At 34.8% G+C, this 72,089-nt stretch overlaps 1 protein-coding gene and 1 pseudogene across 1 annotated transcript; both read left to right on the forward strand.

Annotated features, from left to right (window-relative positions):
* The first annotated feature begins 19,371 nt into the window (after positions 1 to 19,371).
* LOC145245721 (uncharacterized) lies at positions 19,372 to 53,382 on the forward strand. Its single transcript, XM_080107262.1, has 14 exons — positions 19,372 to 19,665; positions 23,439 to 23,489; positions 27,551 to 27,592; positions 30,596 to 30,622; positions 32,139 to 32,177; positions 32,592 to 32,627; positions 35,745 to 35,786; positions 38,267 to 38,293; positions 39,399 to 39,437; positions 41,528 to 41,560; positions 42,354 to 42,425; positions 47,534 to 47,599; positions 49,297 to 49,382; positions 53,190 to 53,382. The coding sequence occupies exons 1-13, from the start codon at positions 19,608 to 19,610 to the stop codon at positions 49,347 to 49,349; spliced, it is 585 nt and encodes a 194-aa protein (XP_079963388.1). The 5' UTR covers positions 19,372 to 19,607; the 3' UTR covers positions 49,350 to 49,382; positions 53,190 to 53,382.
* On the forward strand, positions 36,837 to 36,953 carry LOC145246233 (5S ribosomal RNA; annotated as a pseudogene).
* Positions 53,383 to 72,089: the final 18,707 nt, after the last annotated feature.

The raw sequence follows: 72,089 nt of genomic DNA on the forward strand, positions 1-72,089 counted from the left end.
AGCCGTTCTTTGTAGGTAATAAATAATGTGATTTTGTGTTTGTCGTCGAAATCCGTCTTATTATAACAATAAACGAAAGAAGGGAAAAACAAAGAAGCAATAAATAAAAAAAAAACGAGGCAAATAAAAATTAGACTCAGGAAGAAAATGAAGCCCAATTAAAAAAAAAAAATAAATAAATAAAAGGACACTGCTTTTGTTTCCCAAAGCAAAGGTTAAAATTACCCAGAGTAACAATTATGAACAAATAAAACATGAAACATACATAAAACATATATAAAACATACATAAGAAACAAATCTTTAAAAAGAATTATCGAGCGTGAAAAGTTTGTTTATCGCTCAAACAATAACAACAAATCGAAGAAAAACGGTACTAGTTTCGTCTTTCCATTTAAATAAAAAAACACAGTTTTACTTGAATGAAACTGGAAAGGAAGCAACATGCAAAAAAATATAAAATTTGTCTTAAGACTTCGTGTTTTTTTTTTTACGGAATCTTTATTAATAAAAAAAAAAAACTTGCAATGAATAGGGGATCTTTTCTTTTAAATTTCTTATTTAAATGTTTCTTCTCAAATGCCGAAGACAACCAAAACTACACCTTTTACACCTCAAATTAAAAAAGCACAACTTCAAATTAAAAAACACAACTTCAAATTAAAAAAACTAAACTTCAAATTAAAAAACATAACTTCAAATTAAAAAAAGACAACATCAAATTAAATAAACCCAAGTTCAATTTAAAAGCACGTGACATTATGTTAGAATTATTCATACTCAAACTTTGTAAGGTAATTTGCATAACATCACTTATGCAAATTACCCACTATTACTTGTAGTTGCTCGCAACAATAAAAAAAGAAAAGTTTCTAACAATTAACATTACAATAATTTAAAATATGGAAAATAACAATGGATCTCCGGTAGTTGTGCGATCAAGTAGAGGAGTCAAGAGAGGCACAGTACGTGGTCAGTACAAACGCAATCGAAATTCTCCTAAGCGTCGGATTCTGGAAGCCGCTCGAAATAGCAGGGACTGGACAACTGTCGCAGAGAACTGTGGGATAAATAGGTACACCGCGTACGCCTGGGTGAATAAACAGGCCAAGGGGCAAGACGTGGAGGATAAGCCGCGGGGTGGAAGGCGACATGGGAAAGTGAATCCGGACATGGTCAACAACATGCTTGATATAATCGGAGAAGATCCTACCATCACTCTCAAGGAGTTGGCCTTGAAGATTTCGGAGATGCATGGAATCAACCCCCCAATCAGCGTTACTACCATAAATAACCATCTCGATGGTAGACTCTTCACTGTAAAACGGGTTCACAAGCAAGCCGAGAATGTCAACACTCCGGAGAATAAGGTAAAACGTCGTATCTATGTAGAAAGGGTTATGGCCGCATTGGGAGCTGGTAAACATGTGGTGTATTTGGATGAGTCAAACGTGAACTTATTTTGTACTCGGACCGTTGGACGATCCGCGAGGGGCCAGAGAGTGGTGCTACATGTTCCAGGCTCGAAAGGTCCAAATATTCACATGGTTGCTGGTATTAGTCAACAGGGACTCATCAACTTCACCCGCAGGCGTGGCGCCTACAAGCACCCGGATGTCAACCAATGGGTTGCAGAACTACTCAATTCTGTCTTCACAATGGGATATGATGCCGGACAGGTAGCCTTGGTAATTGACAACGCCCCGTGCCATTCCCGAGTGGAACAACTACACGACCAGGCAGCTTTTGCAGAAGTGGAGTTTATTCGCTTGCCTCCATACAGCCCGGCTCTCAACCCCATCGAAATGGCCTGGTCAGCCATCAAAGCCGTCATCAAGAGGGATCTACCGAGCGTTATACATGTGCCACAACCGGAAGATATCACAAAAGTGGAGCACCGTCTTCGTCTTGTGGAGACCGCCATCGACCGAGCCTACCAAGTGGTAACTCCTGCCATGTCTCAGGCATTCTGTAATCGGGTTCAACGCCATCACGCTAGATGTCTCAGGGAAGAGGACCTCCCTGTTGGAGAATAAATGGTTTATCTATCATGTAATAAAATTTTAATTTAATTTGAACTTGGATTTTTTTAATTTGAAGTTGTGTATTTTAATTTGAAGTTTAGTTTTTTTAATTTGAAGTTGTGTTTTTTAATTTGAAGTTGTGTTTTCTTAATTTGAACTTTAGTTTTTTTTTAATTTGAGGTGTAAAAGATGTATTTTTTTTCTTTCTTTCTTTCTTTCTTTCTTTATTGTTACGGCCGGTCGAAACTTTTATCGTCTCTATTTCATACCGACGGAGTTAAAGAAAACCCGACCGCTCACTTGGAAGGAAATTTTGGAACTGATTTCAAAAGCAAGGGTTTGTTGACCCAATCAGTGCTTAGCTTTCTCCTCTCCCCCTTCTTTTCCTATGCCGACTGCTACAGTCAGTAACTGCCAAGCGGGGGCGACGACGACGACGACGATGATGATGATGATGATTGAACCCCCCCCCCATTAAATAGGCGCTGGTAAATAAAGGCAATAATGATACCTAAGAAACGCCGAACCCCCACGACGACAACCACCACCACCACTTTTACACTGCTTAAAGCTGAAGAGCTAAAAAATAAAATTGCCAATGTAAGAGTGGAGTCCTGTATTATACCATCATTTACCAGGGCGAGTTTCTTTGTGTTTCTGTACCCTGGGGAAGTTTCTGGAACGGTTGTTACGTCCTTGGTACGGTAACCAGCTCCCGAGGTGGATAAACGATAAGACACAGACTATAAAACGTCCCTTGTATTAAGGGATTGATATGTTGTCGGCTACATTTGCTGATGGCCATCTCTTCAAATTCTCTGTCGGCGTCTTTACTAACATGATTGGACGCTTGTACAAAATAAGCTACCAACAAATCTTATAAAAATAGAATTTGTTTTATTTTAACAATTGAAAGAGCATTCTAATTAGAAAACCGTTCTTAACAAAGTCGAGATTCCAACTTTTGCGACGATCTTCAAGTTCTAACTGCATTAAAATTCTTCCCTCGTCGAAAAACACAAGATACCGAAATGTTATTTTGTTTTTTCAAGTTCTGGTGTCGACTTGATTTTCTGCACCTGTATACCCCGATTGCTTGGACTCGACTGAGATTTTATAAACATCTGTCAATCTGAGCAGAGCTGATTTGTGCTAACATTTCGGAATGAAAACAACACTGACTTTATTTCACTTTTCTCCCCACTTTCCTCCCAAGGATAATGAAATACAGGTAGAAGGCGTTTAAATAGGAGCTCAATAGATCCCCAAAACGGGGCCATTTTTCATTGTTTCACCCCTGTTACCATTCTGACTGCCAACCGTTGAAAACACTGCCGGTGTTATTTTTGTAGATAAGGATTCCTTGCTTGGATGGCATGGATTCAAGAATGGACCTACCTTGACGTATCTTATTTAATTACATCCGTCTGTTTAATCTGTGATAAATTTCATTTCAGCCATTGATCTAAGCGTCTCATATTTTAATAATCGCTCATTTATTTATAATTTGTTTAATTTTTAGTTTATTATATTTTTTACATTTATCAATATAAACATTTTACTTACAAGAAACCTTCTCAACCACTGATGGCCATGGCTAATGATACACTGCTTGAAAGTACTTCGCTCAAACTCCTAGGGTTAACATTTACAGATAACATGAATTGGAAAAAATATATTGAGGAAATGGCCAAGTTACTCCAAGGAAGGTGGGCTCTCTCTACCGCGCTAAAAGGCTACTCACACCTGAGAGTATTCTGCACATCTACAAGGCCACGGTTCGCCCATGCATTAAGTATTGTTGCCACATCTGGGTTGGTGCATCTGCATATAGTCTCTCGCTCCTAGAGAGGGTTAAAAAAAGAGTCGCCAACCTGAACGCATATACCATTCACTGGACAAAGCGGGAGAGGGCAGAGCGGTAGCTCTAGATATATCTAAGGCTTTTGACAGGGTATGGCATGAGGGTCTCCTCAGGAAGATTAGATCTTACGGTATCACTGGTAGAATACTTAACATAATTAAATCCTTCTTAGATAAGAGAAAAATCCAGGTTGTCCTCGACGGTCGTACGTCTAAACAATATAATATAAATGCGGGAGTGCCCCAGGGATCTATCCTTGGTCCTCTGCTGTTCCTGATATTCATAAATGACCTCCCCGACAAAATTGCCTCTGAGATGGGTATATATGCTGATGACACCACACTCTATAGCAGGCATGACAGGAAAACAAATGAACATATATCTAAAGTAATGGCAGAAACACTAGAGGATGACCTCAAATCAGTAGTGGAATGGGGACAAAAATGGATGGTAACGTTCAATGCCACCAAGACAAAACTGGTTTCATTCAATAATTACAAGAAACCTTCTCTACCACCTATAGCAATGGCCAACAACTCTTTAGCTGAGAGTACGTCTTTCAAGCTCCTTGGCCTAACGTTAACAGGAAACATGAGCTGGAACAATTACATCGAGGGCATTGCCAGGGCCGCTGCGAGGAAGGTGGGCTCTCTCTACCGTGCTAGAAAACTTCTAACACCCGTAAGTATCCTGTACCTCTATAAGGCCACTATTCGCCCATGTATGGAGTATTGCTGTCACATTTGGGCCGGTGCATCGGCTACTAGTCTCTCGCTCCTTGACAGGGTTCAAAAGAGAGTCGCAAATCTGATAGGCCCTAAACTGGCATCAAAACTTCAGCCTCTGTCCCATCGTCGAAACGTTGCATCCCTCTGCCTGTTCTACAAGTATTATAATGGTGAATGCTCTGAAGAACTGCAAGCACTTGTGCCCCCACGACGTGAACACCCTCGACAGACCCGACAAGCTACAAAATCCCACCCCCACACTGTAGAGATCCCTAGATGTAAAAGATGTTTATACTCCAGTAGTTTCTTCCCCAGAACTGCTAGACTTTGGAATTCCATTCCAGGTCACTGCTTCCCCAACTGTACTGACATGCATAAGTTCAAGTGCAACGTGAACCAACATCTCGCTGCCCTAATCCCTACATAGTACCCCAGTAGATGTTTCCCCTGATAGTAGCCCCCTACATTAAAGTGGCAATGTGCCTTGTTTGGGGTGAAAATGTAATAAAAAAATAAAAATAAAAAATAATAGGTCCTGAACTATCAACTAAATTCTAACCTCTTTTCTCATCCCTGAAACGTGGCATCCTTATGCCTGTTTTACAAGTATTTCAATGGCAAGCTCTCTGACGAACTCAAAGCAGTAGTACTCCCTCTACGACAAAATAAAACCGACAAGCAGCATAATCTCACTCCTACATTGTATAGATCCCTAGATGCCGCAAAGCCTTTTACTCAAATAGCTTTCTTTCTCAGACTGCTGCACTTTGGAATTCCCTCCCGGACCCCTGCTTCCTTGACTGTACTGACATGCAGAAATTTAAGTGTAATATAAACACACATCTCATTGCCCAACTCCATAAATAGTATCTCTGCAAATCTGGTCCGACTAAATGGCTCTGTGTCTTGTTTGGAGTGAAATAACAGTAAAAGAAGAAAAAAAAACTTTTTTCATTTATATTTTTAAGAGTGAAACAATAATAATGTGAGGTGTGTGTTTGCACCATACGTCCATAGAATGGCCATATTTTTAAGCATGGCATCAATATACAACATATAAGGCATACACCTGTGGAATTTCCATAAACGCCCTTTGTAGAAATAAATAAAATAAAACGTAGAGCCAACGAATAATTGGATCATTACATATCTAATATACTCAGTATTGTTCCATACTTTTATTATTTACTAGAAGTTGTACCCAACGTTGCCCGGTATTAAACATAACGTTAAATTCCTAAAAAAAATAAAGTAAAAAAAAAAATGTAAGAAAAAAAATGTAAGAAAAGAAACTGGAACATGTGCATGCGAGTATTATGTTTTTTCTAAACTTCTTGTAAAGTAAAAAAAAAAAAAAAATAGACGAGCTGAGATCGAAACCAAAACCTAAAGATAGTGTGTTAAGTACGATAACCATTAGATCAGCTTGCCACTAGTTTTAAAAAGTTTTTTTTATACTTCGTAAACAATTGACAAACAGATAAAACTCAGTACCAATTTTGGCTCCTTAGCAGCCATTCTTGCAGGATGAAACCGATTAAAAACGTTTCCACATGCCTGAATACCTTATATACCGAATTTCAAGTCTGTAGATCAAAAATTCGTTGAGTATATAGGTTGAGAAGTGTCCTCATACACACATTCTCACTTTTATAGATATATAGAGTAAAATATCGTCTATGTAAGTTATCATGCCATCATGTTTCTTGCTTAGATGGCATGGATTCAAGAATGCACCTACCTGGACGTAATCTATTTATATGCGTCCGTTTAATGTGCGATAATATTTCAAAGGAGAGGGTGACAAGCTGACCAACGATCTTAGCTATGCATGTTTTATTATACGCTCATTTAACCGACTCAAATGCATAATGAACAAAAGGTTACGTCACTTCTATTTACAGACATTTGTTTTCGAATTGTCCAAGATAAAATTAACCCAAACTACAAGAGGTAAGAGTATGTGTGTGTGTGTGTGTGTGTGTGTGTGTGTGTGTTTTTTTTTGTTGTTTTTTTTTCTTTTTGTCAACTCTTTGGTTTTACATTTTATACACGAACACGATAAACAATCTGCCATTTTTTTAAATCATAGTTTTTACACATCAGATATTTCTCTATGCCATTTCAATGGTAAATGTAACTGTTTAAATTAAATCTTAATTTTAAACGATTTTATTTAAATACAAAAATAACCAAATTATACATTAATACAATACTTCAATACGGTAAAATCCATTGAAAGCGGTTGGTGGTTCTATGAGAAAATAAAGCTGTGTACGCATTATAAATGTTTCTTTTCTGTGTCTTACGTTATACATTAGTACATTAGGGGTCATTTCGAGTTAAAAGTTTATTTAGTGCACTCATCTGGACTAGAGAAAATCATGATTTAAATGTGTATGTCTCGTCTAAATAACTAACGATAATTCTCTGATATGGCCGATCAGACGACGGGTGATCAAAAAGTTAGATCGAGCGTACCGGAAAACGAAATGAGATCAAATTGACAATTGTTTAGTTCCTATCTTGATGAATTTATGTGGAGAGAGCGAGTGGCCGGAACCAATAAATTCGGCGAAATCCTTTGCTGCATCGCGTGCATTTATTCTACATAAAAATCATTGAAAAACAAAAAAAATTAAAAAACATTTGAAAAATAATAATTAAAAAAACATTTGAAAAAAAAATTAATTAATTAAAATTAATTAATTATAATTATTTTCCATGTTTTCTTTTGTTGTTGTTGTTGTTGTTGTTGTTGTTGCATTTATTCTACCTAAGTAGAAGATAAAATTTGTTTAAATTGTTTCTTTTAGAATTTCCGAGTTGTCAATTTGGTCTCATTTCGTTAGTCTCATTTCGTTTTCCGGTACGCGGTACGCTCGATCTGACTTTTTGATTACCCGTCTAGTCGGCCATATCAGAGAATTATCGTTAGTTATTTAAACGAGACATACACATTTAAATCATGATTTTCTCTAGTCCAGATGAGTGCACTAAATAAACTTTTAACTCGAAATGACCCCTAATGTATAACGTAAGACACAGAAAAGAAACATTTATAATGCGTACACAGCTTTATTTTCTCATAGAACCACCGACCGCTTTCAATGGATTTTACCCTTCAATACTGTGGTCCCCTATGGGTACGAAAGAAAAATACAACTCGATATTTAATGGAAACAAAATATATTGAACAGAAAAACAGATAAAACGAATAGTGTGGTTATACGTCAGTCCGACTGCCAAGTGAGCATGACTTGTGCATGACGTGTGTGTTAACTTCGAGAAATGTATTCTCTCGGTCTTTATAGTAAGTGGAGAAGTTTATTATTATCCTTAAGGAGGATGCATCGCAACACACATATATAAAATCTGTTTCTCGTTTTATTGTGGTTAATAGTTTACTTTTAACAACATCAATATTTGATTCTTTTTCGAGTATGATTTTCTAATTCTGTTTAATTGCTTTTAATATTTAATCTCATCGATATTTTTTTTTTTTTTGCTTATTGATAATAAAGCGGAAGTAGGAAGAGCTGTTGTCTTCAAGAAAATATATTACTAGTACATACAAAAAAAAGAACATATTTAGTAGTGTTGGGACGATTAATTGAAATCGGGAATCAGAAAAATTGGAACTTTTTGGGGCATTGAAATGGATATTGGAATCGGGAAAATTGGCGCATATTTTCCGATGTCAAAATAATTTTTTAAATTATCATTTTTTTTTTATTTGATTCTATTTCAAACAAAACTGTCCACTGCTGGTAGTAATAATAAGATAATTAATATTTATTGATTTTAAACTACCAGCAACGTTAAAATCTATTGCTCATCCCCCCCCCCACACACACAAGTGTATTTTTACGTTTGAGAAAATATCTGCACATTTAACATGTGTTTTTACGGTAATGTGGAAAATTAGCAACCTTATAGTTAAATATTTTTAAATTTATGAAGAATCGGAATCAGAATCGATAATTGTATTGGAATTGGAAAAAATATTGGAATCGTCGCATCACTAATATTTAATAATAGACAAATTTTGCTGATTCACCGGTATTCAGATTTCAAACGTTTTGATTAGTTAATTGAATTAGATTCGACCAATCGATGTGTTTGTTAAAAAGGTTGATGAAACAGACATTGACAGAGAGACAATAAAAACAACGACAGTGGTTGCGTCTACATCGGATGGTACCTTACCAAAGAGTCGAAAAGGTTCGGAATGACCAAAGAGCACTAACCAAACATTCACTGGAAAAGTGCCAAGAGCAGTGGGGAGGCTTGAGGAGTCTTTTTACCACCCAAACTCCAGGGAATACCAACGCCCATTGCCAGCCAGAGATCAAGGGTAAGCTGCTGTTATAATAACTTGAAGTTATCTGTGCTGGTTACCGAGAGAGGTGAAGAGCACATGAAATCTTGCTGTCACTCAGACGCAAGGAAACACCACAGGTAATTTCCAGTGAGCAATCGCTAGTGATGGTCTGTGTGATAACTTTCTAGTAAGTGAGTAAATAATAATAATAATAATAATAATAATAATAATAATAATAATAACAATCACTACACCCGAAGGATGATACTGACCGACTCTATGTGAAAAGGAAAGATGGAGGAAGAGGGCTGGTCTGTAGAGAAGACTGTAAACAATACACAAAAAAAAAAAAAAAAAGAATGAGAAAATACATAATGCAAAACACTGAAAGAATAATTATCGCAGCAAGAAACACTGAAGAAACAAACAAGATAGAAAAAGATGAGACAAGGAATAAGACGAGGAAAGAAAAATGGGAAGAGAAACAGCTACATGAACGATTCATAAAAATGATAAAAGATGAGACAAACCAAAAACACTTGAAAATGACTACAAAAAGCAAATCTAAACAGGGAAACTGAATCACTAATAACAGCCGCACAAGATAACGCCATTAGCAAGGATCTACAAGACACAAGATAACAGCAAATGCAGACTCTGTGGACAAAGAAACAAAACAATAAACCACATAATAAGTGAATGCAGCAAACTAACGCAAAAAGATTTTTAAAAAATAGACACAATCAATTAGGGAAGGTAGTACATTGGCAATTATGCAAACAATTGCATCTTGAACACTCAGCACAAATAGCACAAATCGGCAACAGTACTGAAAAATGAAAGTACAAGATCCTATGGGACATCGATATACAGACGAATAAACCCATCCAAGTTGAAGACCAGATGTTATAGTTAACAAGAAGGAAAAGCCCTGCCAGATTGTAGATTTTGATGTTCCAGCAGACCACACAGCGAAGATCAAGAAGACTGAGAAGCGAAGCAAATACACAGAACTGGCCAGAGAGCTCATAGGGATCTGAAAAATGAAGAAAGTCAAGATCACACCAGTAATAGTAGGAGCACTAGGAACAATACTGAAAAACTTTGAAAAAAGAATGGGAGAGATGGGAATCAGAGGAATGGCTGAAAAGATACAACGAATAACAATAATGAAAATTGAAGAAATATTAAAGAAAACGCTTGAATGCGGATATTAAGATCACACTTGAACTAGATACAAACTGGACATACAGAAACTGCTTCAGGTGTAAAACACAAAGAAACATCACATGGAATCATGAAAACTGAGACGGTATAATTGTAAGGGACTCTCATGCGCTCCTTCCAATCACATTTTTTTTGTATGTGTGTATGTTACCATAAACTTACATCACACTAAATAAGCAAGGAGGGCCAAGGAGGATGGAAAGACTGAGGAGAGAAAGCACTAGCAAGACCTCTGCTGGGTAAGTGCAAAGAGGACTGGAACCTTCAGGGGGGGACTTTTTGCCACCCAAATTCCAGTGAAGACCAATGGTCGCTGCCAACAAGAAATCAGTGGTAAGTGGCTGTTGCGATATCGCAAATGCAAAAGTTAACGAAAGAGGTGGAGAGTACTGGAAATCTGGGGAGATTTGTCACTAGACTCCAGAGAACACCATAAGTTGTTATCAAAGAGAAATATTTGATAATGGCCTATGTGACTAATCAAAGTGAGTAAATAATAATAATAATAATAATAATAATAATAATCGAAAGGACGATGTTGACCGACTCTCCATGAATAGGAATGACGGTGGGAGAGGACTGGTTTGTATAGAAGACTGTGTGAATGACACAAAAAAGAACTAGAAAAATACATAATGCAGACCACTGGAAGGATAATAATGGCAGCGAGAGACACGGAAAGAATCAACAAAACAGAAAACAGAGAAACAAAGAATAAGACGAGAAAAAAAAATGGGAAGAGAAACAACTACACGGAAGATTCATAAGAATGACAAAAGATGAGAATAATGAAAGCACTTAGACATGGATGCGAAAACAGCAAATGCAGACTCTGTGGACAAAGAGACGAAATGATAAACCATATAGTTAATGCAGTAAACTGGCCCAAAAGGAATACAAGAACAGGCACGAATACGTGTGATGGGCAATACATTGGGAATTATGCAAACAACTTCATCTCGAACGCAAAGATAAATGGTACAAGCATAAGCATGCAACAGTACTTGAAAACGAGAATCACAAAATCCTATGGGACATGGACATACAAACAGATAAACCAATCCAAGCAAGAAGACTGGATATCGTAATAATTAACAAAAAAGAAAAGTCCTGTCAAATTGTAGACTTTGCTGTTCCAGCTGACCACAGGGTGAATATCAAAGAAAAGGAAAAACGGAGAAAATACACATAGCTATCCAGAGAGCTGAAAGGGATATGGATGATGAAGAAAATTAAGATAATACCTATAATAGTAAGAGCACTAGGAACAATCCCGAAAAACCTTGAGAAAAGAATGGGAGAAATTGAAATCAGGTGAATGGCTGGAAAGATACAACGAATAACAATAATGAAAACAGCTGAAATATTAAGGAAAACTCTTGAATGCGGAGACACATGCGCGGGCAAGGCAAACTGCTGAAGAGGAAAAACATAAGAAGCGTTATATGGAACCAAGAACATTGAAGCTGCATATCAATGTTATCTATCTCCTCCCCATCCCTTCCATTGCCCCATCACCGTACCCCAAAAAGGTGATGCCAAATAGTTGAGAAGGGTCAAGGAGGATGGAAAGACAGAAGAGAGAGTGCTGACCAGACCTGCGCTGGACTAGTGCGAAGAGAACTAGGACCTTGGGAAGGCTTATTGCCACTCAAATTCTAGTAGAGACCACTGGCCACTGCCAGCGAGAAATCAATGGTAAGCAGCTGTTGAGGTAACGCAAATTCATTTGCAAATGTTGTCGAAAGAGGTGAAGAGTACTGGAAATATGGCGAGACTTGTCACTAAGCTTCCATGGAACACCACATGTTGTTTTCAAGGAGAGATCTTTGATGACCTGTGTGCAAGCTCTTTGTGAGCCAATAATAATAATAATAATAATAATAATAATAATAATAATAATAATAACATCAAAATACATAATGACTGATCACGTAATATTATTTCATTAATGTTATGCAATCTGATTTATTAAAAACTAAATGCATTTTTAAATAGAGATAAATTGGCCTAAATTATTTTAAAATTAACTGTTTACGACATGTATTTAAAATAAAATTGTGTTTTTGCTTACACTTGATAATAATTTGTTTAATTTTTAGTTCATAAAATTTTGTTGGAATTTTTTTTTTGTACCAATAATAGTGCATCCCCCCTGTTTGTATTTATTATTTATATTCTGGTTCTTGTATTTGATTTTTTGTATTTCGTATCCTTTATGATTCTTGGTTTTGTATATTTTGGCTTTGTATGAAACTCCCTTTAATTTGAAGAAAAGGGAAATGCTAGCTCCTTGATGACGTCATGAGCCCAGCGCGAATTTCGGCCTCTTTTTGGTTCCAGTGGCGTGGATATTGGACATGTTTCATTGCCCGGCACAGACAAGGAATTTTGGAGCCTCCTTCAAAGAAGAAAACCCAGCAAGAATCCCCCGGATATACGACAAGGCATGCTTCTGAAAACTATCTATGTGGCTACAGTCTGCACGTATTTGGAAGGAGTGGAACTTTTTAAAAAACTTTTATTTTGCGTGGCTACGGTTTGCACATAAATAAAAGGAGAGAAAATTCAAAAAGGACTTTAAACGAGAAAAAAAAAGAAAAGGGCACGTGCCTGACTGGCCTTCAATTTTTGAGTACGCTCCTAAAATTTATTACATATGAGAGTGTGATTACGAACTACTATTTTGAATACTATTATTGTATTCGTTCATGGATACGACATCTTCATTATAAGAACCAGTGTTATTTTTTTCATTCTATGTTACCTTGGCATTCTTTGAATTTAATGCTCGCAAAGGGAAAAATTTGCAACTAATTTTATTGTGAATAAAATCTCTTCTTTGTTTTAAAACAAGACCATTATATTTTATTCTTTACCCCCCCACCTTTTTATTTCATGCTTTTATTTTTTTTTCATGCTAGTTACTTTCGCGTCGAATTTATCTGGAAACAAGATAAATTTCCAACACTTTTAATAGTTTATCAATATAAATGCTTTATGTGGAATAATCACATTGACACCCCAATTCCCGTTAGATCACCGAAATTAAGCGACGTTGAGGCTGGCCTATACTAAAATGGGTGACCATTTGGTAATAGCAGTTGTTGTACGTGCTCGGAGCCTGATGGGTGAACTTGTCCAGAAATATTTTAATTCATAATCTTATTCTTTTTAAAAAAAATTTTTATTACATTTTCACCCCAAACAAGGCACATTGCCACTTTGGTGTAGGGGGCTACTATCAGGGGCAACAATTACTGGGGTACTATGTTGGGATTTGGGCAGCAAGATGTCAGTTCACATTACACTTGAACTTCTGCATGTCAGTACAGTTGGGGAGGCAGGGACCTGGAATGGTATTCCAAAGTCTAGCGGTTCTGGGGAAGAAACTACTGGAATAGAAAGATCTTTTACATCTAGGGATCTCTACTGTGTAGGGGTGGGATTTAACTGCCTATCGGGTTCGTCGAGGGTGTCTACGTTGTGGGAGCACAAGTGTCTGCAGTTCGCCAGAGCATTCACCATTAAAATACTTGTAGAACAGGCAGAGGGATGCAACATTTCATCAATGGGACAGAGGCTGAAGCTTAGATGCCAGTTCAGAGCCTATCAGATTGGCGACTCTCTTTTGAACTTTGTCTAGGAGCGAGAGACTAGTAGCAGATGCACCAGCCCAAATGTGACAGCAATACTCTATACATGAGCGAATGGTGGATACTTTCGGGTGTTAGTAGTTTTCTAGCATGGTAGAGAGAGCCTACCTTCTTCGCAGCGGCCCTGGCAATGCTTTCAATGTAATTGTTCCAACTCATGTTTCCTGTGAACGTTAAGCCAAGCAGTTTGAAAGATGTACTCTAAGATAAAGAGTCACCGGCCATTGTTATTGGTGGCAGAGAAGGTTTCTTGTAATTATTCAAGGAAACAAGTTTAGTCTTGGCAGCATTGAATGTGACCATCCATTTTTGTCCCCATTCCACTACAGATTGGAGGTCATCCTCTAATGTTTTTGCCATTTCTTTAGATATATGTTCATTTGTTTTCCTGTCATGCCTGTTATAGAGTGTGGTGTCATTAACATGTATACCCATCTCAAAGAAATATTAGGAATATTAGGATAGACCCCTGAGGCACTCCCGCATTTATATCATATTGTTTAGATGTACGACCGTTGAGGACAACCTGGATTTTTCTCTTATCTAAGAAGGATTTAATTATGTTAAGTATTCTACCAGTGATACCGTATGATCTAATTTTCCTGAGGAGACCTTCATGCCATACCCTGTCAAAAGCCTTAGATATATTTAGAGCTGCCTAAAGTCGAGAGGCATAAGTTAGGCACACTTGACAGTCAGGCTGACGGGCGATCACTCTTTTTATTAACCAACATTTTCGATAGTTATAATTGTTATGGTATCCACTTTACGGATTATAGTGAAATATTCATTGTAAACAAAATATATTCATAAAAAATATTTTGCCCGGTCGCAAAATACGCATAAATATTATATTTTAATTAATGCAGAATTCTTATTTATTATAACTAGAAACACCGTAGGTATTAAACATAACCTTAAATTCTTCGAAAAAAAAAACAAACAAAAAACTGAAGCAAAAAAAAATAACCGGAATGGGCATAGAGAACTCGCTTGTAGCGTGTGCATTTCAGGGTTAGCCTGGCAGGACCATACACATCTACTTCCTGTATCGAATTCAACTTCAATCATCACCAACGCTCGCAATAGTAACACAATAACCTCGTGACTGTAAACGACACTTTTATTCTTTTCAACACAACAGGATTTCATTTTATATTCCTCGTTGAGAAACGACGACTTTAATGCACACAAGTCGTCCGAATCGCATTTTAACACGTTCATTTGACGACGATAGTTAAGGAAATCCAACGTATCCCACTGGGAATAACAAACAAACAAACAAACAAACAAAAAGACAAAAAAGTCCGACTCACTTCATCATATCTTCAACCTTCGCAGTTTGACATGACTCATTCAATTCTCTCTTTCAATTTTCCAGGTTCGACGCAAATCATTTAAAATTTCCCATTTCATCTCGGTCGCATCGGCCCCATATTTAAAGTCGAAATAGCTTCTGATAAAAAAAAAAACCTGGACTGGATTCATGGTAACATTTTCCGCTCTAACACATTCAGTCCGGTTCTCGAGAACTCAACGCGACTCGACTCGTTTTCGACCTCTTCACTGCCGGCCTCATATTGTCTCATTCATGCAAATCAAGACGCGATCGAACCTGCTGATTTGTAGCCTTTCTGTGTCCCGTTGGTCGGGTTTCAAGTTCGCACAGGCCATCCTTAGCAGTCCGCCTCCATGACTGCAGTCACACCAAAATTTTCCCTACACTTCCACCCAGGCATCATCTATTCCTTAGTTCTCCATGGAGTCACCAAGCGCTCTGAAGGCAGACATGATGGCATGCAGCTCACCCAATCTGCGAACAACCATTTGTTTCAAGTCAGATCTGGCATCTAAGAGCTGCACCACCTTCTCATATATAGAGCCATGTCAAAGGTAATGACTGTGGGGCGATCTTCCTCAACTGCCAACTTCCTCGGCTGATTTGCTTGTATGATCACAGTCAGTAGAGTTGACTACTCATGTGCCATCTCTAAGAATAGTAGCAAGGCTCCAAGCAATGAGTTGTATCCTGCCCAGCTTGGAATCTCGCTGAAAGTTCATCGGGATTTCATTCTGGATAAAGCAGATGCAATAACCCATTCAAGTTGTGTCAGCTGATAGGATCCTGAGATCCCCTGGCTGATGGCAGACTATTTTGACCTCTTGATAGGCTGTGGTTTTGGCTTGTCATAGTGAAGCATGTCTACATAGTAGAGTATGACTGATAGACTCTTTGCATCACCTATGATCATAGGTTCTGCAACAGGTTTGGTACATAGAGGCCTTGATATGCTCTGGTGTTTTCTACGACAGCATTTGCCAGAGCAGTTTCCATGAGAAGGGCACGCCAATGTGAAACAGCATAGCCATGAACATTGAGAAGATCCATCAGCTTCTTGTTGCATGTGTCATGGTGGGGAGTCAGTGCCAGTCCCAGAACTTGAGGGTTCTCTCGTGCACGGGGTGGCTGGAATGATAATGATTCACTGCTTGGCTTGTATTTTACCTGTTTAATGGATTTTAACCCATACATGATATTTTGGTTCAATGTCAATGTTGCTCAGTCAACAACTTTGGTTCTCTTTATAATTTCCAGTTTTTCAGCAGGTCCAACCATTATCCAATAGATTAAGGTGTATAATTCAGCTGAAACATCGTCATTGGGCTCTGTGAAGGTTGCAATGTTGTTTCGTATCACCTATGCTACTTTGTAGATTATCTTCACGCTGTTCTCCTCCTCCTTACCAGTTGTCATTGTAATATAAACCATATCCTCTCTACATGCATCTGAATGCAGGAACATGGCTTTCAAAAACTTCTGAACCAAGCATATTGACATAAGTGATTTCAATGTCATCTATCCCAAGATATACTTTGCTTTTTGTTCCCGCATTAATAAGATTTATAAACACAAGCAGACTCGACCTTTTTAGAAAGGTTTCCTCGGCAGATTTGCTAGTGTTAGTATCTCAAAAAGCATTGAACACATTTTTGGTCCAGCAAGCTTTGTGGTATAGGACATCAACCGCATGTGCATCACCTGGTGATATGCAGGTGTTCAGCCTAGACTTCAGTGTATGATTATAGGACTTTTCCACAGCATCTTTGCGATTTTTATCTGCATTCTCAGTCCTGACCTGGTACAGTTGTTGGCCATCATCCTGTTGACAAAAGAAGCACTCTTCCTTATCCAGTGGACTTGTATTAGATCGTGTGAATGGCAATGCAGAACTAGATGTAGACAGGCCTGGAACAACCTTTTCTATGCTTCCTCTTTTCTGTCCAGGCTTTTTGGCAGTGTAGTATCCTGTAGCTTAAGCATGTGCATTGCGATCTCTTACACGTTGTATTTCGACCTTGTTAGATGCGCTTGAATGACAGGAGTGATGCCAGACTTTCTTCTCTTCACGCATTGTTTCTGGTGTGCAGTTCTGTAGTCGCCGTTGGACTTGAACATATTCCCATTCATTCAAACTGGCCCTCTCTAGAATTATCTGCAGTACGAGCCCATAGGACTGTAATTGAGGATGTTGCACCAGGACTCATTTCTTTTTACCACCAGACTGGCAGAGAATGTACTGCTTCCTGGACTCCTTGGTTTAACATGCATCCTCTCTACCTTATTACTCATCACTCACGCTTCACCTACAAACACAGAGGGCATTACAGTAATGTTAGCTTAATTAGCAGTAGTTATTAATATGCAAGTATGTTGTTGAAGTATATAACATATTTTTTTTAGATAAAAATGAAGATAATACTTACTACACATGTATCAGATGCTATGTAAAACAATTTTCTTGAGGGATCGCACTTAGTATGTTGTGTGGTCCACAAAAATATCAGATGAATATCAGAACTTTAAGAAAAAAAGTCATGAATGACACATGCACTATAGTAATGTCAGCCAGATTAGTTAGCAATAGTCATAAATGTGCAAATATTTAACTTATTTTCTGATGTAAAATTAAAGATAATATTTACTATACATGTATCGGAATCTCTGTAAAACAATGTCAGTAGACAGGTATTTAGAGGCCGAGTTATTACACAACGTATATTTTACGGCTGCCATTTCATAAATTCCAATACGGCCAGCATATATACATATGGGCAAATACAAACATTGATCTCTGATTCCTTCAACAATAACCTTCCCAAAAATATATAGTTTTGCAAATTTTCAAAAACTTCCCACAAAAGTTAAAATCAAGACATAAGGATCCTGATTAAAAGTTTGCAAAATCATAAAATAGAAAAAAAATCTCTTACTTATTGTAAAGGAACCGTTCCTAAAAAACACAATTGAATTAAAAAATAGAATAGAAAATACGTTATTTTATAGCGGCATATTTGATTTATTAGCATATATATATATATATATATATATATATATATATATATATATATATATATAGGTTAATAATTTACTCGAAACGTACTCGGTTTGTATATACCAACTGCAACAGATTAAAAAAAATATGTCATGAATAAAGTTATTTCTAATGAACAAGATCTTTTTTGATACAAATTTTGTAAATTTAGAAAAAAGCCCAAGCTCAATGGATATCTTTTTATTGGGCCATTTGACATTGCCATAGCGAAAAATAATGTTGTCGCCAAAGGATTGCCGGAGAAGCACAGTGGTATTTCTCGCCGTATGTGTCGTTGCCCCATCCTGTTGGAATTATACTTATCTATAATTAATTTTAAAAATATTATCTGTAAAATATCTGAAATAGAGAAAAATTAATCATTAATGGTAAATTGACAAAGACGTTCAACCCTTCAGTGACTTTTTTGGACACCCTATGTACTACACTATCTATCTATCTATCTATCTATCTATCGATATATATATATATATATATATATATATATATATATATATATATATATATATATATATATATATGATTACTTAATTTAATCACATAAATTAATATACGAAAGTATAAATTTATGCATAAACTTTAAGTATTTACTTCAACAGTGCTCAATACGTAGGTGGAGCTAGGTAGTCAGAAAACTTGATGAATCCTAGCGTGGATGAAACGCGGAATATATTAATTATATATATATATATATATATATATATATATATATATATATATATATATATATATATATATATATATATATAGTCATCCACATACAGTACTGTTTCGCTGTTTCACAGCTCATCATATATATATATATATATATATATATATATATATATAACGTGACAGACAAACACACTGACAACAACAACAACAACAACAACAACCACCTCAACAACAACAACAAACAACAATAACAACAACAACAACGCTCATCGAAACTCAAGGACGCTTCCAATAAACAAACAAATAAATGGGGGAGAAATGAAAAGAGTCACAGCTACGTTGGCTTTTATGATTGGTATCCTGTTAATGAATTCCTTCATTTTAATGCTTGAATAACATTAAGTAAAAAAAAAAAAAAAAATACATGAACGATTGTCTACTTGTGCCATTCTTTTTTTTTTTTTCCTGTCATTCGTTCGTTTTCCGTTTTTTTGTTCTTTTGATACGCTCTCACGGAATAAAACAATGAATTACCATTTCTAGTTTTGCATCAAAAAGAATAAAGTTCTCACTTATTCCCATTTCTCAACTTGCCAGTCGTGACCTGTAAACTCGATGGCTATTTCTGTCATCTATCAACTATAAAACGATTGTTCTCGCATTCATATCTCACAGTGACCATTCTTCTCGTTCAACTGTCGTATTTGGTGGCTTCTGCGCTCCCAATTTTCTTCGACATGAATATCCTTCTGACTTTATCGCTGTGCGTGGTGATTGCAGGCTTCGCCGAGAAAGGTAAGTGACGCAAATGTTTCATATATATATTTCTTCCCCCCTGTCTACTGATACTACTAAAATTATACTGATACTGAAATTACTAAAATTAAGGAAATCCTGGTCAATAATAGCCAACCAGAATTCTTAATTGATAAATGTATTAAATCAACCAATTTAATAAATATATAACCTTTGGCCCTTCAAAGTGTCCTGTATATCTTGTTGCCATGGATTGGAGAAAAATGTGTTCCTTTCATTAATCAACTTAAACAGACTATCAACAATTGTTTTCCGTCTGTTCTACCTCGGGTTATTTACAATACGAAACCTACATTTTCTTCTTTCAAAAAGGATGGTTTGCCTCGCACTAAACTTAGTAATATTATATATGAATTCCAATGTCAGTATGGTGCTGTCTACGTCTGACGAACCAGCGTTTACTTTCAAACAAGTATTGGACAACACATACCTTCAGGTTTTCGTAATGAAAATAGAAATTCTCCTCAACCTTACCCACAATAATTTAGATTCCTCAATTGGACAACATTTATTGGTTAATCAAGAATGCGGGTTGATATGCGAGGACAACTTCTTTTCAATTTTCGAGGCCAATCGAGTAGTCATCTGAAAAATCTTGAATCTGTCTCCATTGCGAAACTCAAGCCCTCTCTCTGCAGACAGAAGAGGTTCGTTAATACCCTGGACCTCTTGGGTGATTCGTAGAGAAATACTATAGTTATGACCCCCCCCTTATACTTTTATGCGGGATATCATTCCTAACTCTGGTTATTTTACGAGTTTTTTTTTTTCTTTTAAATAATATTCCACATTTTATTCATTTTTTTCTCTTCTCCTTTTCCTTCCTCCCTGTACATATTTTTTACGGTAATTGTAAATATGCCGTTCTCATTTTCACCTTATTTTTAATTCCTTCTCCCAATTTTTTAAAAAGTCATAATGCCATCGTTTGCCCTCGATGAGGATGTCGAAAAACGTCTCGGGTCTAAAAGAACTCTCGTCTCCGTCATATATGAATTTTGTACCCCAAATATATACATATATATATATATATATATATATATCTAATTATTTTTTTACGATAATAATTAAATACCTACAGACACTAGTGTTTCATCCTTTCGGGATTCTTCAGTGCAGGGTGTCACAATTACTACCAGTCGAACGATTCGAACCCCGCGACACGAGACATCTCTGGCTCGATTAGCGGAGGCCGTATCCATTCGGCTACCATTAATCGTGTGAAATAGCGTTGAATTTTAAACATTTTAATTTAAATGTTCATTACGTCAGACAGACAGTGATCAAATCGTTATACGACGATCTACGCATAAGAGCTAAATTGACCGACTTTTATTCAACAGAAAGTGCTCAACGATAAGAAACGTATTTCTTAAAGGGGCTGTCATAATTATTTTTTTACTATAATAATTAAATACCTACAGACACTAGTGTTTCATCCTTTCGGGATTCTTCAGTGCAGGGTGTCACAATTACTACCAGTCGAACGATTCGAACCCCGCGACACGAGACATCTCTGGCTCGATTAGCGGAGGCCGTATCCATTCGGCTACCATTAATCGTGTGAAATAGCGTTGAATTTTAAACATTTTAATTTAGAGAGATAGAGAGAGAGAGATAGAGAGAGAGAGAGAGAGAGAAAGCAAGAGCACGAAGCAAGCAACAAACGTTGATTGACTCAGATTCTTTTATAATAATATATATCTTGCATTCCTTTTCATTTTATCTCTAAATGCAGCTCACATCTGCCAACTTGTAAACTGTTTACCATTACTCGAGCAGAGAAAAGATTTGTGAATCCAGCTTAGTTTTTGTTTGTTCAAAAAGAACTATTCGTTCAAATACAAGTGTCCAAAAACATGCCAAATTATTTGAAATATACAATGCAAACGTTGGAGGCTTCTGGGGAAGGGATGAGAGTAGGAGACTCTTATTATTTTATTCTCATAAAATATTATGTTTTGCAATGTTGCCGTGATCAAGTATATTTTCAAATATTGTATTAGTATTTTAATTTCTCCAATTCAATCATTCTGTGGAAATCTTGAAATAAAGACGAATGAACATATAACTTGGTTTGTTGCTTTTTCATCCCTACATCTCGTTGGAATGTTTTTTCTTTATTCTCATTACACACACACACACACACACACACACACACACACACACACACACACACACACACACACACACACACACACACATATGAGAATATGTGTGTGAGGACACTTCTCAACCTATATACTCAACGAATTTTTACCTACAGATTTAAAATTTGATACTCAAATAGTATCTTTCCTCCGACTCAAAAGTTTGAAATTCCTTCCCTGTTTCCTGTTTCCCTGATTGTGTGGACGTGCATAAATTTAAATATAATGTGAACAGATATTTCACTATTCAACTCCCCACAACGCCCTGTTAGACATTATCTCAAATAGTAGTCCTTTACAACCACATTGCAATACGCTTTTTGGGGGGTGGAAGAGGGTGATAAAGAATAAAAGAAACATAATTTCTGATGAAGTCTTTAGAATGATAAAGACGAAATATTGAACCCTCAAATGATTTAATTCAAATCGTAAAATTATGGAAATAAATTATTTTTTTTCCCCATTTTTAAATACATTTCAATGTAGAATACAAAACATATTTTAAAGAAAATTAACATTTTATTCATCGTCAAAATATTACTCTAAGAACACGTTTATTTTATTTTACTGTATAAAATGGCACATTATCGACGACATTTAAATATTTATTAAAATATCATAGACTCCTTTATAATTAAAAAATAGAAATAAAATGTAACACTCAAGAACAACACCAACAAATAGCAATAAATTTGAACCACATATAGTGCTCAACAATGTGTAATTAAAGTCCATATTTATTTATTTTTTTTTTTTTTATGGAATGTCCAGAAATATTTAGTACATATTTAATGAAGACAGTTCAAAATAAATCCTGTGTCAAGATAAAAGAAAAGCATTCGGAAGAAAATTGTTCATGGTTACTTGGTAAGGCTGAAATTCTGTCTACATGCATTAATTCCGGGGTGCGTGAAATCCATGTTAAAACCTTTTTACATCTTACGATGGAGCTGAGAGCAAAGAAAGAAAGTCGCTGATTTGTTTTTCCCGCGAAACGATATCTATAGATGAGATTACAACTTTCTCGGAAGTTCTGGCCTGTTTATGGTATCCATACGCGCAAAGACAAAAAATAGCCCACATAGTATTCACACGGACTGGAGACGGGAACACTACAATATTTGTTTTATATAGGCGAAGTGGTGTTTGCCTTAGAATTGACGCCTTGAAAATAATTTTGATGAAGTTATCTCTGTGTTCAGAAATAGTGGATTCGTCTGTGTAGAATAACAATTCACTACAACTGCAATAATTTAATGGAAGAATATCTTTTTTTTTGTGTGTGTGTGTGTGTTCGTTGGATTTTTCGTCTTCATCTTGAGTGTTATTTTCACGTTTCGGTCGGTGTAACCTCCGACCTTCTTCTGGTGCATCTTGTTAAAATCGGAGGAGATTTCTGCCGAACTTAAGAATCTTTCTGTTGAACTCGGGAATCTGAACAGAATTTCGAACGGAATACTTTATTTAATCCATGGTGGTAGCATGTTCTTGTTCCGTCAGCTACGGCGCAATATCTTTCTTGTCTTAAGTCAAACTGTTTTTTTAATGCGCATCGTTTTCTGTCTGAACTGAATACGGTTTCTTCTTCTTCTTTCTTTACAGTGTCAGCAATCTATCCTCCGCTGCCTTCATATGCCGCAATTATCCGTCCAGGTAAGTAAATATAAAACAAACGTAATAATGCACAGCTGATGTTTATTTTACGAAACATAGGTTAATAATAATCAATTAAAATATTATCGTTAATAAATAATTAAAAAAAAATCGTATTATTTGGATTCTTCAGATTACTATACTCATTTTGACTGTTATTTGCACAACGCTTTCGGTCGATGTAACCTCCGACCTAACACTTTTTTTGTGGGGGGGGGAAATATCCTAATTTCTCCTAAAAATACAAGAAAACAACAACTCTTACTTGAAAGGCTGAAAAGAAAGAAACATACAAAAAAAAAAAAAAAAAAAAAAACAACAACAAAAACCCAGAACATAGTTCTTTTAAATCTTTGTTTCAAGTTCCATCTTCCTTTACAAAAAGGGTTTTTTCCTCGAATGGGAACCCCAACAAATATGCCCCTTTGATTTTAAATAGAAAAAAAGGGGGGTAAAATATGTTTCCTTTGTAAAGACTCAAATACCCTTAAATTTAAAGGAGATTAATCGAAACCAAAAAGCCGTTTTAGTGACTACATTAAGCTTTAGGGGTACAAATAAAATAATTTTACGTCTGTATTCCCAGACAGAGTCCAGAACGCCGTGTATTCCCTACACAGGATAAATGCTGATATTAATTTTTTTGTCTCCTTTGAAGAGAAGGGAATCTCGGTAGAAAAGTCTTCCTTAGTAGTAGTAGTAGTAGTAGTAGTAGTAGTAGTAGGTGTTGTTGTTGTTGTTGTTGTTGTTGTTGTTGTTGTTCTTCTTCTTCTTCTTCTTCTTCTTCTTCTTCTTCTTCTTCTTCTTCTTCTTCTTCTTCTTTGCTCCTGCGTTTTCTTCTTCCGCCCGAATTAAAATTCCTTTTCTCTGGAAAGGTCGTCAGGCTTCTTCTTCATCCGTAACCTTTCCTCGAAAGGGGAACGAAGAAATAAAATTAATGTTGACGAGTCTCTCTGTCAACAGTTTGGAAAAGGGAGAAATAAAAATGTTAACAGGCTTTGTCCACACTTTTTCTTTTCAATAAATGGTGTATTTCAGAACAGGAATTTCAAACCGCTTCAATAAGGGCTCTCTACCCTTAATAAAGTGGTCCAATAAGTTTACGTTGTATGGTCTCCAATTCGACGGAGTCTCGAAAATTAGTCTTGCTCTCAAGAAATCTTAACTGGAACTGATTTGAAGAGCGCGATATAAAAAAAAATGGATTTCTGGGACTGTTACCAGATCAGCCAATTACTAACAAGCTTCTTCCATTTCTCAAAGATCAACACACGGCAACTATTCTGCGAGCGAAAGGAAGAGAGAGAGAGAGAGAGAGAGAGAGAGAGCGAGAGAGAGAGACGCACACACACACACACACACCCACACACAATCGCCCACAAAAAGGCCATTCAGTTTACACGACTGCTGGACGAAACGGGACCAAGAGAGAAGGGAAGGGATAACATGAAAGCCTCAGGCTAACCAAGACTGCTAACCTCCCATCTTCCTTTACACTGCTGAAGGCGACTATATTGATAAAAAAATAAAATTCCAACGTAAGTTACAAAGATTATCCTTGTAACTGAGAAGGAACGGCAGAGCGTGTCGGTTACATAAACTATGATGTAAGTTGCCCAAGATGGTGTTTTTCTAAGTTTTTTTTAGATAAACATCTGATGAGTACGTGACTAAATATGCAGCAATACCATAATTTTGCAATCTTGTTAATCGCAATGCGAAGCTATTCTAATGGATACCTTTTGAAAAGTAATAAATAACCAACTGAGAAAACTTAATATTTGGAACTTGGAGAATTATTATACTCTCTCTCTCTCTCTCTCTCTCTCTCTCTCTCTCTCTCTCTCTCTCTCTATATATATATATATATATATATATATATATATATATATATATATATTATTGAAGTTAATGAGTTCTTATTCTTCTGATTAGTCAGGACGGACAATATTCAAAAATTGATATAATATTTAATTAATATGTACAAAAAGTACACCATTTTACAAACTAATTTTTATACTGAAGACGGATTTATATACATTTTTATGACAGCATAATTTCTATATATATTATTTATTTTAAGGAAATCTACTTTCAATGAGTAACCTCATTTACTTATTACATTAAAGAAAATTTATTACATATTCGTTATTGTTGTTCATACATGTTATTCTATTTAGAAATAGTTAAAGTTGATATTTTTAATTTATTTTTAATTTAATTTATATTTAATCTATTTTTAATTATTAATAACTGACAACAGTTGTGTTTAAAACCGGAGATAAGCTTATTTATTTAAGCTATGAGAGTTATTTATTCTTTAAGTTATGAGAGTTAGTTCGCGCTGTATTTTCATAAACCGATATGGATGTATTTTTTTTTTTAATTGGAATTCATTGAGATGAGTATCATTTATTAATTTTATTTATTGCGAACTGTTATCCTCATCTTTTCTTAGCTGTTTCACGACGTTTCGGCCAACTATTCCTCTGGCCATTCGTCAGGTGGTAACCGCGACGGATAGGAACTCTGAATCTCCTGACCGCATTCACTGCAATTACTGCCTTCCGTAGTTGTTGTCGTCTCACCACTTGGCCAAGTAAGCCTCTGCCCGGCTTTGGGTAGGATTGAAACCGCTATCTTCAGACAATTCTCATCTGGAACCGTATAGATTCAACGTCTCTATCAACTGCGCCACGGGCCCCGAGCATCACTAACAAGACAAAATCTTGATTCATCTGACAAGAAAACATTCCTGAACCACTCTGTATCTTTCTTGCCATAACATGAGAACAATCTCTTTCTATCATTGATGCCCTTCTTAGATAAAAATGGCTTCTTTGCACACCTTTTAGAGGAAAATCCCTTTTTTTTTTCATTCGTCTAGATATTGTATATCTAGAAAGAGAATTTTCAGCCCCTGTTTTGAATTAGTTGCTATGGTCAACATAAGTTTTCTTTCGATACTTCAATATATAAAAGCCAAGTACGTCCAAGGATGGAATACTGTTGCCATATCTGGGCAGGAGCTGCTAAAAACAGCCTATCCTACCTTGACAGAGTACAAAATAGACTTCGTGGCTTAGTGGGGGATGCCCTTTTCTCTATCCTGCAACCTCTCTCCCACAGAAGAGACGTTGCGAGCCTATCCTTGTTTTATCGTTATTTCCATGGCAGGTGCTCGTGTGAACTCCAATCTCTGGTCCCCCCCTCGCCAATCTTTCACGAAAAACACTCGTCTAGCTGAATCCACTGTGAAAAATTTCCCCCACTCTATATCTGTGCCTAAATCAAAACGCGGATTCCATGAACAAAGCTTCTTTCTTAGAATTGCACACCTGTGGAACTCTGTTCCGTCTGCCTGCTTCCCACCGGACTACAACTTGGATGTCTTCAAGTCCAATGTTAACAAATTCCTAATGAACCGCCCCCTTAAGTAAACACTTCATCAAATCTCCACACTAACGTAATGTACTTGCAATAACCCTTATCCCTGAGTGGCTTCCTGGCCTTGATAAGTGGTGATCACTGCGTAAAAATACCCCCAAAAAAAACAGTTAATTTAAGCCTGTGGTTGTCATTCAAAGTGGATGCTCTAGAGCGACCAGATCCAGATTTCCCTTTTACCAAGCGTTCGACTTCTAACCTTTAACCAATTCGCTTCACTGCAGAAAGAGATATTTTCACATTTTCTTTTCTTAAAATATAAAAAATTTGCTTGTAAGTTATTGAAGACTGCCTTAACCTTGCAATTCGGTTTTTTTTATATCCTCGCCAAGATGCTGTATTACTATTTTTAGGATTAATTTTTCCACTTATTATTATATTATATTATAATAATGATTTGCAAAATAGAAATTTCCAGTAAAAATTAACAACAATTCATGGAAAAATATTGAAAAACCGATTTCTTCTTTCTTTCACTCTTGACCTTTTTTTTTATCATGAGTATATATATATATATATATATATATATATATATATATATATATATATATATATATATATATATAAGGTTACGGTTTCTTCTCTTATGACAATATATATTATTTCTTTTGTAGAGACCTGCAAAGACAATTGCACAACATTAAAGTCTAATTATGGTAAGTGATTTTACGATATCCAAACGTTATTTACACTTATATTTCATCACGATGCACGAAGAGGACTAATTGTTACATTGGGGTCGAACATGGTTATCTGTTAGTGAAAACGGGCCTTTTGCAACACACACACACACACACATACATACATATATTCTTACGATTATAAGTAAATAAATACAATTGAGGCATATATTCTATAAATAATACTTCAAATTGTAACAGACATTAAGTTCAATAAAAGTTAATACTCACTCTCAAAACATGCATATTGTTAGTTATCATCCCCAAATAATAATTATAATTGAATGTTTGCAATTCCATTATTATTTACTCACTAGGAATGGTCACAAAGGCAGCGATCATTGGTCTTCACTGGAATTTGGGTGGCAATAAGCCTCTCCAAGATTATACTGACATTATTATTATTATTATTATTATTATTATTATTATTATTATTATTATTATTATTATTATTATTATTATTATGGATGAGTGGGTACCTATAAACACTGCAATAAGCAATTGATTTTTGCAAACCTTAAATATCTCTACGTTCGTTATATTTATATTTCTTCTTTTCCAAATCTTTTTTCATTCCATATAAGAAAAACAACTTTTAACAGTTTTGAGGAACATACTTTTGCCTCTGATGAATTGTTTAGTGGTGTCCTAAAAATCAAAGGAAGAAGTGTAGGGCGTACTTCATAATAAATGAATAAAATCTTATAAGTGTGAATCAGATACATCATCTGGATTCATAAGATAACTAATGATATATATATATATATATATATATATATATATATATATATATATATATATATATATATATATATATCATACTTTGAGGCAATTGCGCTAAATTCGGGGTTAACTGCGCCAACTAAAAAAAAAGTGCTTTTTATATGCGTGGTTGCCAAAAGAGCACTTTTAGTTAGTTGGCGCAATTACCCCAACGTACGGTATGTATGTATATATATATATATATATATATATATATATATATATATATATATATATATAAGTGAAAATGTGTGTGTGTATGTATGTATGTGTGTGTGTGTGTGTGTGTGTGTGCATTTCCCTACCAAATAACTCTGTCAATTTTCGGTCTACAGACTCGAGATTTGACATAAGGAGTATTGAGATTTGGGAAAATCTTTTTAACCAGTTTTCGGCCAGAAATTTGGCTGTCAAGGTGTCAAAGTTCAACGATTTTACGTTTGAAAACTCTACCAAACTCCGCCACCAATTTTGGGTTTAAACACTTGAAATTTTAAATGTAGGTTACTTGGACATGGATCAAACTTTTTAATTTGATTTAAGCCCAAAAAATAAATGTTAAGGGGTCAAAATCGGGGTACAAGGTTTTAAAAAAAATTGACCTCTGCGGTCTCTACGAAATTATTCAGCCAATTTCTGGTCTAAACATTTGAAATTTTACATAGAGCGTATTCAAAGATAGGGCAAGTTTTTTAATCGGTTTGGGTCGAAAATCTGAGCTGCGGAGGGGGCAAAGTTCAAAAGATTTTACCTTTGCTGTGTCTAGCAAACTACTAAGCCAATTTTCTGTCTAAACATTTGAAATTTATGCATAACGAGTATTCAGACATGCAGCAAGCTTTTTAAACAGTTTTGGGGCGAAAATTTGGCTGCCACAAGGTCAAAGTTGAAAGAGTTGACCTTTGCAGACTCTACCAAACTCCTACGCCAATTTTGAGTCTAAAGACTTGAAATTTTAAATGTAGGTATCTTAGACATGGGTAAAACTTTGTATTCTGATTTGAGACTAAAATAATAAATTTTAAAGTGTCAAAATTATGGCCAAAGTTAAAAAAAAAATTGACCTCTGTGGTCTCTATGAAATTTTCGTCTAAACATTTGAAATGTTACATAAAGTGTATTCACACGTAGGGCAAGTTATGAACAGTACATAGGGCCCAAGCAAAGCCGGGTTGAACTGGTAGTATATATATATATATATATATATATATATATATATATATATATATATATATATATGTTTACGAGAAATAATTTGCCCGTTAGACTAATTCGCAAGAAGGTAAATAAAAAATAAAAATATAATAATGAGAATGTCGTTCATCAAATTCCGTCTGTGTTTGTTTACGATATCACGTCAGCTGATATTTGGGCTTGACGATGAATGTCCTGGAAAAGTCACTTCCGATTGATATTTAGTTTTAAAATATTAAACGAAGAAATGATTTGCGGCGATTTTAAATGGTATCTTTTATTGTATCGTAAATTGAACTCTTTAATTAGAAAAAAATAAAATAAAATGGATAGGTACATCCGGGCTTAAACGGGAGATTATTTGATTTATAGTTGAATGCTCTACTACTATGATATATCTCCATATTATAATAAATTTTTTTTTTCTTTTTTAAGAAGAAAGGATTGGCTGGTGTAGCGTAAAATATCCCCCCTGTAAAAATTATTTTTTTATCTATTATAGAGAAAAGCTGTTTTTAAGATCGGATTTTTTCGATTCTTATCGGATGAATTTCTGTACAAAACATATCTAAGAACACTGCCAGACATATAAATTAGTTTTGTGTGAAATTTGCAAAAGATAAGCTTAGCCGTTTTCGAACCTATGAGAAAGGAACACGCACGCACAGACTTTTATATAGTAGTAGAGATATAAAGTTATTCGTGTCATTAAAAAATTTTTTAAAATAGTTCGATTGTGAAAAACTAGCAAATTTGCCTAATTTATATGCTATGCTCTTAACATCCTGTTGAATGGTACTAGAATTTCGAGCAGGTAAACATCTGTTAATTAAAGAAAAGAAAACTATGCAGATTGATGGTCTAGGATGTTCACCTGTCGTCGGACAAATTCACGACAGATTTAGCAAACATTTTTAAAACTTGGTCAGAGTTATTACAGTTTCTGTTTTATTTTTGTTTTAATGTTTTATCCTCTTTTTGTCTTTTTGTCATTTTTTTTTCTTTCATATTTTCTCGTTTCAGAAAGCTGTTGCAAGTTCAATGGGAAATGTAAGTATTTCATGATATTTTTACATGTAATCGCCTAAAAAATAGAATCCCGTTGGGGTAAATAAACGTGTTACTTTAAGATAACACTACATAGGAAATATACACTACATAAATTTAAAAAACTAAATCAACACATAATAATAGAAATAGAAAAAATGCTCCAAGCACGCATGTGTTAAAATAAGGTAAAATAAGATCTATTAATTTGACGCATTAACAAAAAAAAAAAAAAAAGAAGCTGAGTCACATCTGTACAAAACCAGCAAAAAGAAGAGGAAGGAAAAGTCAGCCACACGAGAAGAGAAGCCTTGCTATTGGCTAATGTAAACATAAATCCGTAGGGATGCAATAACAAAGAATCTGGTTGGAAGTGAAATAAAACATATTCCATTTCGTGCGAAGAACATTCGTTTTCGGAATGGTTTCCTGAAACATATGTTTTTCCACAAAAAAATTGATGAGGACGCACAAAATCGCCCGAAACGCCTTATGGACATTATCTTCGAGTGGCCTCGGGGCCTTGATAAGTGGTGACTCCTATGTAAAAACAAACAAACAAAACATATCAATAATTGAAATAACTGAAATTTAAAAAAAAATGAAAATATCGAGTAATAAACTAAGTATATAAGGAACAACAAGTGTTGGTGGATCCACTCCTTTAAATATACATTTTTCTCTCGTTGGACTTTACGTACTCCTTTTACACACACACACACGAGCGCGCACGCACACACACACACACACACACACACACACACAATATATATATATATATATATATATATATATATATATATATATATATATATATATATATATACATATATATCTTACTGTTGAAATCGGAATTAGGAATCTGGAAAATCGGATCATTGGGGGTATTGGAATCGGTATCAGAAATAAATATGTTCCTATTTTCCGATGCTAGAACGATTTATTTAATTGTCTTTTTATATGATGTTATTCAAAGTAAAATTTTAAAGTAAAATAAAACATTCCACTGCTAATAGTAATGATACAATAATAGATATTTCTTGATTTTAAATTGCCAATAAAACTAAAATCGATAGATCATCCTCCGTACAAGTGTATTCTTTACTTTTCAGAAAATATTTGCACATTTAACATGTGTTTTAGTGGTAATCGGGAAAAATAACTTTATAGTTAAATATTTAGAGATTTATAAAGAATCGGAATCAGTAATTGTATCAGAATCGGGAATTTAGTACGCAATCGGTAATTGTGTCGGAATCAGGAAAAATATTGGTTTGCGTTCATAGCAATAATAGTTAGAATATTGACATTAATTTCCAAAAGAGTTCGGTTATTTTTTTCAGATAATTTAACAAAACCATTCAAATTTGACGAAGAGTCCAACGGTGAAGGATTTTTCTTTGGCGTTTGACCGAACACAGACGACTTTTAGCATTTGTCGATTGATTGGAATTCTGTCTTTTTTTTCTTTTCCAAATTAATTTTTCTATTATTTACTTGTGTTTCTTTTTTGTTTTAGTCTGCAAAAATGCCTGTGAAATTCCCAAATACGAGTTCTGTAAGTATTAATAAAATACTTTCTTTGAAATTATGCAGTCTTGCTAAACCGAATATTATCGGACTTATTAAAGTAGAAAGTATTAATGAAATAATTCATAGTAATTCAAAGTGTAACCTATTTCTTTAATCAAATCCTAATTGTGTATCATTTAATTGTGAGTTCAATTCATCAGAGTTGGCTCTACGGTAATTTGGAATAGAAAGACGCTATGAAAGTCCAATTTTTTATGGTCGGCACAGAAAACTCTTGGAAAAATGTTTGGATGAATTTGCAAATCATTCGTTTATCTTTTCATTTAAAATGTAACCATATTTTCAAAGTAAACAATTTCTAAATGAAGTTCCCAAAATAGTTAATCCTTTCTTTCTGTTATTTATGTATACACTCATTTATTGATGTATTTATTTACAGACAAATGTAAGGAATTTTGCGAAGAAAACCCCAAGTGTAAGTATACTCATATTATTACATAAAAAACCCCAGATTTACTATAAACTCAAACAAGACAACTCATGAATTGATATGACTTTAAATTTTACCGACAAACACTAAAATAAATCTTATCTACACAATGTTGAACAAAATAGGCATCAAAAGATCTCAAGTAACCTCATCTACAATTATGAATAAAACCCGGAAGTCTAAATTCAATACCACGTCTATAAGCAAGGTTGGCGTATACTTCATTCCCTGTCTAGATTGTGATAAAATCTACATTGCCGACCTCAACGATATCTGTAGAGGACACTTTATGCACATACGAGGGACATAAAGACCAATGACATGCTCAACACAATTTTTTCACATATGAAATATGGTCATCGTTTTGACTTTATTTTATACGTATTTTATACGTAAATTTTTCAGTATTTACTTCAACATTGCTCAATACATAGGTAGAGCTAGATAGTAAGTTATGTAAATATATATGGTGGTTAAACTACACAGAATATTCCGCGTTTCATTAAATGAAGTAAATACTGAAAAATATATGCGTAAAATATTTTCATATATTTATTTGTGTGATTAAATGGAGTAATCATATATATATATATATATATATATATATATATATATATATATATATATATATATATATATATATATATTCAAGCACGTCTGATTGAACGCGACAAAGTTTTTCTTTTTTTGCGATTTTGTTGGATATCTTTTTAATTCGCCAAGCGGTCTTTTTTATTTTTATTATGGTTCCCAAAAGTTGTTGTTCAGCCATATTCTTCTCCGGCGTTTTCCATCGGTACATCTGATCGTCGTCAGGACGATGGTTGGATGTACCGATAGAAAGCGCTTGAGAAGAATATGGCGCCATAATGTACAACATGCAAGCCGAAATAGAAAAGACCGCTCGGCGAATTGAAAAGATATCCTACAAAATCGGAAAAAAGAACTCTGTTGTGTTCAATCAGACGTGCTTGAATATATATATATATATATATATATATATATATATATATATATATATATATATATATATAATTGGTGTTAATCGTGACATGAGTACGGCACAATCACGTTGAGATGCCTAGCCTGGTCAGTACCAGAGGGGTGATCATTTGGGAAGGCTAGGCGCTGTATGCAATTTCCGCTTATCTCGGCATTGTTTCCGGTCGTCCTGCATCTCCACTTGCCATTGGTATTCAACAATGTCGACTCAGGAGAAGTGTAGTTGGAGATTGCGCAACTCTTGCCACAAAAATTTCACGCACAGGCACCCTTGCAGTGAGTATCCGTAGTCTGTCAAGACTGAAGGAAGCCATTTTTAATCGTGACCCCTTTTAATGATTATTCCCAAAAGGATGAAACACTGGTTATATAGTCAGGTGGGAGATATATATTATAAAACGTGTCATGAATATATTCCATAACGACGTACACGTTGAATAGTTGGGTTTATCTTTTTTTTTTTTTTTTTTTTGTATATTCGTGTACGTGTAAATGCGTGTATGTATAGATATATATATATATATGTTGTATCATTTAGTTGATCGTCTAGTGTGTATATTTTAATATTTATGCAACAGTTTTAACAGGAAACGATTGACGTGGACGTATCAAAACAGTTGTAAGCAAACTGTTATTTTAACATAAATTGTAAATAACACAACACATACCTGAATTATTTATGAGCATTCATTCTCATGATCTGGCCAGCATTTTCAGAGATTGCACGATCTTTACATCTTCGCTGTTCGAATGGACGCCACTTCCCACGTCATCTTGGTCGTCCGTTCTCCCTGATGTTCAACTAACGACTCATTAGAATCTCCCCAAATCTACATACATCACGTGTTTCTTTACGTCACATCATTACGTGTCTCAGACTAATCTTATGTAACCCCAATCTAGTTATTTGTTTATGCAAACCCAAAAATAATGTTTACATCTATTTTCGATTTTCACATTCCTTTTGAAATTTATATGTCAATCATCTTTTCCCCAATTTAATTGTTTATTCTTCTAATCATAATAATTAATCCGGCGACCAGCCGTCGCTCAAATCAATCAATCAATCAATTATTATTATTATTATTATTATTATTATTATTATTATTATTATTATTATTATTATTATTAATAATAATAATAATAATAATAATAATAATAATAATAATAATAATAATAATAATAATAATGTTTTGACCCTTGGCCCTGCTTGCCACAGTTAACATAGATACTACGCTATGATCACAGCGCAAAAGGCCATAACATTACACACTAGTGTCTGTAGGTATTTAATAATTATTATAGTAAATAATTATCTCTCTCTTTTATCCTGGCTTAAGGCAGTTGCCTGTCTAGCCGCACTAATGAGCTGTGAAACAGCGAAACAGTACTGTATGTGGAACCATATATATATGTATGTATGCATTTTATGTATATATTATATTTCATATAAGAATGTATCGTAAGAATATACACACATACGTTTTCCTCATTTGCATACATTTTAATATGCTAGACCCCCTTTGCATATATACTCCCAAAATGAAACAAATCACTCGTCATGTTAGCTATCCACGAAACAGTGGGCGAAACGTTGAGCATTTTGGTCTTACTTGTCTATTTTTTATTCACATTATTTCATGTATATATAGTCCACATATAATATTATAAACCGGTATAATATATTTTTAGTATTTATTTTAACATCATTTAATTTGTGAGTAGAGATTAGTAGTAATGATAGCAGTATATATCTATAGCCATTAAACTACACAGAAGCGTCCATATTTCATCTCCGCGGGGAATTATCGAACTAAGCACTGAAAAATTATTCATTTTCAAAGATGCAAAACAATAAAAAGGGAAACTGTGTGCTCTGTGTCAAATTGTTTGATATTTTTTTTCCTTTGTCTTGGAAACAGTGTTTCATGCAGCATGCGAGACGCCATTTTTGAGGAGACAAAAACATTCGTATTTTGATATTTTCTTAATAATCAAACACTCTGCTGGAGATGTCCTTGAATAACCTTACATAAGTATAAGCGGGTGCAGTCTATTAGAACAAGATATATTGTAACTAATGCATTATTTCTTTTGCAGGGGCTTGCAAATTTAATTGCACCGCAGAAAAGGCTGACTATGGTAGGTATACGATTTTAAGATATACTTGTATTCGAACGTTATTATTTATGTTTTATTAATTTACAATGCATGGTGAGGGTGAATTGTTTCATTGGATTGTTTAATTGTATTAGGATGAATTTGTTAACTATTAGCGAAAAAAGCCTGTTTGGATATATATGTGCACTTTTATAAATTTTACAAAGTAAAGTAAAAAAAATTTAATTTAAATTGAATCAAAAAATTACCTTGGATTTATTTTATGTAATGTACATTTTGTTGCAATTTAAAAACATTATCTTTCATCTAGCAATTAATGATATAGATATAAAATTTTCAATGACTTTTTTAAAAAGTGCAACAGAATATACATTACATAAAATAAATCCAAGGTAATTTTTTTATTCAATTTAAATTAAATTTTTATACCTTACTTTGTAAAATTTATAAAAGTGCACTTTGAAGATAAATAAATTTCAAATTGAATGTTGTACCTTTATTTTTAAAGCCTATAGTAAAAACATTTTGTTTAACAATTTTCATGCCTTGGATGAAATGCTTTTCTAACTTGTATATATATATATATATATATATATATATATATATATATATATATATATATATATATATATATATATATATATAATTTAAAGGAGATTAGAATAATAGTCTAAAGAGCTAAGTGTATTTTAATGTAATAGTGAAATTACTAGTTTAATTAAAATACAGGAAATGCTCGTTGTAATTTAGATATATAATAAGCTCGATAGTTAAATGTCCTAGAGCTAATTCAATATTAAATAATGTGATTTATAATTTAAAAATTTTATATATATATATATATATATATATATATATATATATATATATATATATATATATATATATATACACACACACACACCGTACTTTGGGGTAATTACGCCAAGTTCGGGGTAATTGCGCCAACTAGCTAAAAGAGTTCTTTTGGCAACCACGCATAAAAAAAGCACTTTTTTTTTCTTAGCTGGGGCAAATATAGTATATATATATACTGATCTTGAGTAAGTCATGCAATTAAGAAAATATATTATATACAGCATAATCACGTTGACACACCGGTTCTCGTCAGATCACCGAAGTTAAGCAACATTGAGTCTGGATAGTACCAGATGGGTAACCATGTGGAAATTCTAGGCGCTGTATGTGCTCTCCGCTTGGCATTTTCTCCAGTCGTCTTAAACGTACACTTCAGTTGCCTCTGGTTTTTAACAATGTTGACTCAGGAGAGATGTGGTTGAAGATTGTGCAACTCCTGCCACAAAAATTTCACGCACAGGCACCCCTACGGTGTGTATCCATAGTCTGTCAAAGACTAAAGGAGCATATATATATATATATATATATATATATATATATATATATATATATTCTTATAATATATACCAATCCTTATTTAAGAAGCCCAATGTAATTACAGAGCAATATAGTGAGTAACTGACAAAAAAATATATTCCAAAATTCATGATGTTGACCATCTTATAATATATTTCTTTAATTCAGTTGACATTTACAATTCTTGACAGTATCTGTTTCGTAGCGCAAAATCAATCACTTAATTCTTATATCAATCAGTGAATCTATTATGCCTTTAACTCATCAGAATAAATAGTAACAATTAATCTGTCAAAAGGAAATAAAGTGTGATTTGATATGATTAAAATCCGAAACTTGGAAGAGAAGCTGCAAATACATTTAATATGTTTCCATTACGCCATTTTGAATTCAAAATGGCGCAATATAAAAACAGTAATCATAATAAAACATTACTAATAATAAAACAATAATAAAAATACAACATTATAAATAATAAAACATTAATCATAATAAAACATAAATCATAATAAAACATTAATGATAATATAACATTAATCATAATAAAACATTAACAATAATAAAACAATAATAATAAAACATTAGCAATAATAAAACATTAATAATAAGAATACATTAAAAATAATAAAACATTTTTAATAATAAAACATTCAAGATAATTATGCATTAAAGATAACGAAAGATTTTTAATAATGAAACATTTTTTAGATAATAAAACATTAATAATAATTAAATATTCTTTATGATAAAAGTATCAATAATAATACATTAAAAATAATAAAACATTAATATTAAAAAAATTAATGATAAAACATTTTTAATAATAAAACATTAATCATAATAAAACAATAATGATAATAAAACAATAATAATAATAATAACATTTTTAATTATAAAATATTAATAATAAAGCGTTAATAATAATAAAATATTAATAATGATAAAACATTAATAATGATAAAACATTAATATTTATAAAACATTAATAATAATAAAACATTAATTACAATAAAACATTTTTAATAATAGAACACTTATAATAATAAAACATATAAAATAATAGAACATTAATAAAACTGTTTTTTTTATTTAATTCCTTTATATTTTTTCATTTTGTCTCATTTCAGATTATTGCTGCAAAACTGCTGGTAATTGTAAGTATCCCTATCTTAAGATGATGCAATAAATTCTGGGCACACATAAACGCACACATACACATACACGCACACATACATATAAACGCACACATACACGCACACATACATATAAACGCACACATACATACACACGCACATACAAATACAAAAACCTACACAAATATTTACTTGCTTATCTTTCAATGTACCTACTTCAAATTTTGTACAAAATATTCTAATGATATTATAGTTTCTAAAATTAGAATAATTCAAATTAGAAATAATATATAATAAAGAAATAGAGAAAATAAATTTAAGGAGGTAAATTTTATTAAATAAAATGAATAGTTATAAATACGAAAGTATGGCTGAATGGAGATCAATAAATAAGTTAAAAGATAGAGACCTGACTACAAACGGAGATACAACCTCGACATCAGAGGTATGAATTTGACTGTTTTTGACATGTAGAGATTGTGTTTGAATATCCTTTTTCTCCATAGGATTGTTTGCTATATTAAAAAAAACAGTGATATATTGTTTGTTGAAGATCTGTAACCTGTAATCTTATGAGAAAATAAAAGAACATGTATTTTCAAAAAATTGTGAATTGAACTTTAAAAAATACATCTCGAATATCATTGAGCATCAGACAAATGTAATATATTTGGTATTGTACTATTTATATTGTGTTATTGTCTATAACTGGAAAAACATCATTCTTGTAATATTTACAACAAAAAACATTGCACACACACACACACACACACACACACACACACACACACACACACACACACATGTCCTAACATATATATATATATATATATATGTTGTGTGTGTGTGGAATGAAAAACAAATTTATATCGATTGGTTTGTGTTCATATCATTAAAAGTTAGAAAATTAGGATTAACTTTCAAAAGACTTCATTTTCATTTTCAAGGAATTTAATGAAATCATTCAAAATTTTCTCCAATTCTACCGAAGGTAATCGATTTCATAGACCGATTTTAAAATATCGCTTGTTGCGATTTCAATAGAAAACGCGGACGATTTTTAGCTTATTTGTTTCATTGCAATTTTTTTTTTCTTTTCCAAAATAATTTTCTTTTTTCTTTTTAGTGTGCGAAACTGTCTGCGGAGGACCAAAATACAAATTCAGTAAGTATTAATAAAACATATTCTTTGAAATCATTTCGATTTGCTTAATAGAACATTATGAAGTTTATTAAAGAAAGAAAAAGCATTAATAAAATAATCCATTGTAATTAAAAATTTAGCCTATTTTTTTAATTAAATCATTTGTGTGTCATTTAATTGTGAGTTCAATTCCATCGGAACTGTCTTTAATGTAATTTGGAATACCTATAGAAAAACGCCATGAAAGTTTGGGTTTTTACAATCGAACTCTTGGAAAAATGTTTGGATGAATTTGTAAAGCATTCGTTTATCTTTTCATTTAGAAATTTAAGCAAATTTTAAAAGTAATCAATTTCTAAATGATTGTCCCAAAATCTTCTTTCTCTCTCTTTCTGTATATATATATATATATATATATATATATATATATATATATATATATATATACCCTCGACAAACCCGACAGGCAGCTAAATCCCACCCCCACACAGTAGAGATCCCTAGATGTAAAAGATCTTTCTACTTCAACTGTACCGACGTGCAGAAGTTCAAGTGTAATGTGAACCGACATCTTGCTGCCCAAATACCTACATAGTACCCCAGTAGTTGTTGCCCCTGATAGTAGCCCCTACACCAAAGTGGCAATGTGCTTTGTTTGGGGTGAAAATGTAATTAAAAAAATAAAATTTAAAAAATAGGGAGAAAGAAAGAGAGAGAGAGAGAGAGAGAGAGAGAGGGAGAGAGAGAGAAAGAGAGAGAGAGAGAGAGAAAGGGGGTAGATATTTAATTATTATAGTAAAAAATAATTATATCAGCACCTTTAAGAAACTCGTTTCTTATCATTGAGCACTTTCATTTGAATTAAGTCAGTCAATTTAGCTCTTATGCATAGATCATCGTATAACAATTGGATCACTGTGACTGGCGTAAAGAACATTTAAAAATAAAAAAAAATGTTTAAATTCAACGTTATTTCTCGCGGTTAATGGTAGCCGATTCGATACGGTCTTTACTAATCGAGCAAGTTTAGTGGTTAAATTTAAATTCTGAAAATCAAAATATGGACACATATATTCGAGTTAAGAATATATTGTTTGACAAAAGGAATATATAGAAGGGGGTATATTAATTTCCTTAATCCATGGATTTTCAATAATGGCTCATATCATCAGAGGAAATGAAATGCGGTTAGCAAAATGTTCAGTTGTGAAAAGGCACGTATTTTGCTTTTCAGCACAAATATTGAAAATAGTTTTTTGGGTGCTGAATGATAGTTATATGAAAATAATTATTGGAAAAGGGAATTTCATACACCTGGGCAGTCCATTATCGGAATGAGTATAATGTCCTCCGGGGTTTTATTTCCAGGTAGGCAGAATATTGGTCCAGGGGAGAAGGCAGTAATTCCATATAGCAAAAATGCGTGGTTGCTCCTTATTGATTTTCCAAAAAGTATACGGGGCGGCCGTATTCGTTGGTGAGTTGAATGTGTTTTGGTAGATGTAATCCAAATTCTTTTTAGGTGTTGACACAGTATATCAGATGTTGGATGGATATACCAATCCAGTGCATATATTCCCGTGGGTAATGGAATTATATATGCATATCTATTGTATAGTGGAACTCGAAAATTAATGGTCTGGGTAGCAAAATATTCCGAGAGATGATTTTTAGAAACGATTTGTTCTTGAATATTGAGTTTTTCCTTCTTGGCTAGGATCACGCTAAAAGTATTACCTCTAGTAATATCTACTAGGATTTCTATCTGATTTTTAATCTGTGTTTTATCTCGCTTATATATATATATATATATATATATATATATATATATATATATATATATATATATATATATATATATATATATATATATCCTTCCCCCGCACATGCACATTTCTTTCACTACACTGAGGAAAACCGAAAGTGCGGTCGAAAATATGTTGTAAAAAATTTTTTTCAAAATAACATTTTGTATTCAGCACGTCACCCATAGAAAATGGATAAAGAAATGTTATAAACTTTTATACTTTTCGCATTTATTTTATATATATATATATATATATATATATATATATATATATATACTTATTTATTGATGTATTTATTTGCAGACAAATGTAAAGAATTTTGCGAAAACACCAAAAGTAAGTATACTCACATTATTACATGTATATACACATATAATATCATGAGGTGGTATAATATATTGTGTGTAGATTTTCAATATTTTAGAAGCGTCCATATTTCATCCCTGCAGAGAATCATAGGGCTAAATGCTGATGATTCCCTGTGGGATGAAACATTGACGCCTTTGGACGGCTTAATTGCAATATATATATTTCATACTATATATACATATATATATATATATATATATATATATATATATATATATATATATATATATATATATATATATATGCATATTGTTTTTTTTTCTTTGTCTTTATCTTGTCATGAAAGGTTGCGTACATTTCCAAATTTGCATATATGCTTTGTTTTTCGACTGCTAATATCTTTGCGAGCCAGCTATCTTACAGCTCCTGCTGGTATTTTCCAACGCGCGCATACGCGTTTTGTTATATACAGTCTGCATGTTAGTTAACTTGATTTGACCCTTTCACCTGTCTGCCCCGATTGCCTAAATAATCTGCCGGACAGCAGTCACTTTTGTCAATCTAAGCCAATTTGATGTCTACTGACATTTTGAGATGACAACAGCATCGATTCGATTTTACGTGTCTCCATTCGAGTACAAAGTAAGGTTATTATAAAGTCTCCAAACGTGGGGAGCTGGAGTTCCCCCAAAAGGGTTTTTTATCGTTGTTCCGCAAGTGTGACTAGAAGTAGGTAGTGTATTCATGATGAGATTCAAAACCTGATTAACTACAACTGTTCTTATTAAGTTTTGAATGACGATCGCTTTCGTATTTACAGCTTGCCCAGATGTAGCATTACCAAAGAAGACTTGCAAATCAATCTGTAGTTTTGGAACGGTATCTGAATCTGGTAAGTAATATTGTTTTTCTCTTTTCTTTTTTTCAATTGTATAGCATAGGTATGGGCATTAATGGCGGAAACTGACAGGGGGGTATAGTTTTGAAAGCCGGTTTATCATATTTTTTTGTAGGTTTCCCCATTAGTTTTTGAAAGATGAAAGCCTAAAGTTAATTTCCGAAAGGCAAAAAGTATTTGTACACGTGAAGAAAAAGGTTATAATGAAAAATGTTTTCACGGCGACATTCAGAAAGTGACAAGTTTAGCTAAATCTTGAAGTTAAATAATTTCATTGTAAAAATCCCTTGAAAGATAAATATTAACTTCCTGAGTCTATTTTCTGGGTCTATAATTAGTAAAGTCCTAAGATATTAAATTAAATTTTAAAAAAAACACCTTGTTTGTACAAAAAATAGCTTAATTAGCCCCCAAAAGCGAAAGATTCTGGTATCACACAAACAAAACAAACGAAGTCGTTTAAGCATGGCTTCTACGGAAGCTCAAAATGTCAGAAAGTCAAAAAGCTATCTAAAAATGACGTCAGATAGTTGGACTGGTTTTCTTTTTTCCCTAGCCGTGCATCTGTACATTCCTATCGTGAACGTTTGTTTCATTTTTACCATTTTTTAAATTTAATTATTTTTCTGTGTTCCTGCTTATAATTAAAAAAAAAATTTTTTTCAAGATTTTATAAAAATTATGTTACGCTGAAGATTACCTATTCATTCAGGCAAGGAAAATATTAAGATCTTACATATAAAAATTACGCTAAATATATAATCTTAAAAAAAAAAAAAACAGGAAATGTTTTTTACAATTATAATTTTTATGTGAAAATACTAAATAGATAAAGTTTAGTAATTGTCTGTATTTTTGAATGGAGACACGTAAACATAGGTTTAACATTAACAAAAACCAACTAAGAATTGTCCTAGTGACATATGGCCGAGACGTTGTATCAAAGTTTACAGTTACCCAAAGGTGCTGAGTTCAATCCTGAACGAAGGCAGTGAAAACGTAACATTGAAAAACAGAGAATCAGCAACTATGTCCCAAAGCCTAGCTGGAGTCCGAACACGGTACCCCCGTAATAATAATAAAGGGTTGGGTTCGAGACTCCTAACAAACCGTTCACCTGACGAAGGCCGGAGGGCAAAACGGCCGAAACGTTGTGACAATAACAACCAAGATGAGGAAGTCAGTCCGACAATCTCAATCAAGATAAAGTTTAATTCAATGATAACATCAGTAGTTCGAGAAAATATTTTTTCAATGTCGTTAAAACGGATTTTAGGGGCTCTTTTTTGTAATGTTCCTTAAAATATTTTTTCTTTTCTATTGTTACAATTTATCATGCTTTATTTCCATAAAAAAGCAAAAATAAGTTCATTTATTTTTTTTACTACTAAAAACCATAATTTTAGTAAACGTAATTTTTGTTTAAACAAAATACATTTCCATGAAGATTCAAATAATGGGTTCATTAAATTTCGTGATCATTATTTGATAAATACTGAAAATTTCATTAAAATTAGTTAGTTTCCTGATTTTTAGTGAATTTTAAAGTAAAGGGAGCAGTCAAAATTTTTATATATTTTGAGCATCAACTATTCATTTTTCACGTACCTAATATAACAATATAGATGTACCATACCTCCGTCGTTCGAAGTCAATCATAATTGATGCCCACTTAACCTAGTTGTCTGTGCGGTTGGAACTACATCGCTTTTGGCTGAATGAACTAATGTAGGAGTATTAGTTCGTGTCGCAAATGTCACAAACGTGTAGTTTCTGGACTGTTGCTTTTTCTCGTCAGCAATTCATTTTATCTCCGTTCTTGAACGCATCTCTGTAACAATGTCGATTGCGTTCATGTCATGCTTCACAACATCCGGTGGTCCATGTATCACGTGCTGATGATGCAGGCACTGAACACTATCTTCTTCCAATCTTCAGCGTCAGGCTATGACACATCGTAGACAACGACCAGGACATAGCGAAGCACTGGTGTAAATTATACGCTCTGATCTGGCTGAAATATTAAAAATGGTTAACGCAACTCTACGCATTTAACTTGTGGACACTACTTTTTCTATGTACTTGCCTAAACCCTTTCGCCCTTTAATGAGCTGACCCCTTAAGACACCTACTCCAACATTCGAATTACATCTCGAAATCTAATAGTAAGATTGATCCTTATTATTCCTCACTTAAGGGCAATGTATGGTTGTTGCAAGCAATTTTCTATAATAATGTGCACATTCCTTTGTGAGTATGATCGTTACTACCTATTAGGATCATGGGCTCGGCAGATGAAAATATTAATAGATGTAGTATTTATCTTCGTCACTAATTTGCACAGTAGCGAAGTTAATTAAAAATGCACTTTGGTTTGAAGTAGTTTAGAGTAATATTGTTAGATAGCGGGGTATCAAATTATCGATGAACAATGTTTTGTATGAGTTGGATTAAAACGATGGCGTGGTCATATTGCCATGTTATTTTGAGGGGATAACAAATACTTGTACATGAGGGGGCTTTAAACAACGTTGGAGAGTTAGACAAATGTTCCTTAATGAAGAAGAGGAGTGTATATAATAACAATAGTCTGTAAACATTTAAGAGTTCGATAAACATTTAAGATGCCAGTAACAACCGGGACAAATTCACATACCTGTTTCTTCGAAAGATGACGTCACACAAAGTTATATTTCATATAATATTTATTCAAACACCGTGTCAACAACGTTTTGACTTCACCGACTTCCACGGTGTCTTTTCCCCGGCTTTTTCGACTGACTTCTCAACTGCCCTCCTCGACTGACTTTTTTAAGTAACGCCCATGTATGTATTAAAACTATTTCTTTGTGATTACATCATTTGAACGTCCACAAATAATCCTATCAGCCGATATTTGTATCACGTAACTAAGTATTATTATTGTTAACACACATTCCTTTTTCTGAAAAAATATTTTTTTTTTTTTTGTTAATCTAAAATTCCTTTTTGTTATTTTTTATAGAATCTAGTCAAGTTAAATTTCTAAAACGTCATTTAACCATATTTCCTTGAATCGCATTTTTTTCTCTTTAAAACAAATCTAATTCTATCTACACTATAATAATAATCTTCTTGCTCAGATAATTCGACAATACCCCGGGAATGCTAATGTGCAACAATATCAAAAGATGATCAGTTTTCCAGCCACACAAGTCTCGGACAATGAAAAATAAATCGAGAAGTGATCCTTGATGATCCTCACGATCTGACATGCAGGTCGAGAAAGTGTCAGTTTGTGAAATGTGAATGTGAATGTGTCATCTATTCCGGTTATCTAATTAATTATATTCAACTACATCGAATTGCTTCTTAGCGTAACATAATTTTATATAATCGTGAAAAATAAAAAAAATAAAAAATGAAAAAAATCATAAGCAGGAACACAGAAAAATAATTTAGGCCAGGGTTTCTCAAACTTCAGGACACCATGGAGCCCCTGAGCAGGGCAAAGGTTTTTCACGGAGCACTAACAATATAATTTCTAAAATAAATATGAGAAACATTAATTTCAAATTTTAACTTATACTTGTTCATTAGTTGTTCCTGGTCGTGATTTTACTATATTTTCGTGTTTGTAACCATTTTTTGTTTTGTTTTTGTTTAATCAAAAATTGTTTCATTTTTTGTTAATTTATTTTTTAATTTACTTTTTTATTGATCATCCTGAAACTCTTTACATCTATAGTTATGCACCATATCTCTTTCCAGTAAACAAGATCAATACTTAAATGTCTGCAATTTTCCATATGAAACATTTGGTCGTCTTTAAGAAAGGGCTTCCGGAGCTCCTCAGCCTCACCCACGGAGCCCCAGGGCTCCGTGGAGCCCATTTTCAGAAACCCTGATTTCGGCTATGCAATTCTTCGATTCAAATCGCATTTTTCATTGTTTTGCAACAAAATATATTTATTATCCGGATTTTGCGTTTGCACAATTTCATCGGTAAACTTTTGGAGTGATTTGTCTCACAGTCTATACTGCTGCATTGTGCGATTATCTTCTTTAGCTTATGTTCTCGTCCGTTTGCAGAAGCTTATTTTATTCTTAGTCCTTACAGTCCATGAACGATGTTTCTGACAAAGGTTAAATAATTGCTGCTTTCTTGTTTGGAATTATATAACATTTATTTTGAACCTGAAGTTGTAGTTTTTAGCTTTTTACATCTGTAGCGGGACAACACTACGTCAAAAGAAAAGTAATGCGTCTCCTTACCTCTGCTAGTTTATGGAAAACCACTGGATATGGTTAAAACCCCACTTTAGACCCCCCCCCCGATCAGGGTAACGTGAGGTCATGGAAAGCTGGCGACTGATGTAATACGCAAATAGAAATAATTCTGTTCATGGTTTTGTATTTTGTTTTGCTGAGCAGAAGATTCCACTGGGTAGAATTGTCAGGACAATCGGACAGAAAGAAATTGCAACCTACTGGCTGTACAACCGCGAACAACGCTATGGCAATACAGCAAACTAATAGGGTTCTGAATCAGAACACCTCGCTCGGTAGGGATTGCCTTGATAGACAAGTGGCTCCTGGTCGTCATCAAACTACTTTCCGACAACCAGCAAAGAATAAATCAAAGAAATTAGCAGCGAGAAACATACATTGACAATTTGAACACATGGGCAACATCAAAAATGATGAGCAACAATGAATTCGTGAATGCCTTGAGGGAGACAAAATGTATGGAGGGTCATAGCCGTCAATGTCTGTACCAGACAGAACACCACTTAAATGAATGAATGAATGAATATTGTCAACCGTATGTAGAGGCTTATTTTTCCTTTAATCCTTACATTACACGAGTGATGTTTCTGACAATGGTTAAATAATTGCTGCTTTCTTGTTTGAGATCATATAACACTTATTTGGAACCTGAAGTTGTATTTTTATAGCTTCTTACAACGAGTGGCTTCATGCCTTGTCTGGAGCGATTTACATAAAAAATATAAAATTCATTTCTTATTTATTCATTCAATAGCAGTTTTGTTTTATTTTTCATGTGCATAACCAATCCTTTTCCATTATATATAATTTGATCTTGTTCTTTTTACCCATAGGCGAGCGACTGCAGCAACCAATTTTATGTAATAAACTCTGCGGATACCATAAAACATGTCCTGAAAGTAAGTAAAAAAGAGTTGTTTATACATGCACCCACATCCATGCAAGTGCACCTCTACATATTAATACGCGTGTAACAGAGCCGATGATGTGTGTGCAGCAGCGGCAGCATCTCACATATAAAAATGACCAAACCATAGTGGGAGGTGATGTCACAGCAGAGAAAGAGAAGGGAAAGAAAAGCAGAGAGAAAAAAGACACTAGTCTCAGTTGATAACACAACATGGACATGAAGGGTTAAGGAGAATGTAAAGACTAAAGCCCTTGACCATAGTATTTAGTGTGACACCCCCCTCTTATGAAGTTACGTAAGGACCCCCCGATCGTCAAAAACTTGGCTCGTGTCGTCTTCGTACTTCTGAAGGCCATCACATGAAATCTGGTATGCTGAAAACGAATGACAAAACTCACGCAAGCAAGAAGGACAACAGACGCTTGAATTCTATTCTACTTCACAAAATATATTACAGGTCTTTTTACAAGTATATGGTTCGGTTCTTAGTAAGTTTTTAAAAGTCTCAAATTTCTCTTCTCTTCACAGATAGCGTCAAACGGGTTGGAGGAGGGTTTACGTCTCCAGGGAACGGTGTGGTTACTTCGAGTTCCATGCACAAACTTTGCTGGAAACTGGCTAATTTCGTGCGGCACTAGTATTAGTGAGTGGTCGGGGTGGAAGTTTCCCCAGCCAATCAAATCACGCCACACACTTACAGAAAAACCCAGATTGCGGGTGTGCACTTCAGTCATATCGCTAGCTTGCAATCTGAGATTCAAAGTCAAGATCTAATTCCAATGACCCCCACCAGCTGTCATTCAAAACCTCCGGCACTGAGTTCGTCGAGGCCAGACAATGCCAATGTTATTGTTCCCAGATTTCTGTCGTCAATTTTGACTAACAAAATATATCTCTCTGACTTCCAAACAATAAGTAAATATATCTATTTTGAGAATGAAATAAAATATATATTTATATCCTCTTATTGTGAATCTTTGGGATACCCATTGTTACCCGGAAGCTATTAAAACTATCTTAACCTACCCAGCTCCCCAATGAAGGGCAGTTCGCTCCCTCAAGTCGATCACCTTACAGTAGCTTACATGCTATAAGTATATTTACATATTACTACTAAGCTCTAATGCAATGAGTATTGTTGGAGTAAATGCCGAAACAAAAATATATACACATAATATATTATTTCATAGTATACGTATATATGTAACAGTGATATATATATATATATATATATATATATATATATATATATGATGAGAATAATAGAAGTAGTATTCCGACGAGATAAAGAGATGAAAAAGGAAAAAAAACAAGTTACACGTCCATCAATGTTTCGTCTTTATTGTAAGACTTCTAAATGAATGAATTGAAGATTTTTTTCTTCAATTCATTCATCCAGAAGAAGTCTTACAATAAAGACGAAACGTTGATAAACATGTGACTTGGTTTGTTCTGTCTGTCTGTCTGTCTGTCTATCTGTCTGTCTCTCTCTCTTTCTTTCTCTCTCTCTTTCTCTCTCTCTCTCTACATATATATATATATATATATATTATTTAAATTTTATTTTATATTCAGTATTTAAAATTAAAAATTCTAATGTAGAAATATAAATAATAATGTTAATATTTATACATCAATCCTATCCTCATAAAAAAATATGTCAATTTAATCATTCATTTGTTTCAGACATGGTATGTTGTCCAACAGCCTGCGGTTTGAGCTGTCAAAAGATTGCGTAATCGTTTCAGTCCAAACAAAAAGTCTCGTTCAATGTAAGTATACTTTGCTTTGAAAGAGAGCTGTCGTATATTATTACTAGCTGGCTGCCCAGTCGTACAATACGCTTAAACATGATATTTTAATTTATCCAGATTGCGTATGTATTACTATAGAATCAGTCCTCTATTGATTTTTTATATATTACGAGGAATAATTTGTCCGGTGGACTAATTCGAAAAAATGAATAAAGAAATAATAAAAAATGATAATGATAATGTTGTTCATCAAATTCCGTCTGTGTTTATTGACAACATCATGTCAGCTGACATTTGGCCTCGACGATGAATGCCGTGGAAACTCACTTCTGCTTAATGCTTAGTTTTAAAATATGAAAACGAAGAAATGATTTGCGGCGATTTTAAATGGTACCTCTTCTTTTATCTTAATTTGAACTCATTAACAAGAAAGAATTAAAATAAAATGGTAAGTTGCACCCGGGTTTGAACAGGGAATCATTCGATCTGTAGTCGAATGCTTTACCAGAGTCATATTTCCAGACGACAATACATCTGTTTGTTTGTTTTTTTTTGTTTTGTTTGTTTTTTCAGAAAAAAATGATTTGCTGAGATTTTATTATTTCCTTTAGTTGGTGTAACGTAAAATATTCGCCTGTAAAAATATTCTTTTTTATCTATAAAAGAAAAATACTATTTTTAAGATTGGATTTTTCCGATTTTTTACCCTTATCGGGTGAATATCTAAGAACACTGCCAGACATATAAATTACCTTTGTGTGAAATTTGCAGAAGATAGGCTCAGCCGTTTCGGAACCTATGAGGAAGGAACACACACACAAAATGACGTTATATAATAGTAGATTATATACTAGCAAGATGGAGGGGGGGGCGCTCGGCCTTGCCCGGTCGTAAAATACATATATTTCAATTTATGCAGATTTCGTATTTATTATAACAGAACCAATACTGTATAGAATATTACATTGTACCTAATATATAGTATTGTTTTTGAAAAGTTTTTTTTTTTTAATATGACTTGAGTGCAATCAGCTAGAATCAAAACCAAAACATTTAGCGCTCTAGCCGCGTTCCCTTCCGATGCTATTTAGAGATATGTTTGAAGGGTTTACTATTAAACGACTTGAAGAAATGAATTACATTTGGGCATGCGCAGGAAGAAATAAAAATATGTCGGCAAGTTGAAATGAACATTTTGCATTTCAACTTGCCGATAAATTTGTGTACGCGTTATTTATCCACCCAAAGATTTTACTCATTATAAACCATCCTTAGTGTATGATTACTATTTCCTGATTATTTCAATGTTATGTGACTCGTAGTTTATCGGTTAAATATTTACACACGGACATACATCTACTGTTTTATTTATATAAATTACTTACTTTTATTAGACCATTTTGTATAAATTACAGGCAACTTTGTACATGTACTTTATTTGAAATTCATTAAATCACAAATGCTTTCTTTTTATATTATGTTTCTCGTTATTTAAAGTATCTCATTATAATTAATGGCAGTCTCAAGAAAATCTCGTTTGTCTTCTCCAGGAACGAAAAAGATATGTCACAACTTCGCAAAGTAAAATATCAAGCAAAGACAAAATAGTTTCTGAATTTTTAAGATAGGGATTGGTTATTCGTATTATTTGGATTCATCGGACTACTAATCTCATATTAAGTGTCATTTTTCATAACATTTCGGTCGATGTAACCTCCGACTTTCTTCAGGTGTATCTTGTCAAACTCAGAAATATTTCTGTCGAACTCGGGAATTCAGACGGAATTTCGAACGGAACCTTTTATTTACTTTACAGGGGTAGCATGCTCTTGGCTGACGGAACAAGAGCATGTTTGGGTTCGTATTAAAATGTAACTACGTTATACATATATATTTTTTAATTCAGACTTTACTTTCTTCCTTATTATTTTTTTCCGTTGCTGTCATTTTACCCCCAAACAAGGCACAGAGTCACTTAGTCGTGAGGAGCTAAAATTTAAGACCAGATTTGCATACTATTTATGGAGTTGGACAACGAGATGTCTGTTCACATTACACTTGAACTTCTGCATGTCAGTACAGACAGGGAAGCAGGGGTATGGGAGATAATTCCAAACAGCAGTAGTTCCAGGGAAAAAGCTATTAGAGTAGAAGGATTTATGGCATCTAGGGATCTATACAGTGTAGGGGTGGGATTTTGCTGCTTGTCTGGTTTGTCGAGAGTATTGTCGTCGAGGGAGTACTAGTGCTCGGAGTTGGTCATGGCACTTGCCATTGAAATACTTGTAAAACAAGTACAAGGATGCCACGTGTAGACGATGGGACAGAGGTTAGAGTTTAGCTGATAGTTCAGAAGGTTGGCGACTCTTTTTGAACCCTGTTTAGGAGCGAGAGACTAGTGGTAGATGCACCAGCCCAGATGTGGCAATAATACTCCATGCATGGGTGAACCGTAGCCTTGTAGACATACAGGATACTCTGAGGTGTGAGTAGTCTTTTAGCACAGTAAAGAGAGCCCACCTTCCTCGCAGCAGCACATGGTAGTTACCTCAATGTATTTGCTCCAATTCATGTTGTCTGTGAATGTTATCCCTAGTTGCTTGATAGAAGGACTTTCAGGTAGTGTATCATTCGCCATGGTAATCAGTGGTTGAGAAAGATTTTTATAAATTATTATATGGAAAAAAAATTAGTTTTGGCAGCACTGAACCAACCAGTTACGGTCCCATTCCACTACAGACTGGAGGTCTTCCTCTAGAGTTTTAGCAACTTCCTTAGATATGTATTCATTGGTCTTACACTAGTGTTTGTTATAAAGAGTGGTGTCAACAGCGAATATCCCTGGATATTGCAAATTGTTGGCAATTCTGAAGAAGGAATAGTGTGCGTGTGTCCTAACTCATATGTGGTACTACCGGAAACTAACTATGCAGTGTGGCAGCATATATAGGCGTCCACGCATAAACTTAAAAGCTTTTCAATAATTTTTTAATTATTCAAGAAACAGTTACTCTTCCTTACTTCCTTTCCTTTCTGTGGAAGAATTTTATTTTCAAACTTGAGCATGACAGATCAATGACATTCGAGTTCAAATTAAGCGTGATAGAGAAATTTTTATTTCATTGCACTTGTGTACCCTCGACGTACACACACCCGACCAACCTGTTTAGCAACAAAATCCCACTCCTTCACTGTAGAGGTTCCTAAAATATTACGACCTCCCTCGGGATCTTCTCTTTACCCTGGCACTGATTTCGGCTAAATCGACGCAAAGCCGCATTTTTCATTCGTATATCGGCTCCCTGGAATAGACTGCCGCTTGACGTTGTCACGGCACAAACAACGAATCAGTTCAAGACGAAGTTGGACAGGTGATGGTCAACAGTATTTCCGATCATCTAATATCGCAGCGCCGCTCCTTCCCTCTTTGTTTGCTTTCCTTCTCTCTCTTTCTCCCCCCCCCTTCTCTCGCTCTCTTCCCGCGCTCTTCTTAACGGCGAAGAAAATATAATGTTTTAACCTGTGCCAAATAAATTGAATTGAAACACAGAAAACATTTTTACTCTAATAGCTTCTTCACTCGGACTAATAGACTTTAGAATTCCCTCCCTGCTTTCTGACACGCAGAAGTTTAAATGTAATGTAAACAGATATCTTGCTCATCTCCTCACATAGTGCCCCGTAAATATGGTCCCAAATAGTAGCCCTTACGTCCAAGTGGCAATATGTTTTATTTGGGGCGAACAAGCGTATTGAAAATAATAAGTTAACAAACTTAATTTCCGTTATTTTTGTTTTCATTTCTTTTCGTCTTTTTCTTTTTAGGAGGAATTTCCGAAATTGAACGGATGGTGCAACAAAAGGACAAGAAAGAAAAATTAAGCAATTTTAATTGTGAATAAAAAATTGTTTAAGCAATTTTAATTGTGAATAAAAAATTGTTTAAGCAATTTTAATTGTGAATAAAAAATTGTTTAAGCAATTTTAATTGTGAATAAAAAAATGAATGTTCATATTTTGACTGTTTTGTCTTGATTTAATATCACGTCTCTTTGTTTTTTTCGTTTTGTTTTTTAGTCGGGCTTTTTGGGAGGATAAGTTCAAATTACGAATTTTATCTCGTCTTTTTATTCATTTATTTATTTATTTATTTATTAGCCAGACTTATTGAGGACATAAGTTTCAGTTACGAATTTAGGTTCAGTCGCCGGCAGTTGATGTTAATTGACTGGTAAGCTTGCTTCACCAACAAGTTGTGGACATCATCTGAAAGAGAAAATTGAGATTGCTCCAGACAATGCGTGAAACCACTTAATGTAACGAGCTAACAAGAACGAACGCTGATTATCGCAAAGACAGGAGATGTCTGTTGACCTTAGTCTTGAATAGACCACAGTTAAAGGTTATAGCAAAACAGTCCCTAGAAAGAGAGTTCCACAAGCTTGTAATTTGGGAAAGTAGTTACTGAATAGGAAGGTGTATTACAATGAGATATTAAAATAGCGAATTAATTGAGACTAATAGATCTGGAAGGAGCTAGAACAAAGGAAGCAGCTGGTTTAACAAACTTATCGGCCGGTAATCACCAATTCTTCTCTAGAATTTCTGTCCCATTTTTTTTGTTTTGTTACCCTTCTAAACCTGTTCCCTATCACAGAATCATTTTACTGTACTCGCAATTGATTATTGTACACGCAATAACCCTTATCCCTGAGTGGCCTTCGGGCCTTGATAAGTGGTGACCCCCATGTAAAAAAAAAATAAAAAATAAAATAAAATAAAATGCATCAATCTGGGTGTATGCGTGTGTTCTGCTTCTTTTTTTTTATTATTACTTTTATTTTTGCTCACCCCACCCCCACCCCCCACCCCCAAAGAAGTCATATGGTCACTGAAACGTAAAATGATTCTCTGATAGGGAACAGGTTTAGAAGGGTCACCGTGTGTGAAGAGTTGAACAGCAAAATGTTGGACACTTTCTTTAGTCTTGCATTAATTATTTGGTACTCGCTTGCCACACAGTATAAGTCCTAATTAGCACGTCTTATGGTACAGGTTAATGCTTTTTCGTAATTATCTTATACTAGCATGGGTGGCCGGCGTTTCCCGGGTGTTTGGAGGTGTGTGTTGAGCCAAAAAAAAAAATGTGGTAGTAGGAAGACAGGTTCGAACCCGTACAGCGAAGGAGGAAAAGAACATGAAAAAAACTTGACGCCTTTGCTGTTACGACCACCGCCAAAGCGGAATTGACGTAGGTTTAAATTAAGGCTAGACAATCGAAAAGAGGGGATGACTTTCGAAAATATCGGCGAAAAAAAGCGACCCCTCCCTGTAGAAAAGTGCTCAGTTAAGGATGAAGAAATTAATGTTTTTAGCCAAATTTTTCGGTATTTGTTGTCTAAAGGTTCGAGCTTCAAAACGATACTAATCTTGTGAAAATCTGTCGCCTCTGTTGAAAGTTTTAGGCAGACATGCAAACATACATACATAGATTTATATATTTGTAGCTCAAATTTTCGACCCAAACCGATTAAAGAACTTGCCCTATCTGTTTAGACCAGAAATTGTCTGAGTAAGTTGGTAGAGACCACAGAGGTTATTTTTTTTTAGACTTTGACCCCTATTATGACTCCTTAACATTTATTGTTTTGGACTCAAATTAAGTTATTAAGTTAGATCCATGTCCAAGGAACCTATATCTAAAATTTCCAGTATTTATACCCAAAATTGTTGGAGGAGTTTGGTAGAGTTCTCAAAGGTCAAATCGCTGAACTTTGACCCTTTAACAGACAAATTTCTGGCCGAAAACGGATCACAAATATTTTTCCAAATCTCAGTACCCTGTATATCAAATTTCGAGTCTGTAGACTGAAAAATGATAGAGTTATTGCGTAGGGAAATGTACACAGAGAGACAGACACACAGACACTTTCACTTTTATAGATATACTAGCATTTCAGCTCGGCGTTACCCGGGTGTTTGGATGTGTCTGTTGAGCAAAAAAAAAAAGTGGTAGTAGGAAAGCAGGCTCGAACTCTTACCGCGAAGGAGGAAAAGAACGGGGAAAAAACCTGACATTTTTGCTGTTACGACCACCGACAAATCGGAAGTGACTTATGTTTAAATTAAGGCTAGACAATCGAAAGGAGAGGATAACTTTCCAAAATATCGATGAAAAAAAGCGACCCCCCGTAGAAAAGTGCCCAGTTGAAGGTGAAGATGTTAATGTTTATAGCCAATTTTTCGATATTTGTCGTCTGAAAAGTCGAACTTCAAAACGATACTGATCTTGGTAAAATCCGTCCCCTCTGTCGAAAGTTTAAGGCAGACATGCAAACACACACACATACATACATACATACATACATACATACATACATACATACATTTATATATTGGTAACTAAAAGTTTTCGACCCAAACCGATTAAAAAATTGCCCTATCTCTGAATACCCTTTACGTAAAATTTCAAATGTTTAGACCAGAAATTGTCTAAGTAATTTGGTAGAGACCACAGAGGTCAATTTTTTTTAAGTTTGACCCCTATTATGACCCCTTAACATTTATTGTTTTGGGTTCAAATCAAGTTATTAAGTTAGATCCATGCCCAAGGAACCTATATCTAAAATTTCAAGTGTTTAGACCCCAAATTGTCGGAGGAGTTTGGTAGAGTTCTCAAAGGTCAGATCGTTGAACCTTGATCCCTTAACAGCCAAATTCCTGGCCGAAAACGGATCACAAAGATTTTCCCAAATCTCAGTACCCTGTATATCAAATTTCGAGTCTGTAGACTAGAAATTGACAAAGTTATTGCGTAGGGAAATGTACACACACAGACACACAGATACACATACACAGACACACACGCTGATACACAGACACGTTCACTTTTATATATATAGATAGATTGTGTGAGATGCTGGCGATATCTGTCAATTCTACTGATCTTTGTTTTTAAACTAACTCCCCATGTTTGGACTCCTTATAGCAGGTCCAGTTTTCGGCGCGTTATGAGTGCATGGGAAAATAGCAGCAGAAGAACGAAGAGATTAACAACAGCACTAGCCGAAAAAAAAAAGAGGATATGCATATTGGAAAGTGTGCGCGAGTTGGCGCAATAAGAGAAAAACGAGCACCATGTGATCCAGAGATAGAGAAGAAAAGTGCGCATGGAAGAAAATGGGTGTGTAAAGTCGAGGACGAGAATGGGCCGGTTGTAGCCGGCATACGGTCGGAGGAAAAAGAAAACTGTATACCGGGCGAGATGGACGATAGCGAGTGACTTTAAAGTGGTGTTAAACGATAATAAAAATTTTCGTTAACGAAAATGCCGACCTGGATTTTTATTTATTTATTTCCTTTGCTATGTTGTACCTACAACGTAACACTAATTAGGTGGTGTTCATCCTCATTCATTCATTTCAAATGAATTATTATCATTGTTGGCATTCGTTTCCCTGATGTCTTTCTAGATTGAATTCTTTCTAGAAAGATATCGGAGGAGCCACAAAAATGTTTCTGTGAAACAAACTGGATTGGAACTTGGTACATCCAATTCGTCAGTCCGTATCATTAACCACTTAGCCGTCAGTTCATCAGAGCACATTCCATTGAAGTACTTGTAAATCAGTCACAAGGATACAACATTTCAGCGATGGGGCAGAAGTTTGAGCTTAGCCGATAGTGCGGAATCTATTAGATTTTTGAGGTTCTTTTTTTAACTGTCAGTCTAGTGGTAGATGTCTATATGTGGCAACAATACTCAGTGGGGTAGCTAGAGTAAACGTCACCTGGGGTGGTGCGCTCAAATGTGACCTCACTGACCCCCCATTTCACCCTATGCTGAATGTTAGCCATCATCAAATTTTCATACATGCTCTACTTACTTCCTGACCGGTCCGTTACTGCTTACATGTATAATCAAATAAAAAAAATCATATACGAAAACAACAACAGATGCATAGGCTTGAAAGAAAGATGCAACTGACTCCAATCCCCTTGGCATCACCTTTTGTCAAGTGGTAGGATTTGTCCCGGTCGCTGTGGTTCGCTTACTTGTCTCCAAACTGTCAACAGGGCTGATCTGAAAATAGACTGCACTTCCAAGCAACTGCGTTTTCCAAACAAACAAAAGAAATCAAGGATTAACTTTTTTCATAACATAAAATAATTATTGCATTAAATGTTACAGATACTATGTACACAAATCCGTTTATCACTTATACAAATTTTAGGGATTGGCATTCGTTCGCTACAAAGTTATTGGTCTGTTATCATTAGTTTACACTTGAGAAAAAGATCAACTTAGAAAAGAAAATAGAGGCACGTCTCAACCAGATTGCAATGGGAGGTGGGGTCGCCGAAGACGCGTGGCAGTGTGTGTGTGTGTGTGTGTGTGTGTGTGTGTGTGTGTGTGTGTGTGTGTGTGTGTGTGTGTGTGTGTGTGTGTGTGTGCTTCAGATGTCTCCGTTATATTGGAATCGGTTGGTTGTAACTCCGCCTACTTGATACAAGTCCCCCAAACGGTCCCCAGTCAATCGGAGCCGATCCCTTCGCTGGGTCCAGTAACGTTCCGCCTTCCAAAGGTGGGGGAGGTCCAAGTATTTCACACCGACCTCTCAACGCACTGACGCAGAAAAAAAAATAAATAAATAAATAAAACAACCTGTAAAATTATAAAAGAGAAAAAAAAGTGTTTCCTCTCCTTATTTGAATTCGTTAGTGGTCATGGCAAAACTGAATTATTATTTCGGTAAAAACAATAAATATCCATGCTCCGTGGATTGGCGACTTTTATGGTTTCATTATCAGATGTCATATTCCTTGAAGTCCGATTTTATGATCTGTCTTGCAATAAACATTTTTCTTTCATTTATCACCCGTCGTGGAATGCTTTTCTCAAGTGGTTTTTATGGTCGATTACCGCTTAACTGGCCACCTGACAGGCGATTATTTTGCCTTCTCTGGAAGTCTATCAATTAACATAAGTGCCAACCTTTCACTGCTTGGGAAATATATATTTATGGTCTCTACTTAAACCCTTCAACTAACACAACTTCCCCTTTCTTCCATCATCATCATCATCATCATCATCATCATCATCATCATCATGATGTTAGATTCAACAATGCGAAATCTCCTGAATTCGTGTTAAAAGGATCACCCAGGAGACCGGCTGTCTCTCAATCTACTAGCAAGGTCCCCTCGGCGTTGTCCGGTGCCCCATCTGGTCACAAAAGCAATCAGTTCAAATCCAAAGATTTTTTAAATGAAACAGTTCATAATATCACAATAATAATAAACTTATTTGCTAGTATAAAAACCGGGTATTAAAACCTGTTTAGAAAGAAAACATAAGTATATACTATGACGAGTCACTTACTAAATGAATGATTAAATACATTAATTAATTGTTGTTATGAAGAAGAAAAGGCGGGGTAGAAACGCAGTCGAATAGAAACGCCAAGAAAAGAAGAAAAAAAAAAGAAAAATCAGTTAGGGAGTAAAATCGGAAAAGATGGTTTGGAAACAAAAAGACACATAACAACTGACCTGTTTTATCAACTCATGAAACGAAGCGAATAAAATAAAATAGAATAGAAGAGGATCAAGTAATGATAATAAGAAATGAATGGGTTGAAAAACAAAATTATGAAGAAAAAAGAAATGACATTTAAAAAAGAATAGAAAATAAAGAAACTGTTAACGATCTCTTTGTTTTATATTTAAATCTACACTAGAAAGAAAAACGGTACTTATGCAGTTTTGTTATCGCGATTTACCTTTTCCGGGCAGATAACGAGAAGAACCGGGAGTCACTAAGCCAATTAAATTAAAATTAGTAGACGTTAAAAAATTCAATTAATTTTTTTATTCAATTATTTTTGTCAAAGTTCACACTTTAATAAAGGTTTTTTTTTGCCAAAGTTTCCAGATAATTAAGATAATGAATCTATAATTTTTTTTTACTACTACACACGCGACAATGAACACGAGAGAATATGAAGGGAAACAAATCTAATAAACAAAATCGAACGTGGGACCAATAGGAAACTATTAGAAATCTACCTTACAGAGTTTATCTCGAGAGAGAAATTAAAAGACCCTTTAACCTGCATAATGAACCAGGTAGCTCAATATTGCCATCAGCTTCCTTCCACTTTCTCTAAGCTCTCTTCTCTACCTTCGCAGTTATCGTCTGTTCTTGCAGCAAAAAAAAAAAAAAATTGCCAACCACCCTACCCTCTAAAGTAAAAAAAGAATCATTAAAAAAACAAAACAAAAGCATAAACATAACTACTTACAATCGGCAAAAAAATTAATAACTAACAAGAAAAAAATTCATAACAATGTCCCCCGAGAAAAAACAATAACACTGGTCCCCAAACAACAATAAATAAAAAAAAATTAAATTAAAAGTTTTCATAAAAAGACATCTACAAAAAAAGTTTCATTCATATCTTGTTTCAATTCTTTTACTTAGTTTTCGTTTTCTTGTTAAAATAAAAGTTTAACACTACCAGTGGTGTTTAAATTATTTTCTCCTTAAGAAATATTAGCAACTATTTTGAGTTATTTGGGGTTTTGGTCTTTATCGCGTTTCTGCATCGCATATCCCGATTCTTCCCGATACCCGCTCGGAAATGCTCGTGAAAGTTCGTGGTAAAAGAACTGTGTAAGTACAAAAAAAAAAACGTTTGTGCTATTTTTATTTTTAGTTTTGTTTCATCATATCAAATTTGAAATAGACATGTGTAAAAGAAAAGGAAATTTTCGTGTCTTCTATTTTTCATTCTGGTTTGTAGTTGTATTTAGATAAAACAAAAAAATAACTAGAACAGAGTGTTAAATAGCGGGGATAAAACAAATCCGAATATTTTTATTAAATATCGTAACATTGCATAAAACGCTACACCCCATCGTACTTTGATCTTTAAAAACAAATGTTCACTTTCAGAATAGTTAAATACAAAACACGGCAATTCACAAAAGAATGTGCATTCGATATTATAGTCCTAGAATGAATGTTTTCTTGCTTACCTTGTAGCAAACTGGTCAATGACATTGTCAAAATCTATTTGTCTTGTATGTTCGTTTTTCAATGGACAGAACAGCCAGATCCGGCAGTCTCGACTGGCTCATGGTTGACCGCAGGCATCACACTTGGCATCACACTGGACCGAACTCTCTCCTTCAAGACACACATAGACAAGCTCCGAAAGAAGATCGCGCCTCGAATTAACTTAGTCAACATACTGGCTAAATCGAGTTGGGGAGCAGACCCACACACGCTAAGGACAACATCATTAGCCCTATGTTACTCCACGGCTGAATATGGTGCTGCAGTATGATCTCGCTCAGCGCATGCTCACCGCATTGACGCAGATCTCCACAAAGCTTGCCGGATTATAACCGGAAACTTAAAAAGCACACCTCTACCAGCCCTATACCGATTAAGTGGCATACCACCACCTAAAGTCCGCCGGGATATAATTGCGAGAGTTGAGCGTACTAAACAACTCCAGACACCCTCTCTATGGCTACTCGGAGGTGGCTAGACGACTTGTGTCCCGGCGAAGCTTTGCCACAGTGGAGGAACTACCGGACACTCCTACATCCTTTTACCGGCTGCAGATGTGGAGAGAGGTAGACCCTCAGTCTACAAATATAGCACTGCCAGAGCCCAGTGAAACCTTACCACCTGGCACACACCTGTCCCGTTCGGAGTGGGTCACTCTGAATAGGGCAAGGGCAAAAGTTGCAAAAACTGGCGACAACCTCCTCATGTGGGGTTACTCTACAACTGCTGAATGCCCCTGTGGTGCCCAAGTTCAGGCCATCGAGCACATTCTAACATCTTGCCCACTGGGGCCCAACTGCACGGACGAAGACCTCAGTGTTGGTAATGAAACCGCACGCCGCTGGTTGAAGAAATGGAGCGACAAGATATGATGATGATCGTACCCTTGACTGCGACAGAACTTAATATCTAGTCCTTGGTTTTCTAATTTGTCGAGGATATCGTAAGTCAATGCAGTAGCTGTTTTACCTTTCAAATATAAAAATCCCAGAAATGACTCCTGCACTTCAACTGCACCATCGCTGATGTGTAGATATCTGATTACTGTTGACATTTTATTTGCATGCGAAACACCTGGTGTACTATCAAAAAGTATACCAAAGTACTTTGCATTTTTGATGTCAGCAACAAGTTTTCCAATCACATGTTTTGCCGAAAGAAAAATAAATTCGTTCTGTGTTGCAGGCGACATGTATGATGATATTACCTGACTGTCCACGCTTTGTTGCAGGCTGAAAAGATGTTCTTTTAACACTATATCGTAGGGAGATAACGATTCAACAAACTCCAAGAAGTTACCTTTGTTTAATGAGGACGTATTCTTGCGATGTTCTCTAAATGGCAGGTTCTGTCGTGCAAGAAAAAGTATCACGTCTGAAACTCTGTGCAGAATGTCTCTGAACTTCCTTTTCGTTTTCTCCATCAGGGAAATGTGCCAGCGTTTTCCATTTCTCCCAGAACAACAAATGATACTTTGATTGTTCATGCTCGTTAATTTTGGTATTTAGCTTCCACCAGGCTTCAAAACCAGTGACGAAAGTAGACGTTCCAGGAGCCTTGTCATCTTTGGCAAGCAACCGACAGTAAAAGCAGTACAACTTCCCGCCACGCAGCGAGTAAGCCATTCACGATCATAGCATCCAGTCGCCATTTGAGATTGAGGAATAAAACCAGGTTGTAAAAACTTGCCTCAATTCGCCTTTAATCTTTGCACTTAGCCTTTTAACCGACTTGAAAAGCTCCTACTTATTCTGGAATAGCTCGCTTCCCTTTTGATATCAATTCTGACACTATCAGACACAGGAATTTGTCACGATGACACATTGTTGAATGTTGACAAATTACTGGCGGTGCTGGCAATCGAGGCTTCAAACTCTTCTTCTGGTCGAGCTGCAATGTTCTTCAATATCAGTTTGTTCTGTGTCGATGTTTCTCGGTTGCTCGCTATCACTTGAAAAATGGCATTCGAGCTGTTTTTCATGCGACGCTCTTTCAGCTTCAATAAAATCAAAACTTTTGACAGTTTCCGGTTTCTGCGTCCACTTCAGCAAAGACCCTTTAAAAAGGTTTTAAATTTACTAATTCCATTAATGTCCACTTTATTTGACGCCAACACTTTGTAATTGTTACAAGTTTTTTTTTCACACTTTTTACTATCTTATGTAAGTTTTGCCAATGCTGGCTAGAAAAAAAAATATATATATATATAAATGTAATTCTTGGTTCGTTCAAAGTCGATAAAACCATATTTCTACATTACTAATTTAATTGAAATTTTCAGAAAATCTATCTGTAAAGTCAAGGAATGTTTGCATGTTATTAAAATAATTTAACATTGCGAATTATAAAAATATTAATTAAAATAAAAATATTTTTCGTAAGTCGTTTCTGCGAGACTGCCCGGTTTTATTTCTGGTAACTTCCGTTTCAACGACTCTCGAATTACAAGATAAGTAAAAAAAAAAAAAAAAAGAAAGGTACTCATGCAGAGAGTGATCCGTGCTGAAATAATAACGTTATTATTTAAAAAGCCTTTCTTAACATGGGGAGGGGAGGGTGTTTTGTACATATTCTGTACTTTAATCTTACAATTGAATAAAAAACATATCATAAAACTTTAATTAAAGGTGGAAATACGATTTAAAAAATAGCGCGGATCGCTCTCTGCATTAGCACAAAAAATCCCCTATTTTCTAAATTTAAATATATTTATGTATCGTACCAATTTTTTTTTAAAATTAAATTCCTTTGTTTATCTTAAGGCTTTTCACTCATCAAACATTACGTTTTAATTGTTTCGTTTCTTTCACGGCATTGTTTACATAAAAAAGTTTGTTTTAACTTTTTCTAAACTGTTTCATTTTTACGACATGCCTCAGCGTATTATAAACACCCTAACCTCCCCCATGTTAAAAACGGTTTTCAAATTAAACACACCCTTCCACAAACCTCGAAAGCCGTTCTGAACATGGGAGGTTGGGGGTGTTGATTCCGAAAGCCGTTTTAACATGGGGAGGTTAGGGTGTTTATAATATGCTGGGGCGAGTCGTAAAATTAACGAAGTTGCTATTTATTATTTATTGCAAAAATGGCTTGAAATTTATTTATTTGACAAAAAAAAATACATTTTCTACAAACATTTAATAAGAAATACAAATTAACAGTAGTTTTGTTTTTTTTGTTTTTTTTTTTTCTGTTGATGTTTCTACATTTAAAATGTTACTTTACTTTTCCTAGCATTGCCGAGCTGAACGCTGCGAAAAGAATTACACAACACTTAAAATTTTATTAATTGTTGATTTATTCGAACAGTCCTTTGGAAAATAAATATTTGAAATAAAGTGGGGTACTGCTTAGGCGTTGAGTTCCACAGCGACCAGCAGAATTATTTAATGGTCGCTCCCTTAGTCCCCCTTAGCCAAAGCTAACGCATGCGCACGTAACATTTATCATTTATTTACTTACGTTGCCTTTCGCACTTACATTACAAACATTATTTATTTACGTTGACTTAACTCTTTTCATGAACAAAAAAAGTAACTAAACCTGAATTTGTCACTTTTACAAACATTTATTTATTTACGTTGGCTTAACTCTTTTCATGAATATTGGAAAAATGTTTTACTCTTTATGAATATTAAAAGAAAAAAAGTTACTAAACATTTATTAATAATTTCTCACTTTTACAAACATTTGTAATTCATGCATTTACTTACGTTGGCTTAACTCTTTTCATGAATATTTAAAAAAAAAATAACTAAACCATGTATTGATAATTTCTCACTTTTACAGACATTTTTAATTTACATGATTGGATAATTTATTTGGTAAATATTTACATATAGGTTCACCTCCACAATTTTCTTTTTTAAATGACGACTTTTATTGATAAATAAATCTACTTCTCTGCAACTTTTATTGATAAATAAATCTACTTCTCTGCACCGGGCACTGAACCCCTCCTTTTTTTATAGTATTTTCGGGTGGGTATGCTGACAACAAATATCAGTTACATTTTGCAAATATTTTTCACCTCCCCTCCAAAAATGGTGTTTATTCCGGAAGCTGTTCTTAAGATGAGGAGGTTGGGGGTGATTATAAGGTGGACCTAATCTAAAAAAAAAGAAGTTTTTAAATGATTAAAATAATTTCTCACTTTTACGAACATTTTCACATGCGCACATAAGCAACTATTTTTCATTAACTTTTTATTTACTTTTTTATTTAAAAATTAGTAAATTTCAATGAATAGAATAATAAATCATTTATCATTAATACGTGTTTTTGGTTTTGTGTTGAATGAAACTTTTTTTTTCATTACAGCAATAATGAACCAATTTAAATCTTCCGGCATGCGTTTAAGGGTTACAAAATTATCAATAAATCGTTTAGTTACTAAGCCAACGTCATTAAATAAAAAAATGTTATGTGCGCATGCATTAGCCTTGGCTAGGGGGATCTAAGGGAGCGACCATTAAATAATTATGCTGGTCGCCATGGAACTCAACACCAAAGGAGTACTTAAAGTGGCACTTATGCACTTATGTTATCATGCTATTTTTAAAATAGTATTCTTACGATAAATTCAAATTTTACAATATCTTTTTCTTTTATTAATTTGTTAGGTTAAAGTACAGATAACCCGGTCGGTTTCTAATGTGTGGAAAATCTAGCTCCCGAAAAAAAAGGGGGGTACTCTGGATAGTAACAAAAAATTAAAATTGCCTCAGTCTCGAAAGATTTCTCTACTGAACGAGGAAAAAAACGGTGAAGTGTAGTTCACCTTCTGTTTCTCCCCCTCTCTCTTCCTTTCTTAATATCTCTCTCTATTCACCTCTCCCTTTCCCTGTCTCAATCTTTCTCTCTATATCACCATCTCCATCTCTCTTTAAGCCACTTTCTCTCTCTAACTCCCTCTATCTCTCTCTCCTTTCCTCTGTCTCGCCCCTCTCTGTTTCTAACTCTCCCCATCTCTGTCTATCTATCAATCCCTTTATCTTTCTCTATTTCCTTCTCTTTTTCTATTTTCCTCTCACTTTCTTATCTATATATCTTCCTCTCTATCTGTCCATCTCTAATCCCTCATCCTATTTTAGTCTCATAAATTAATTACAGTGAATAAGGCATTGTCAAAACATGGATAAATCCTGTTTTAGTCACCTAATTTACTGACTGTCAGAATAGAAGTTATTTGGAAATTACTGCTACCTTGAACAGCACCAGAAGTAACTGGTAAAACCTTTCTAATTAAATTGATTTTGGCAGCATTCGGTAACAAAATGACATAGCCTTGCGGCATGAGGAATACCTGCAACCTTGCTGCCAAGTAGAAGAACTATTTATTCTACTTTGAAACATTCAATTTTTCAAAACTCTCATGTTCGACATCTCCAAAACATCCAATATGGGGGAAAATATTGCAGAAATGCAAACTTATTGTTTAGGATGAATGCACAATGGTACGCAAAAAATCACTTGAGGCTCTTGGTCGATCCTTGCAAGATTTGCGTGGCAATGTCAAACCATTTGGGAATGTAGTCATATTGCTTGCAGGAAATTTCAGACAAATGTTACCTGTTATTCTTCAATCAACACCAGCAGATGAAATAAATGCTTGCCTCAAGTACTCTACTTTTTTGTTCCATGTGAAGACATTAAACTTAACTCAAAATATGAATGTCCAGTTGCAGACTATTCGATCCACACAAAAACTTTTGCATCACTTGTGGGACATTGGGTACGGAAAAGTGCCAGCTGATCAGATAAGGGCAAAATTCTTTGACTTTTAACTTCTATAATTTTATTACATCAAAAGAAGGGTTAGTTTAAAAGGTTTTTGCATATATTCAAATTATAAGAATTCCACTTGACTGAGTGAACGAGCTATTCTTGCAGGTCAATACAAAGACGTCCACGCTATTATTCAATGTAAAATTTCAAGTGAGGTAGTAAAATCCAAATCCATCGACACTGTTGTGAAAGCAGGTAAAGTGGTTAATCATCCAACAGCTATATTTGTCAGGGATGCCACCGCATGTATTGCAACTGAAATTTGGCGTACTAATTATCATGTTGTGAAATATAAACCAATCCAAGCTTTGCAAAGGTATATGGCTTGCAGTAAAAAAAATTAACAAACAATATCATAGATACAACAATCATAACAGGACTTTTTACAGATGAATATATCTTCATTCCATGCATTCCTATGATTTTTTTTACATGGGTGTCTATTTTTTTTTACACGGTGGTCACCACTTATCAAGGCCCGAAAGCCACTCAGGGATAAGGGTTATTGAAAGTAAAGTACGTTAGTGTGGAGATTTGATGAAGTATTTACTTAAGGGGCGGTTCATTAGGAATTTGTTAACGTTGGACTTGAAGACATCCAAGTTTTAGTCAGGTGGGAAGCAGGCAGACGGAACAGAGTTCCACAGGCGTGCAGTTCTAAGAAAGAAGCACTGCTCATGGAATCTACGTTTTGATTTAGGCATAGATAAAGAGTGGGGAAAATTTTTCACAGTGGATTCAGATAGATGGGTGTTTTTCGTGAAAAATTGGCGAGGGGGGGACCGGAGATTGGAGTTCAGACGAGCACCTGCCATGGAAATAACAATAAAACAAGGATAGGCTCGCAACGTCTCTTCTGTGGGAGAAAGGTTGCAGGGAAGAGAAAAGGGCATCCTCCACTAAGCCACAAAGTCTATTTTGTACTCTGTCAAGGCAGGATAGGCTGTTTTTAGCAGCTCCTGCCCAGATATGGCAGCAGTATTCCATCCTTGGACGTACTTGTCTTTTATATAGATAGAGAATTGCATCAGTAGTGAGATATCTTCTGGAGCTGTAGAAGGATCCCACCATTTTTCCAGCGACCTTGATGTACGTGTTCCATTTCAGATCAGGAGTAAAGGACAAACCCAGAAACTTGTCAAAACACGGGGCTTCTCCTAGACGAGAGCCATCCATTTCAATTGATGCGAGATGGGGATCAGAGCGTTGATGATGTAAAGATAGGAGTTTGGTTTTAGATGCATTAAAGGTAACCAGCCACGTCTTCCCCCACTGAACCACATGCTTGAGATCAGAGGAGAGAGAATCAGAGAGAACTTTGTCATTTACAGCCTTCGATGTGTTGCTGTAGATGGTCGTGTCATCAGAATAGATGTCAATGAATGATTTAAGTATGTGTTTAGGGAGGTCATTGATGTAGATTAGGAAGAGAGTTGGGCCCAGGATTGACCCTTGAGGGACTCAAGCATTAATACTGCAGACCTCTAATTTTTGTCTATCGACCACTACTCTCATGAGCCTATCGGAGAGAAATGATTTAATGATTGAGAAAACATTTCCAGTCATACCATAGCTGGAAATCTTGTGAAGTAGGACCTTATGCCATACCTTGTCGAAGGCCTTTGATATGTCAAGAGCAATTGCCCTAGAAAGGAAGCCTTTGTCAAGAGATTCACTAATCCTGTGAGATATAACCATTAGCACATCTGCGGTAGATCTTGCAGAACGGAAACCATATTGTGTGTCACTAAGAAGATTGTTTCTGCTGAGGTGGTTGACTATTTCTCTATTTAATATGGATTCCAGCAACTTACTCATAACACACAGGAGGCTTATTGGTCTGTACTGAGAGGGAGATGACTTATCATCTAAATTCTTAAATACAGTGCATACTGATGAGGTTTTCCAGGGAGTCGGAAATCACTTCTCCTTAAGACAACGCTTAAACAGTTTCGTAAGTATGGGAGCAAGTTCTGGTTGAAGCTTTTTTAACACTATAATTGGGATGCCGTCAGGGCCAGTTGCTTTACTGGAATCAAGGTTCTTGATTAGCTTGGCGACCTCATGCACATATATTTGTATGTTACTTAGTGTGTTCTGTGTTATAGGAGGAAATATGGGGAGTTGATGGCCTTCGTCGCATAGGATAGAATTAGCTGCAAAGTTCTTGGCAAATAGTTTGGCCTTGTCTGATGCTGACGCGATGACCTCTGGTCCATTGATAATGGTTGGGATAGAACGCATACTTCTGTTCAGGATCCTATTTGTTATTTGCCAAAACTGGTGTTTTTATTTTCTTAACATCTATTGACAAAAAATAATTTGTACATTCTCTTGAAAAAAAAATCAAACTTTTCTCTACTTTCACCTAACTATTTACAGTGTTCATATAAAGCATTCATCTGTTCTTTTTATAATAAAAAATCCGTTTTCAAAAAGAAACGTTTACTGCCAAATTTATGTAAAAAAAGGTGCAAGTTTTCCTGAAAAAAAAACTTTCACCTAACAATTTATGGTAAAAAATTAATCTTTCTTTGGGGGAAAAAGCAACCTTTATTGATAAAAAAAAAATTGCAAAAAATAATAAAAGTCAATAAACAATACAAAATGCAATTTTTCTTGAGGAATGTTTTCCATTTTAACAAACTGATGCACAGCAACGCGTGGCCGGGCACAGCTTATATATATATATATATATATATATATATATATATATATATATATATATATATATATATATAATCATTTCTTTATAATTTTTTTTACAGTTAAAAAAATTAAATGAGTGTCATCAAATGGTTTCAAATATGCCATTAAAAACTTAAAAAATACAGGGTTTAGAGTTTCCAATAAAAATCGGCAAAAAATTCTTCAATGACTAATTAATTTTTTAAGAGTTAGTAATATTTTAGAAAAGATTTTTCAAAAATTAAAAACTTTAAAATTACATAATATATGATAAATAAATTTTATTTCCAACTATTTTCGCACCTAAGCCTGGCTGAAAATTTATTGGGGGGGATGAAATTTTGTCAACCCCTCTTTGGCTGTCAGCCGGGGCGGACCGCCTCCTTAGCTACATCACTTACAATACTCCAGGCATGGGGGACTTTCTGCCATTGCCTTGGATATGTGTATATTCGTTTTTTCCTCATATCTTTTATAGAATTGTTATGTAAAATATTCCAAACACTTTGAAAGAACTAAATCTTCATGAGGAATTACATAGTGAAGCAATATTGCGATACTGTGTTAAAAAATAACCTTCTTAGTGACATGCAATATGGTTTCCGTCCTGCTAGATCTACAGCAGATGTGCTTACGGTTATATTCCATAGGATTAGCAAATTTCTCGATGGAGGCTTCCTTTCTAGGCCAACTGCTCTTGACATAGCAAAGGCCTTTGATAGGGTATGGCATACAGGTCTACTTCACAAGATCTTCAGCTATGGTATAGCTGGAAATGTCTTCTCGGTTATTAAATCATTTCTCTCTGATAGGTTCATACAAGTAATGGTTGATGGACAGAAATCAGAAGCTCACAGTATTAATGCTGGAGTCCCTCAGGGGTCTATCTTAGGCCCAACTCTCTTCCTGGTCTACATCAATGATTTTCAAAATCACATACTTAGATCATGCGTAGACATTTATGCTGATGACACTACCATCTCTGTCAGCACATCAAAGGCCGTAAACGATCAGGTTCTTCTGATTCTCTCTCCTTTGATCTTGAGCATGTGGTACAATGGGGAAAGAGGTGGCTGGTTATTTTTAATGCATCTAAACCCCAGCTCCTTTTACATCATCAACGCTCTGATCCTCATCTGACATCATTTGAAATAAAAGGCTCTCGTCTTGGGAATGCTCCATGTTTTGACAAGCTCCTGTGCTTGACCTTTACTCCTGATCTGAAATGGAACACATACATCAAATCCGTTGCCAAGGTCTCTGGAAAATGCCACATCTGGGAAGGAACTGCTAGGAAGACTTATCCTGCCTTGACAGGGTTCAAAATGGACTTCGTAGCCCAGTAGGGGATGCCCTTTTCTCTTCCCTGCAACCTCTTTCTCACAGAAGAGACGTTGCGAGCCTGTCCCTGCTTTATCGTTATTTTCATGGCAAGTGCCCATCTGAGCTCCAATCCATGCCCCCCCTCACCAAACTTTCACGAGAAACACTCGTCTAGCTGAAAAGTATCAATAATTTTTCCCACTCTTTGCCTAAACCTAAACGTAGATTCCATGAACAAAGCTTCTTTTTTTAGAACTGCACGCCTGTGGAACTCTCTTCCGTTTACCTGTTTTCCAGCTGACTACAAATTTGTTGTTCTCAAGTCCAACGTAAACAAATTGTTGACGACTCGTTCCCTTAAGTAATCCAATTTACCAAATTTCAACTACTAACGATTACTACGATATTGTCCTATTGATTACTGTACACTCTTTAATCCTTATCCTCGGGTGGCCTCTGGGCCTTGATAAGTGGTGACTCTTATGTAAAAGAAAGAAAGCGATGTTTGTTATAAAAGAATCTGTTGTGAACTAGCTTAAGTATATGTTTTACACAGACTGAAAGGTTGTATTGGTTAATAAAAAAAATAAGACATGAAACGGAACGAAGATTTATTCAAACAATCTTTAATTTGTATTAAAAATTGAATGTCCTTATTGTATACCGTGTATTTTGTTAGTGTTTAAGAATTTAAAAAAAATTATTAACTTTTCTGCTTGTGTTTTACCCAGTTTCTTCTGCTTTCGGATTTTGTTTCTTCAACTCCCAGTTCTGCTTCTTCAGCTTCCGGTTCTGTTTTTTCAACTCCCGATTTCGTTTCTTCAGTTTCCGGTTCTGCTGCTTCAGCTTCCTGTTCTGCTGCTTCAGCTTCCGGTTCTGTCTCTCCAGCAGATTCTTATTTTGCTTCTTAAGCTTCCGGTTCAGTTTTTTCAGCTTCCGGTTTTGTTTCTTTAGCTCCTGGTTCTGCTGCCTTAGCTTCAGTTTCTGCTTTTTCAGCTTCCAGTTCTGCTTTTTCAGCTTCCGGTTCTGTTTCTTTAGTTTCCGATTCTGCTTCTTCAGTTCCCGGTTCTGCTTCTTCAGCGTCAGGTACGAATTCTTCAGCGTCAGGTTCTGCTTCTAATCAAAACACGAATAACTTTTTTTATCACAAATTATTTTAAAAAGACAATTTGCAGAAAAATCTCTCAGAATTAAAAGTAATATTTGCTATTAATAAAGTTGTTTTGTGTTATTTTTTAGTTTTCATACATTACCATTTAGATAGTACTTATGAGAACTACTACTACTACTAACATTTATGAAAACCCGCATGGACCTCAAAAGCGGACCATGGTTTTACTCCATCTATATTTAATACGATGAAACTTAAAAATAGGCGAATATTATCGGCATCACTTTAGAAGAAAGAAAGCGAAATAAACTGTTAAGGATTTTTTTAATTTTTAACGTACGAAAATGAAAACGAAATGAACTGTTAATCATTTTATCGTAGCCTCGACTCCTTCACGTCGAAACTACTCAAATAGAATATTGGCGCGCAGCCGCAGCCCCAACTGTAAAACCCAGTTCCATGTGCGCAGATGTGTAAACATCGTTTCAGCTGCGCGTACATTTCCCTTTCTACACACACGCAAATTATGTGGACTTATAAAAGAAACCCTACTTTTTCATCATACGGATGTCTTGGAAAGCATCTTACGTGATAAAGATGTTGTTTTTTCCCCCCATCCAATCGGATTACGAAGAAAACAAATTTTAAAATGTTGTTTTTTTCTGACAGTCTCCATGGAGTTGGTTGGTATCAGTAGTGCATTTTGCGCCAAACCAGTCAGTCGACCTCAAGT

Source organism: Euprymna scolopes, chromosome 23 (assembly GCF_053919585.1).
Source record: "Euprymna scolopes isolate OS-2025 chromosome 23, ASM5391958v1, whole genome shotgun sequence".
Lineage (NCBI taxonomy): Eukaryota > Metazoa > Mollusca > Cephalopoda > Sepiida > Sepiolidae > Euprymna > Euprymna scolopes.

What these genes read in the sequence shown, in the direction of transcription:
- LOC145245721 (XM_080107262.1), top strand. Translation starts at nt 19,608, where the DNA reads ATGAATATCCTTCTGACTTTATCGCTGTGCGTGGTGATTGCAGGCTTC. An exon ending in TGCAGGCTTCGCCGAGAAAG is followed by an intron (nt 19,666 to 23,438) that starts GTAAGTGACGCA and finishes CTTTCTTTACAG; the next exon opens with TGTCAGCAATCTATCCTCCG. An exon ending in CCATAAAACATGTCCTGAAA is followed by an intron (nt 47,600 to 49,296) that starts GTAAGTAAAAAA and finishes CATTTGTTTCAG; the next exon opens with ACATGGTATGTTGTCCAACA.